We start from the raw sequence: 58,824 nt of genomic DNA, 5'->3' as shown, positions 1-58,824 counted from the left end.
ATTTCCAGACTAAGCCCAAATAGTTTCATTAGGAATTTACCTTGTTTTGCAAAGAATAAAAAAAGATATATTAAAAATATTTGCATTAATGCTTCAGGGCACCTCTAGCAAAGTGATCTCAAACTTGCACGACTGGTGCTTTGGGTGTGCGTGTATTAAACGGGACGGGCGCTCTCTCGGCTCCCGGAGCCGGCAGAGGCAGCTCGGCCCCGCCGGGGCCGCTGGAGCCGGCCGTGCTCCCGGTGTCCCGCGGAGCAGGAGCGACAGTGCCCCGGGGAGGGCTCGGGTTTGTCCAGAGCGGCTTTGCTGGGCTGCTGAAAGGGAAAATCGCGCTCGGCTCCGAGCGCTGGGCGCTGGCGGCAGGAAGCCTCGCCCGGCTCCTGCGGGGATGCGGGGGAGAGCGGCGCTCCGCGGGTCCGCGGCAGGAAAGGCGGAGGGAGAGCGGCCTCTTGGGCTGCCCTGAAGCTCCATCTGCTGGATGCGCTTCCCTGCAGCCCGGCGGGGAGCACAGCGCTCCGCTCCGAGCGGCGGCTGCTCCCTTAGGGGAGCCGGGGCTGGGCTCTGCTCCCGGTCGAACACCGCAGACCCCCGAAAAGGCTGCAGCTCAGTGGTTCCCCAAAGAAATTAAAGACACCAGCTTCGAAAATGAGGACGATCAAACTTCCTTAATGGTGCAGCAAATATGCTGATGTAAAGCATACACTTGAGACCTGTGAATAGCTGTGCTAAAGGTCAGTTCCGGATGTCAGTATGCAAAGCCAAGCAATCGAAGTTTAGGAAATGTTGAGATCATTTTTTAGTTAAGATTTTGCTGTGGCACGAATGAATAGAAGAAGTGATATTAGAACATGCACATTAGAATGTCTGCCTGACATTCCTCTGACAGCCACCCTCTTGCACACCAGACATCTTCTGTCTCTGCCCCTTCCAGGAACCAAAACATTTGTGACCTTCTAATTCCATGCAGATCTGCTGAAGCTAGTAAGAAACTTGTCTGGTTGTGTCTTGTCCTCTGCAGGGAGGAATTTTGATGCAAAAGAAAGGGGAATGAAAATTCTGATTTTGAAGCTAGACATAGATTGGAAGAATCAGTTGTTTTCTTACATCCTTTCAAATAAATGAGCTGAGATGTAGCCAGCAGGTAAGCATGCAGTCATCCTTCCTTGCTGTGATTATTTAGTTTTCAAGCTGTTCTTAATCAAAGTATTTTTCTTGCATCTCAGCAAACATAACCATAGAAATGTCTAAACATAAGATTATGCAATTAAAAATATGATGTTACTTTGGCCAGCTGAAGTTTATGTTCTGAAATAGTAGTGATACCAGAAGATTAATCACCATGAGACGTTCTTTGTGAGACATTATATTCTGAAGGAAAAATGGAACATTCAGATGTATCCTCAACCATAGAAAAATATCTCTCACTTTCTGAAGATTTCATGCTGCAATCTCTTGGTGTCCAAGTGTATAATTACTTGTGGTCAAGGACCAAAATTATCACAGAACAGTAAGTTGTACACCCTCATTCCTAATTCTTCAAAGAAGCTTTTAGATTAATTGAATATTAATTTGGTGTTAAGTATAAGTTTGGGCAAGGATCAGCCTTGAGCTTCCATACACACTACAGAAGGAAGGGCTCTGAGCTGAGGCAGTCCGATGCAAGTGAGTGGAGCCAAACCCAAAACTTTCTGAGGAAGCTGAGAAACACGGCTTCTCCTGTTTTCTTGTCTTGTTTTTCTTTCTCAGAGAGTGAAAGAAAAGAAAAAAGAAGATAAGGGTCGGTAGTACTTGGTTAGGACTGTGTGCTGGCAGCTAAGAGTTAGCTCGTTTATTTAGGCTGGAAGAAGGAATAGGTGAGTGTATCTGCTGGACTCTGAGCTCCAGTTAGCACAGGAGCCCTTTCAATAACGTAACAAGTGGGAAGGAAATCATGGTGGAGTTTGAGGATGGGAGGATGAGTTGTTTGAGAGTGGGAAGTTTCTTCTTACATTTTTTTTTTCTTCATCAGAGTTGTGCTCTAGGAGACCCTAGGTCAAAATTGGAAGGAAAACTCTACATTGAAGGAATAGTGTTTACATAGTTATTATGCCAGTATATGCTGATTTAGCAAGAATAGAAGAGAAAAAAATAAGATAGAACCCAATGAAGTTGGTGTGGTCAATAACTTCATCAGAGAGAGGGGAAGTGAAAGCAAAACATATAGGTCAGTGACTAGGTTGTCTGCTTTTTTTTTTTGGTACAGAATTGCTGCAGTTGTCTTCAACATTCCCTTTCCTATGGGCTTCATCCCTGCAGCTCTTGATCTGTGTGTCTGTAAAGAGGCACAAACAGGGTTTAATGCAGTGAAAGCCCTTCAGTATTCTCTTTCTCAATCAATTAATAATTAACATTGACCACCAATGAGTCTCATATTATTTATCTTATACTTTTCCCTATTTTCTCTTATCCTCATTCTTTCTTCCCTCTTCTGTGTTGATCTCAGCAAAACTTTGTTCCAGACCCTACGGGAGAAGGAGAAAATGGGTCAGAGCTACAGAGGCAGCAGCAGGGCACAGTCTTACTGGAACGAGTCTGAGGCCAGGAACAGAGAAGTGCTGGAAGCTTTGTGCTGTGTTTCTGTGGTATAACAGCAAGCTCTGATGGCACACTAATTCAGTTTTTTTACTTTTAGGAACCACTAAAGCAGTACTGATGCTTCCTTAACTGTGCTAGTTCATTATCATACAATGTAATTTTCTGATTCTGGTATACAGTTTGTAGGACCTATTTTCTGGGTTCTGTTTCTTGGCAGATCTACCTGATAATGCAGCTTCCAAAAATGTACATGAAAAGGTCAGGTTTCTGTGCTGAATAAATTATTATTTTTATGGTGGTGGGGTTTGACTCCTGTTGTTATAGGCTCTGTAAAATGCCCAAAATAAAAGACCAGTCCAAACCCTAAAGAATTCAAGTTAAAGAAAATAATCAGATAAGAACATGTAATAAGCTCACATCAAAATCCCAACCTTTTAGAAGAAATTTGGATGTAAATTGGAATTTGGAAGCTCTGGAGGATTTATAATTAAGACCACCAAATAAAACCCTTGTAGAACCCTGCCATGTCATTGCTGACATTAGCACTAGGCTGCTTTACTGGGATTGATAGGGGCTTTCTTCTTTCTTGTTTAATAATGTATTTCCTCTTGGAGGAAAACTGTGGTAGTAAAACTCAGCAAAGCCAACAATGTGTCTCATAAACAAATTCATTTCCTTCTTCAACATTGTTTCATTCAAGAGCAATACATTCAAAATTCCTTTTAGTGCTGGGTTTTTTTTTGCAGGAATAAAGCAGCCATTCTTTGAATCTTCCTTGAAGTTTGCTGAATTTGTTAAAATTTGCTATGTTATCTTTATTGAATTGCAGTAAGGGAAGGATGCTGATAACATAATTAATGTATGATTTTATTTAGAGTTTCTTAGGAAAAACCCACACATTTTTTTGTAATGGTGAGCATTTGCCTGTAATATGTATAAAAAATCAACTTTAACTTTTCCCTAGAGGGATGCAGTTGAGTTTGAGAGTTGTTTAATGATATCTAAAACAAACTATCGAGGGATACTTTTCCTGTATTGACAAGATCTCATTTCACCTGCGTCTGAGAAAGCCTCAGATAGCTGGTGGTCAGACACTGAGTGAAAGAGTTATGCAACTAAAGTTACCATGATTTTAGCATTAATACTGCTGGAAGAGCATTAATATTTCCTGAAAGGCTGTGATTTAAGTTAGTGATTTGTATTTCCTCTTTTTTTTTGAGTGGGGGGGGGGAAGGTGTGGGATCTTTAAAAATATTTTTATTCAGTCAAAGAGTAGGGGAAACAATATGTAACTGCAGCTATGTGGCAAGACTGGTGAGTAAGGCTTGAACTGTGGAAGACAATCTGTGGTGTAACCCAGGGCTGGATGTGTTCCATTAAAGTTCTCCATTAGATGTTCTCTCGTGATGGGTGGATTCAGGGATCAGCAGCCCTGGCTTTTGAACCATTTATCAATTAATGAGAACCCAAAGATGAGTGTGGTGATGAACTTTGACTGGTTGCAGTAGAAGCAAGAGGAGGTCACAGCAAAATATGGCGTGGTGACAGTGCTCCCTCACCCAGGCCTGAATAAGGAAAGGATTGAACAGAAGTTGCCATTGATGGAAAAGAGCCAACACACACAGAGCTGCCTTGCGAGGCAGCCCTGACCCTCCGCAGCAAAATCCAGCTCAGTGTGGGACTGTGCCACACAAGTGAGATGAGCTTCTCAAGCACAGGTGAGGCTCTCAGCACAGAAGGTGCTCAGGGTTTGTGGCTCTGGATGCAAAGCCCCTGCATTATCCCCACTGCAGGGCTGCCTAGGAACCCCCCAGCTTACTCCTGTGAGCCAGCGGGTCTGTGTTGTGCTGCTCTGCTGTGCTTCTGGTTCCCTAATTACCAGGATGGAAGTTGTTCTTCCACCAGGACTGTGAAGGATGCCTGGCTTCTCCTCAGTCTTTGTTCGCCCTAAGAAAGCAGTGGAGGAAGAGAGGTTTGTGCTTTCTTACCAGCCCTGTGCTTAGGTCCTCCAGAGAGCTTATTTTCACAATTAAAATGGATTTAATAGGGATTTTCTTCTCTTCTCTCACACCATCTTTGTGCCCTGGGCTGTGTTTTCTGAAGAAACAGACTGAAAATGTGTTTTATTGCTACTTGGACCTCTGAGCCATAGGTAGCTTTTGGAACATGGTATATTAGGCACAGGGGCACCTTTGCCCTTTAAACACAATGACCTTCTGTCTCTGAATACTTCCACACAGCATTTATCTAGAGATCAAGGTAAATTTTTACCTATCTGAGACACTTCCTCTGAAGCAACTGCTTCTGAAAAAATGAAGAAGAGCTCTTGATTTTTTTAAATCATTCCCCACTGTCTGAAAGTAGATGGCACCAGTAGGTTAAAGGCACCTGTGTAATGACAAACTTCTAAGACAAATGTAAATATTTTCTTTTGATGGTCTATTACACCAGTAAAGACTACAGCTATGAAGTTCTTTTAACTGAAGGCTCCACATCTGTATGTGTTTTATTCCTTAGATTTTGGGTGACCTGATTGCAAAGCACCCTTTTTAAGAGAGAAGAGATGCTAACCTTATAATCCTGCCTTTTTTTTATAGCTAAGGTTGCATCTGAAACAATTGCCAAGGTGGTTTCTTTACTGCTCTTCTTAATTAGGAAGTGTCACCAAAATAAATTGGGTTCAGTTTTGCAGTATCAGTATCATTTATTATGGAGAGCATGGTGAGCTGAAATGTACGTAGATGGCTAACAACATCATTAAGTTAATTTGTATTTTCTCATTTGGGAGATGATGGGATACACTTTTGGGTAGGTCTGATTCAGAATCAGACTAAAATATATTAGCATATATTTTTAATCTAAGAATAGTGTGGGAATTTGCAATATTCTAAAGAAAGGGGTGAAATACTTAATAATTATTGCACCTATAGAACAAATAACTTCCAGAGAAACATCCAGTGTTTAGGAATGATTCAGCCTTGATGAATTACCCTGCCATATACAGTGATATAGCTGAAGGACACTTCCAGCTGTCTTCATTTTGTGCGACCAGTGTGATATATTCCCAAGAGACTGAAGCCCTTCCTAAGGAGAGAATGCTTTGTCCTGGTTGCATCAACAGTCCCTTCTCGGGTACATTGTGACATCCTTTTTTGTGGGGTGTGTTTTGTCACCGTGCTTGATGGGAGATGTGTGCGTAATAAATCCAGTGGAAATAAACAGTGTTTTCCCCCTTGTGAATATGTGACCCATGATTTATTTATCCACCCAGACTTAGACTAATAGCATGTCAAATGCTGCCTGTTTGTCTTCCTGTTGACATATTTCTATCAGCAGTGTCTTCTGTGTTATGGATAGGAAAAATATTAGCAGATTTATAAAACAATGGCTTAATGAGACCACTTCTTTGATGTAAGCTAGATGGACTCCACTAGGGAAAATAATAAGAGATTAGGTGGAGGGGAGGGGTTTTTTGTCTGCTGTGAAACTGTTCACATTAGGGTGGAAGAAGAGTAAATGGAGACAGACAGACTCCACCAGAAGGTCAGACACTGACCTGTCTGCTGGGCCAGAGCTTGCTGCTGTGCCCCTGTAACTGTATAGAGAGTTGAGATCTCTTTCCCTTGCACCTTGGGGTGCCCTGAGTCACAGTGGAAAGGATCAGGCTTGGTATCACAAAAATGCCTGGAGACAGCAAGCAAGTCAGAGAGAGCTGTAGGTTAGAGGTACAAGTATTTTGATACATAAAAAGATGCTAAAAGAATCTAAATGCATCATAATGCCATAACTGTCAAATCTGTTTTATCTGTGCTTTTCATTGTCTGGTGCTGAATTCACTGTCTGAAAAAAATAATTAGTGGGAGTGTTAAAGCAAAAAATGTCAAATTGTACTACAGGGTTTGGAACACCAGGAATGCCCATAGGTAATTAACGAGTCAGAACTCTTGTGTTTCTGTGTTTGCTATACCAGTGCTCTCCTTTGCAACTTTTGGAAGGGTAGTTGCTTTCTTTTTGCTTTGTCTATTTATAAACTGTTAAATAGCCAGGAAAGGTGGAAACTGTCCTTATGTGCTTTATACAATTCTTCAATGGCTGTTCTTCTGCTTAAACTGCAAAGTCCATTTTAATAAAATGAGTAATGAGGGTGAGTATTGTCAAAGGTATCTCCTAGTAGTTGTTGCCCAAAGGGCTGCTTCTCTTTGGTCCCTCAAGTATCTTTTCTACTAAAAGAGAAGTTTGCGCTATATAAAGCATAGACTTTTGCCTTCAATTTGGTAATACCAAAAGTAGAAGGAATGGCTCCTGCGTGTGTTTATTTCAAAGGTTTTTTTAGGTTTAGTGCAGCTTTGAGTTAATAATAGTTCAAACCTGAACTTAAACCACCCAGGTGACAATGACACTGTTTCTATCCCCACTGTGTATATTGACAATATACTTTTCTGCTTACAAGAGACGAGCTGTTAAGGATGTGATTAAATAACATTATGGAATTTGGCATGCTTTCACTTGAAAGGCCAATGGACAAAATGTAAACATTAGAAATGATTCCTGCTTTGAATGGCTGCTGTAGCTCATGGCTGGTTATCTCCTGTTTCAAAGACTTCCGGCATTGAGGAAAACAGCTTTTCTAAAAGCTGCTGGCAGTTCTGCTATGACTCCTTCTAGTCTCCTACACTTTTTCCTGTTCATTTCTTTTTTAGGTTTTAAGAAAACACTTTGAATTTTCCTGCAATCTTTGATATCAGGAGATATGAGCAGAAAGACAGACTTGCGTATCTAATTGTGCACTTGGCCTTATCTTTGTCTGCAAGGCTGATGTTTACCTTTGAAAAGGAAATTATTCTTTTTGAACTATTATAGCCTCTAAGCTTTCATCATGTCTCTCTAATCTGTAGAAGCTTTGCTTCTAGTGCACTGTCAGATGCATAGTGAAGTTTTAGGCAGATTATGTCCTTAACAAAAGGGAAATAAAGGGGTTTGTTTTTAAATAAGAAAGCTAAGTTCTTTTTAACAATAATTTAAGCTGATCAAAATGTTATTGATAAACCGGTCTTTTCAATTCCATAAGGATAAAACTAAGATACTGCAGTAGGCAGGAATGAGCAGCTGTAGGAAGAGAGAAAGGAGGGAGCAGTTCATTAGATCAGAGATAGCTCTACAGTGGGCAAGGCTGTGCTGTTTTTAAAAAGCCAAGCTTTGCACTGGGCGTGTATGAACAGGAGATTTTGCATTGATTACAAACTACAGAAAGTTTTCTTGTCTACTGAGGAATGGTAGGTCTGGAGCTGAAGCTGAGAGCTTCTCTCTCTGGAGATTCTAAATGAAAATGATCAGTAGTCTAGAAAGTGCAACCTGTGAAGAAAAAAAAGAAAGAGATTTTGCTTTTTGACTTAAGAAAGGCAGGCTGGGAGAGGTAAGAGTGAAACAGGCATGATGATAAGATCTGAGTATAGGTGTGTGCAGTTATAAATAGTTACCCAGCAGAAAAATAGAAATTAATCAATTCTCCTTGAGCAAGGTGAACACAACACTTCAGCTGCAAAGGTATTCAGGCCAGACCAGCAGAAAAACTTTTCTAATAGCAGAAATTATTGAGCAATGGATTAGATGGCCAAGGCTGTGCACTGCTCCTTTGTGGAGGCCTTTAATGGCAAGTTTAACCTAGTGAATGCTCACTCCTTCAGATGACTGCTCTTACCCATGCCCAGTATAGAACAAAGCAATGCACATGCAGCTGCAGCTTTAGAGGTGAGCCTTGCTTGAACATATGATTAGCAATATGATTATGATATGGTTAGCATTATGGTTAGCATATGATTTTCAATCTTGAAAGAAAAATTTTCAACTGACTATTTCCTGGAATAGAACTTGTAATAAAAGTTAACAGATGAAAAAAGTTAATATTGATTTATTATCAGCATGGTAAAGCACGTAATAGCATGAAAACCAAGAATAATCTTGAAGTGAGAATAGAGGAGGGGCATATATTTACTTTCAATCTGTTGCAGCAAGAAGGGGCTTTAAAAGTAATGCTTAGCCAAGTTAATGAAGTATTTTCTATTATAACATTGTCACCTGTCTCTGAAGTCTCACCAATCATGCTGTAGTTGTTACAGAACATCCCAAACTAGGAGGATGGCATAATAAATAAAATTTAATCAGTTGGGGTATTATGTTCTTGATGCTGGTGATGCAATTCTCAGCATCCTTACGATAACTAGCCATGAAAAGTTTTCTTGTTTTCTGATTATTAGTATTGTTTTCTGCTTTTGATAAGTACAAACCATCTGGCTGATACCTACAGGATTAAGCATTCACTGAAGTGCTTACCAGAAGTTGGGTCCTTAAATGACCCTCCTGTATTTCCTTTGTCATGCCTCTAAACCTACTGTGCTTCTTGAACTTTATCTGAGTAAGTGCTGCATACTGTATTTATATCAGACACATTTTATTGTTTGCATTTTGGCTTTTTGAAATGTCAGAATTAATCTTATACTAATGAAATGTTCAAATTTCATCTCAGCTATGAACATAGCTGCTAATCCTATAAGATGTTTACTTTCTGCCTCTCTGGCTATGTATAGTAACAGAGAGTCTGCAAACTTAAGCACTGCTGACAAACGTCTCCCTACTGCTAGTCAGTCTAATAAATGTTATTTCATTGAGTAAAGATTTAAAATTAATTAATTCAATGTCATTAAAATCCCTTGCAACCTTTGACAAGTTTGCTCTTACTGCAGACCAGAAAAAGTAGCTACCTGAATACTGCATGTGCCCCTGAATCCCACCAGATTTTGTAATTTTTATGTTTTAATATTAAAATTTAACTTTAATAATTGTGGAATATAACTTTTTATGGTGGTAGCTATGTTTGAGGTGGAAATGTGGAGGGAGAAAGTGGAGAGAAAGATAGGCTGTTTCAGGAGATGCGAAACAGAAGAGAAAAAGGTAAGCCAAAGGGCACTGACCAGAGTCCAGTCTTCCAGCAAATCACAGACTGTAGCTACCAACCTCCCAAGCCTTTCCTTCGAATTTCTCCTGTGGCATTCTCAAAACGAGAGCTGTGTAATTCTCAGCATGAAATTTCAGGCTGCATTCCTTGCTGAAGGCTGTGGTCAAACAGTCCACAGCACTGTCCAGTGTGGGTGTGTTTGTATATGTAGGGACATTTTTTACATTTATTTTCTGAGCTTCAGGCCCTGATTTTTCACATCCACAGGCTCTGAGTAGCTCTGGACACATATGCAAGAGGAGCCTACTCAGGCAGAATGGTGTATTTATTTGCACTGGCATGGTGCCTGAGGAATTACCCAGGAACAGGGCCCTGGTGGGCTGACCACCACAGAAGCAAGGTCTTGACAAGTGGTTCTCAGACTTCTGATACCCAGGGAATTCTTTGTTTTAGATGGAATTGCAAGGGAGATGGCAGATGTGGCTAAGCAGCCCTTAGCCTGTGCAGCTCTTCCATGAATGGTCAATAGAGCTGTCACACAACACAACCCTTGGCTGGACTGCTGGGGCTCTTAGTCCTTCTGGGGTATTGAGAAGGGAAGAATGGGCAGAGCAGGCAGCTGCTGTGGAGAGGTTCCCTTGTAAACCATTCAGGAATCACAGAACTTTGCCTCCTCTGCATCCCCATGGAGCAAGCTGATGAGAAAGAGGATGTAACACTCACAGAAATATTGTGGAATGTGATTTGGCACCTCACTTGTTCTGATGCAGATGAGCACAAGAGTTCAGGAGCAGCAGTTACTGATGGTTTGGTGCCTCAGATTGGTGCTGCCCAGTTATTGACTGTGAGGAGAGGCATTTTCAGATGCTTTTCATCAAAGTGTTACTACTCCTCAAAGTTCTGATGGACAGCAACCAGCCAGGATTATATGATTTTGGCAGTTTAGTGCCAGATCTTATAGAAGTATAACCTGACATGAAACCTGGATGTGTCCTGTTTCCACTGATTTAGGCAGTAACACTGATGCAGCAAAGGAAGTACAAATAATTTTAATTTTCTCAGATTGAAAGATCTTAATCTCAGAAATCAACCTCTGGTGTAGCCAGTGGAGACCCTATAAATTCACCTTCCTTAAACTTATAGTATTTGTGTCTTTGTTGTTCCAGGGTGTACAAAGACGGTTCACTTTTCTAGGTGACCCAGCATTGCCCTTCATGTTTTCAGAAACAAGAGCCTAGATTAAAAAAATGTACATATTGTATATAGTTATCAAACCTCATGAATAACAGCATCCCATGAGCCTGTATTCTTGTGAATAAGTTGTGTTTCCCGCTTGTAATAGACTTTTCCTTGTCTGATTCTTGCCTGTGTTAAGATTGCTGGAGTTTCTGCACACTTAAAAGTGTCTTATTTTTGTATCCATGAAGGACTTATCATCAAATCCATGTCAAAGCAAGACAGAGAAGTCCTGATTCAATAATGATGTTTTCTACGGTGACATGGGGCCAAATATCCTTTCTGCTGTGCAGGACTCACAACAATCCTAAAGCAGCCTGTAGACTTACGAACTTACACCTCAGGAAGTCTGAGGCAGAAAGGTGCCATCCCTCAAAGCCTGATTGAGAGCCATTTTCTTTTTAGTATTTTTAACCTTCTCCTTCTGTTTAGTTCCTGCTCTACCACTTAATGTAATGCCTGTTTATTGCAGACTGCTTTTAGTTTGGTCCTTTTAAAAGCTCCCTGAGGCACGATGATGCCTAGAAATTAATGTATTCCCTTCCCGCACACCCAGCAGATGTGTGTATATTGAGTTAGTGTCTCTAGTGTTTAGCTAATTTCTCTTCAGAGCATGGTTGAATCACTGCTACATACCAAACCCATTTGCGGCCTTTCCTCTAACTACAGGGAGAGGTAGATTTATATACATAATATTTTTAGCTGTAAGTGCAAAGGGCTTGTGTGACTTGCAGATTTTTGTAAAATCTCCAAACCTGCTGTGCTATTGGACAGCACAGCTCCTGGTGCTGAACATGGCTGGATTCAGCAGGAGTGTGTGTAGGGCAGCCTTTGCATCCCAAGAACTTGAGGTGCTTTTCTTTGTCATCTTTGCCCACCCATCTTTTTCTTACTGGTTGGAATAGAAGTAATCTTTGAAGAGATTACTGCTGGTTGAAAAGCTGAGACTTTGGTTAACATGCTAGGTAAAAACATCCTTGCTAAGAATTAAAATGTATTCCAGTTAACTGTATTCCTGTTTCTCCTTCTCTAATTGGGATAAAATACTCTCCTACTGTTCACAATACTCAAAGCTATGATTGTTACATCTCAACTGTGGTTGAGGTCACTCGTTTTACATGTAAATGGTGACACCTTATTTTCCATCAAAAAATGGCGCTCTCTCTCCATGGATTTGCAGACCTTTATATCATAATCCCTCTTGTCAAGGAAGTCACCAGAAGTAAATCTTTGGAAGAGTAATGGTCCTGTCCTGCTCTTCCAGTCCCACCATAAAGCAAAATGCCACCATACAAAGAACTGAAAATGCCAACTTCAGGCTGTGCTGAGTTTACCAAGGTAAGAAATCTTAAGCATGATTTCCTGGAAACTCCCCCAGCCCCTTATAGTAGACAAAGTACCCTTCCCACTGTACTAAAAATAAAAAGACTCAGCTGTTCAAGTAAAGTCTTTTAAAAAATATAGATTTATTTTAAGCACATGAAACATCAGGAGAGGCACAATTATAAACAGAGAAAGTAAAACATGGCAACGAACTTGCGACCAGACTGCAAGCAATGACTTAGAGGCAGAGGTTACCATTATATATATGAAAACTTGCTGAAAGTTGGTTATTATTTGTACTAGGCAGTCTAGGCTTTGCTCATCTCAGTTTTAATTTAAAAATATCTTCTCATTTCATCCCTTCCAAGTTTTTATTGAGAATTATTTGCCTAAATAGCTGTATATTTTAAATACTGCATAAAGTGCATTCAGATAAAGGATGGAAAAAGGTAAAGGCCCAATTTCCAGTGCACTAGAGAGGACCAAGGCAAAACACATTCATATCATTGACTAGAAAGAGCTTGGTATTGAACCAAGCCCCAAGAACACTGAGTAATGGCACAGTAATGCAAATATGTTTTCTAGGAGACAGCTTTAGATAGATACTAAGTACTAGAACTACGGTTTGACAGCATATTTGCCTTTCAAGCTTTGCAGAACAAGGTCACATTCCTCTGTTGATAATTGCAAGAATAAAAAAATACACTGAAGTTTGAAATGCTCCTCCCAAAGTGTTCCTGAACAGTTGTTACTGTAAACAACATGGTATTTATTTTGAAGTAGTCTATTAATTCTTAGGTCTTACAGTCTGCATTTTCCTCTAGACTGTAAGCTGCTATCTTGGAATTCCAATTTGTTTTTTGTTGTTAGAAGCACAGCCATTTCCATCTGTCACCACCCTTTAGGCCTGAAGTGGTTTTTGTTAACATCAGTGAACCAGCATGTCTTTTTCAGAAGCTTAAGCTTTCTGGTTCCTAAGTAGTTAAGGGCAATTTAAGGACAGCCAAAAACCATAATCTTAAACCCTCAGCTTCCTGTAACTCATTTGTGTGTTGCAGAAACTTGAGAATAGCTAAGTGATATTGAAAAATTATAACACACTAGCTTAATTTTTTTCCTTAAGTCATGTTGGGGATGTAGAGGAATTCAGCAGCACCAAAAATACCACTTGTTTTGAGACAAGTGGACTCCTCAGTCTCCATTCCAAGAGGTCACTGCAGTTCTGGAGCCTCGTACCCCTCTTAGCACACCTATTACTTTTGTGGAAGCATGAACTTGGAAGACACTGAACAATATTCCCAGTACCTTGATACTGACATTAAGGATTGAACAGTGGTTTTCCCCTTACAATAAAACAGGAGTAACTCCTTCTGATATGAAAAAAAACAACCAAACAAAAAAAACCCCAAACTTTTCTTAAGTTGTAACTTCCATCTCTACATCAGTTGTGCTTATGAACAGCTGAGGAAAAAAATTTGTAGAATTCAAGAGCTGAATTATTTAACTCTTCTCAGTCATCCTTTTTGTCAGAAGTACTTGAGCTATCTTCTTCACTGCCTTCAGGACAGACTTTATTTCTTGCAAGTGGTGTTGTTTCTGAGACCAGGGCTGTGCTCCTAACTGGGCCGTGTTTGCCTTTGGGTGGCTCAGTGTCATGCTCCTCAAACATACCTAACTGGTGTCTCTGTAGATCTATGTATGTAGTAAACAATGAGGCATATTCTGGATGCTTGAGTGCAAAATTCTTGAACTCCTCTGAAAAACATTAAAAAAACACAGATGCTATAGTGCAGCAACAGAATCAAAGAAAATTTCAGTGCCTGCTTCTTTTACTGAAGCTGATCTCAAGTTAGTTCCCTCTAAGAAAACCCAGGAGTATCACACCAAGTATCTAAGTCTGTTCTTCAACAGTTCTCCCCAGAAACAAGGTATGAGAACCATCAAGGAATCTGAGGGAATTAAAAAAGGAAACCCCTTGTCAATATGACTATCAGAGTATTCTTTCTAACAAAAGGACGTAACTTACCATAGGAGAGCTTCCCGGTTTCATCTGCGTCTATTTCTTTAAAGAGCACAGAAACATCAAGGTCAGGCAGCCTCAGTGCTGACTGAATGATAGATGCAAACTCATCTTCTGTTATAGTGCCATCCTCATCCATGTCAAAGAGCTGGAAGAGACAGAACGTGTAGAAACACTTTGGCATCACTTTGCCTATGAACCCTCTGTGCACATTAGCCACTCATCGTGGCTTTTGAGCACTCAGCAGCTCTGTGAACAATGCCTGGGATTAAAAGAGCCTGGAATAAGACTAAGCTGACACTTTACAGAGTAATGTCCATGCTATAGCTGGGAATAGAACATTCTGCCAAAACAAACAAACAAACCTCGCAGCGTTGGTTCACTGATAAAAATAATACAAAACGGATAAAACATAAACAAAGATGTCTGTTTATTGTCACCATGAGCTATGCTAAGAGTCTACTGGATTCAGCCAGTCTATATTGGAACATCCTAGGTTTCAGTCTCCATTTTTGTTAGGTTGTAGCACATCTCCTGTCAGATTAAACTTGCTATCATAGTTTATGCTCTGACGTACCTAAATTTTAATGTATGTGATTGATCACCCACTAAGGAATTAATTGTAATTAACAAGGAATTTAGTTTCCTGGAATGCAGGCAGTTGATGTACACTGATCATCCCATCCTGCCCAGTGCAGTGACAGTAACCATCTGCTATGAATCACCCCATGAGAAATACAAGGGATGGATGGCTGTAATTCTTAAATACTTGCTACAGGCAAACTTTGCCATTGTGAAAGAAAAGACATTTAGTGGCACAGAAAACAAGTAGCAAAAGGAACCCACAGCTCCATTTTAGACTGAAGCACGCTTTTACCAGCTAAATGAGTTGTTTTGTGCTGAAACTGGAAATGAAAACAAATTACTGATTTTATAATCAGCATACCTTTTATCATACTGAACAATATAGTCTAAGAAACAACACAACGGAACAGCAACAATAGCTGCTATGCTTGCTTCTTCACCGGAATCTGTACTGATAAAACATCCACAAAAATTAACAAATCACCTTGAAAAACTCTAGAGCTTATCTGAATAGAAGCCAGTGAATATAATGGATTGCCAAAAAATCTCTGGTACTTCTTAAGTATGCATCAGTACCAGGAAGCAGCCAGCTTAAAATGAACATGAGTGGTATCTCAATATGTTGTTCAATACAGTTCATAAGTGCAGATTAATGGGTAAAACAACTGGATCTGTATCAGAGCTACTAAAAAAAGAGCCAAGGATTCACAACATGGGCATACCTGGTCATGTATTGTCTGCATGTACCTGAGATGTGAAAGCAGCTACTGCTCCTTTACTGTTTGTACTATCAGGGCACCACAGGACAAGCCAGCAGCTCTTAGATGCAGCCCAGTTTTCAATGTGCCAGTCCTGAACAGCCCTTGATTTTTTTTTTCTCCCTCTTTGTTAAGAACAATGACTCTAGTGAAGCTTGACCCACAAGAGGATATTACTCCATCTATTGTGACATTGAAGAATCACAGCAGAAAAAAAACCTCAGGCAAAAAAAAACTACAAGTGTTGCTGAATCATTTTTGGAGTTAGCCTGCCAAGTTACATATTCATTAGTGCCTTCAGATGGCTTTTGAAACCCTTCTCTATGATACCTGCAATTCTTCCCCTCCCTTTCGCACTCTAAATGTCAATTGGTTTAAGAGAATTACTCACATTTGCATAACAGATTGAAGCTATAAACTTATGATTTGAAAGCTAACAGACTTACAGTCACTCTTGATTTGTCAGGTTTGTAGATTTACACTAAATTGAACTTACCTTAAATGCCATCCGAATAGTCTCCTCTGTGTTGGCTGGGTTACAGAGAATAGACAAACCAATTACATACTCTCTGAAGTCGATGGTGCCATCTCCATTCTGTAACCCAAACATGCACGGCAGTAGTTATAGTTAATACAACAAATGACTTTAAAAGCTCTTCTGTGAATCAAACACAACACATGCACTAAGTTTACGATACTAGAGGTTTTTGTTCTTCCTGAGAAAAAACCTAAGAGCTTGCTAAATCTGTAATACTAAGGCTGGAGTAGCAATATAAACATTTTCAATAGCGACGAACTAGTTACAGATTTCTTTTATGAACAAAAAAACCTACCAAAAAAAAAAAAAGATTCTTTAGTACATGGCCTTCAGGAAGTCTCTAAGAATAACTGGAATCCACATGTTTGAGGTAACTGTAGCAGTGCATGCAGCACTGGCACTTGCTGAAGTTCAGAGACCAATGCAACACAATGCAGAATCAACAGGCCAAGAGTGAGGCTGCTGCTTTGAGTCTGACCTTCAGCAATAAAACATATGTCAGTGAAAGGACAACCAAATCTACCTGGTTTATCTTAAGCTTTCCTCTGAAGCCTATGCACTGTCCTACCTGCTATTTGGAAGCCAATGCACTGCCCTACCTTTTAAGCCAGAAAGGCAAGGAATTCATTGGAACAGCCTCTGTAATAATTCCAGTTTTGATCTGAACAAACATTTCAATGTGTTAACTACAAAGCTACATCAACAAAACATTTGAAGCTTGCTTTGATGGGATTTGTGATTAATTCTGTGTAAGCTGCATTATATTTGCAGACAGGGAGAATGGCAGATGCCTGATGAAATCTATGCTTATGTCAGTAGTGTTTCGTCACCACACTGGAAGTTTCTTGAGTGTTTTGGGAAACATCTGTCTGGGCAAAAGCCACCTGCATGTCTTAGATGGTGGGACACAGAGCAGGTAATGACAGCATAATAGAGTTGACAAGTAGACAAGAAGACATTGTTTTGAATATTCACAATAAGGGCATTCATAAGAAAATTTTTAAAAGCAAACTGAAGTGTAAAGCAGAGTTCCCTTTGTGGATAATGTGTTTTGCATTTCAACAAGAAAAACATTTTCTTAAAAAGTGGAGTCCCTATATATGAGAACAACATAAAACTTTTTCAGCCAAGTGAGTGAGGGGTGGTCTGCTGGGTAAATCTGCAGCAAAGAGCCAGACCAGGATTCAATTTCTGGCTCTCCTACCAACTTCTAATGTCCACAAGAGCACACCAACCTTAACCTTTCTGCTCTTGGTTTTCTGCTGCTGAACAGTGCAATATGCCAGGGGAGATACTAAGGCTGCCTTGTAGAGTGCTTTGAAAATTTTGGATGCTATGAAACAGGGATTTCAGTAATTGAATTTAGATTTTGAGATGGTTCTTGACTGACAAAATATGTGTAATAACATAATGAAATCAGTATTAATAACTTGTCATCATCAAGCTATACATTTCACAGGACTTAAATCTTCTAAGATATAATTTCATTTAGCCTTCAAAACCAATGCAGGACTCTTTTGCATAGACAGCTGCTATTTTCTTTATGTTGATGGTCTAACCAATCCTTTTGATTGATCTTTTGATGTTGGTTTTGTTATTGGTTTTTTTATATAATACAGTAAGTCTTAGACTTTGGAAAACAAGAAAGTTGCACTGTCGTAAGTATATTTAGATGTGCACAGGGACTGCAAGCCAGATGCAGTATAAAGCTTAAAGTACTACAGCATCAATACTTTTGAGGAGGATATCACACTTTACCTCCTGCTTACTCTTCTATTACTCAGAGCCCAAATGGCACGGCATGGCACAATGGATAACTGAGTGCTTTTCCACTGAAGAACTGGGAGGAGGCTGAATGCCATTAGGAAGGAACTAGCCTCTTTTCTCTGGGATAGTAGGAATATTTTTCTGTTTGCTATTAAACCAAGTGCCGGAGGAAAAAAGTCTGGGCACAAGTTGTAAGTTAGTTTCAAGTAAAAGGTTTCTGCAAGTATACCAGGGAGGATATCTCATCAATTTGAAAAATACTATTTGCCAAGTGTAAGTGCAAGATTTAGAAATCAAAGCTATGGAAATTTACAGACCAAACCAAACCACAGCATGCCATTAACATGCCGATGGCCTGCAGGTATTGAGTGGTATTTCTCAATTAGTCACTGCTGTGTCCCTGGGGAAGGGCAGGGGCATGAGGACTCTCACATCTGGAGACTGCCTCTAGTGCCAGGCTGCCGATTTAACTCCTCTTTTCACATTCCAGCCAGTTCGCACACACCCAAGACAATTTTCGTTTAAAGCAGCAGAGCCTTGCCAAGAAATCTGCCTTGTGCAAGAGCTGTTTTGATCAAAATGTAATCCTTAATTCAAAGAAATGCAGTTTTGACAGTTCATGTTATTATTTTTATTTTTTTTTTACTCAGAAATTGACATCTTAGCCAGAACTGCATATAACTACCTTGAGTGGGATGCTGCAGTCTGATGAAATTTCACTCATATAGCCAAAAGTTGACTTTGGCTCTCTGTCTGCTATGTGACTGCATAATTATTTCAAGTTTCTCTAAATATAAATGTAGCATTTTAAGTTGTTTGCTTTATAACTATGTTTAGGCTTGAAGGAAAGAGAGAAAAGACTAGTTCATGGAACTGTAGGAAGGAGATCATTGCAGAAGTAGCCTCATATAAGTCTTCTATTTTGTCCTGGCCACCAGATAGAACTGACAGTAAAACTGAGGTTTTGCTTCAGCAGCCAAGCATGAAAAGCAGAAGTAGAAAGGAAATGGAATGATTATGTAAGTTCACTGATCATTACAGTTATTGCAACTCTAATGTTGTTCCCCTTGTTGGAAATAACTGCACAAGACTCTACCAGTGACTGCCTGACTTCAGGCAAACAGCCTTTATTCCAGCTTAGTGACTGCTGACAAATCAGAACAGCAACATCAACACCAAACTTAGGAGCTTTTAAAAATAATAGTTATTCTAGTATACAAGCCACTTTACATGAAAAAGTAACTAAGATTTGGTCTTTCCACTATATTCCCTAACCTTAGAATCTAGAATTTTCTGAACTTATGCAACTGCCCAATAAACAACCTACACAAACCCCTCAGAAAAGCAGACTAGTGCATGCACAAGAGGAATCACTACACTTTAAGCTGAGCCATCTACCGCTAGCTACATCTGCCTTAGAAAGACTAAAGGCAAAGACTACAGCAGTGTAGCAGAGGAGTGAAGTCCTCCAGGTGAATCTTCCACGCAAAGCCACTTCTTTGCCACACCTTCATGAATACATGGTGAGCTGCAGCCAGTCTTCAATGGTCACTCTGACGCGCCCACTTCCATCCTGGTCCAGGGACTTGAAGGCCCTGAACATGCTGTCCAGCCGCACCAGGCAGCTGATGAAGCTGTTGAAATCCATGCTGCCGTCCTCGGCGGCGTACCTGCGCACGATCACCCGGCACAGCTGCTCGTTCAGCTGGAACCCCGCAGCCTTCAAGGCGCTGGGCAGCTGGGCTCTCCCAACAGCGCCTGACTGATCGGTATCGTACTGCTTGTACACACATTGCCACTTCTTGACGTTGTTCCACAGGTACTTGAACTCCTCAAAGCCCAGCTTGCCGCTTGTGTCGCTGTCCATGACGGCGACCATGCTACGGCAGGTGTCCAAGCTGAAGCCATCCGCCTTCAAGTCTTGGTGTCTGGAAAGGACTTTGTTCAGGATGTCCCTTAGCTCGGTGGCACACACTTCCATATCATCTCCAGCCAGCTGGGCAAACAGGCGACGAAATTGTCTGATCTCATCGCTCTCCTGAGCTTCCACATTTGTAAAATGATTGCGAGGAGGTGGAGGTGGCTCTGGATTATACTGAGCTGCCGCTTCACTTATAAGGTTGACGAGACCTCCAACAAGTCCTCCAATATTCCCTGCACCTCCACCTCCTGTCAGGAGCCCTCCAAGGCCACGTGCAAGGCTTCCTCCACGACTGCTACCACTTCCTCCACTTCCTCCGCTCAGCAAAGCTTTAGCAAGGAACATTGTGAAGATTTTCTGAAGTGAGTTACTCGGAGATCCAGTGCTCTGTAGCTTTCTGAAGCTGTTTTGTGTCTGACTTGGGCGTGGGCAAAGCACAGCTTATCTGCATGCTTAGACTTCATCGTGTCTGTGCATGTTTCTGGCTCCCAGTTATGTCTCACTAGTTTCTGTCAGGTGTTGATACACCCCTATTTCTTCTCTTCTTTGCATTGTTATGTTTATGTGATTTGAGGAACCATTTTAAAGAAAAAAATAATGAGGTTGAAACCCACAAACACAAAGCAGAAGTCTCAGAATGCTTGTGCTCATACCTGAAGCAATTTGAAACCAGCCCTGTTAGATGAGTGTGACTGTTCCTCAGTTGTGCTAATCTCCTTAAAGGTGAATGCAGCCTTGCACTTCTTTGTTTTCACAGTCTTTTATTCCCTCAAAATTTTAGTGAATTGAGCATTACTTTGCTAGTTCTAGTCATTGATGTTGCACCATATAAAGAAAGTGAAAGGAGTATGATTGCCCTTAATTACTCTGGTTGCCACTGCACATTTCTGATGCAGGTACTTCAGGACTCACACTACATGCCTCAGGAGCCAATGGTCCAAGGTGGGGAGGCAGGAATGAGAAAAGGACGAGTACCTAGCTCTGCCAGAGCTTCAAGGCATTCAGCAGTTCAGGAAATATGCTTGACTCCTTCCTACTTTAAAGCCTGTAAAAACTTTTAATGAGGAAAAATCCTGAAACAGTTTTAATGAGCATATACCATGGCCTCCCAAGGACAGGTGTACTGCTAATGCTAACTGATCAGGAAGAGTGATGGTGAGCTGGGAAAGCTCTTATGGTAAGAGAAAGCCTCCAGTCCGCAGGCACTTGCAGGACAACAGGCTGTGTGCACTGCAGCACGTGTGGAGGCCTAGAAGTAAGATTAATTCTATCTCTGCTCTAGTCATTGATACTTCTGGTATAGAGAGAAATGCAGCCATTTCTGTCATCCTCAGAGAGAAGAAGAAAATTGGAGAGATTAGCACTGACTAGGGATAAAGCCTAAACGACCACGTTAAGACACAGTCCCCTTTATGGCCAGAGAGAAGCAAGAGGAGTCCCTGTACAGTCTAACAGCAGGAACACTGCAGTGTTCCAGTGAACACTCCAGTTAGCTTCACTCTGCCTTAAATGATCTAATTAATTACAACAGCTAACTAAGCTATCAAAATGTACATAAGATCAAAATCTGCAGTTGGCCAAAGAAAATATTCAGCTATGAAGATTATTGTCTGATACTGGTGCAGGAACTTGGTCCAAGGGATGGCTGCCATCTCACAAGGCAGAAACTAATGAATATTTTCTCTGCTGAAACTTATGAACCAAACTGTAAGGGTCACCTACCTTGCTTACAGAAATTGTTAACCAAGAAGCATTTACTAAGCTGGACATAATGAATTATAATAAATACCCTTTTGGTATGTGATGTCTAACAAAATATTATCAACAAGTCAGTTAACCAATTACTCACCCTGTCAAAAAGTAGAAACAGCTCTTTGAGGACATCTGAAATAGGCAGCTTCAAGTACTCAGCAAACTCTTCAATTCCAATTCTTCCCCCTTTGGAAGCACTTGCAATAGCAGCAAAAGTATCCAACTGCTCTCTGACATGATTCCATTTTAGGCTATGCAAACATGAGAGAGAGGAGATATTTCTATACAGCAGTTCTCGGACAGACGGAATTCCAGTAGGAGTTATTACAGTGTTCAAAGATGAAAAACTGCCAAACAGGGCATGTGTGTACAGCATTTCTAATGCTGTACTTCAGATATTTTACTTTAAATCAGTAATTAAGAACTGCTCCCCTCTGGTTATTAATATTAAAAGCAGGCAGGTCTATGCTTGGGTATGTCAGACTTCCATAGAATACCTTCCCAAACCTAGAACTGTCTGTCCAATTACTAGGCTGCTCCAGGAGAGAGCTTTTCATTACCATAAATTCATGTGTAGCAGTATTTTGCTGCATCATGCTCTAGGGTAAGTACTTCCTTGACAGAAGGAGCAGGTCTCAGCTCTATTAGCAAGCTCTCTACCCAAACACCAGTATTGCTAGAGCCTGAGAACTGTGAGTTCTCTGCAAAATACACCACTGCACCTCAGTAAGAATAATTAGGATTGCCATGTAACTATTCCAGATGGAATTCTATAAATGGATATATAGCACATAATAATAAGTCAAGATTTATTGGACACATTCAGATTTCACCACAGCCATGCCAGGTTATTTGATGGAGTATGGTTACATGGCTCAGTCCTCAAATTCCACTGTATCCAGACAGAAAAAACTGACATCACTAGTGACACATGGCTGCACAGTAAAACTAAGAACAGTAAGCTGAAGTTGCAGGCTGGAAAGAAGGCTTTTTACTTCCTGCCACAAGCTGTCAGTGCCTCATCACTAAAGCAATTTAAATTTCCACCAAGATTACCATGGAGTGCTTCAAATAGGTACTGCTCTGCTTTTCTCACCCTTTGGTGAGAACAATCTTTTCTCTGGCAATGCTGGTGACAAAAATTACTCGGGATTAATCCTTACTGGGATTTTCCTCATATCTGACTTCCTTGTAATTTATGTAAGTTGTATGCTTAAATACACTATGTTACACATGGCCAAGTCTGTAGTCTGGTTATTTAACCTTTGGCAGATGGCCATCAACACCTGCAGCACTTCAGTAATTACGCTACCAAGCAATAAAATTTCCCTTACTTGAGTTTCCTGCTAATTTTGGTGAACTCCACCAGCCCAGCTTCCATGGGTAAAGTCAACTGCCCTGCTGAAATCATCAGTCTGCAATCTTCAAAAGTGTGATCAGTGATTGGCAGATTCAAAGCACTGAAATAAAATTAAGGAAAAACAAAATCAATTTCTGATATATGAAAATAACTTTTTGTAGGCAGTTCCCCTTCTCTGATATGCAAAACAAGCGGTAATTCATTCTTGCACTGCTGCAAGTAGGACAAAGCAATATACACCATTTCATGAAACTGTGAAACCACACCGTGAAACTACATTATGGCAGTACCATGAGCTTTTAAGATTTACAGTCTTGTAAATGCAGCCCAGTAATGCTGGAGAACAACCCACCACCCACTTCTCCTTGCCAAGCAAGGAGAGATCATTTTATTCCAGTTTTCTATGACTTGAACTTACTATGTTCCAATGTATATCTTTTTTTATGTTCCATGTAAAAACAATCAGGGTAATCTAGTATAGGATTTTGACACCTATTAGTGAAAATCTAGAGCAATTCCTATATATGTATAGTACCTGGGACTCAACTAAATTGTACTTTATGGTTAGGCTATATGTGGAATTGCTGTACACAAAAGAACAGTTCTCAGAGGTTTTATTGATGATCAGTTACTTACTTTGCCATGGTTTGTCGGACTCTGTTGGCAAAAAGAATTGGATCATTCTTTTCTTCCTCAGTAGGAACATGAACAGGCAGAAACTGAAAGGGATGAGTTATCCAATCAATTCAATAGTTACCACTTCATTAGGAACATGAGCAATTTCTTATTTTTGTTTGAGTGCCGGAGGAGAAAAACATCAGCCATGCAATGAAAGGACTGGGCACTAGAGGTCTCAGCCACCTCAGAAACTGCTCAGGCTCTTCTGCCCTCCCCACACAAATGAGATTTACTGCAAAACTCTCAAGTTTTGGTAGAAGTTTCTTTAATATGTAAAATCAACCCTCCAAAGAAGGAAAGTATAATAAATACATAGTTAGAAGATTAAATGCTGCACTGGTAAGAATGTGAGCCTGAAGTACTGCACACTTCTTTTCAAAGATACTTTTAAAGTGATATTATATATTAGACTAGTGTGTGAGAGAGTTTTAATGTTTTTAAATACACACTGCAGTCCCATCTCATACCTTGTGTCAGTCAGCATGTGACTGATAAGTTTCCTGTACATTTTTCCCCCTGACAAAAACATTAGGGAATCATAGTTCTGAGTTGTAAGTAGCACACTAACTGGATACAGTTTTGGAACTCCAAGCAGAAAGTAAAAAATCCCAACAACCCCCTCTCCGACCACAACTTGGAAACACCCCAGCTATCTAAATGGAAACATGTTTACTATTGAGGATTTAGTAGTATTATTCAAGAACCTGCAAGTACCTTTTCACCAAAATAGCCTCTGGATGAACTATTATCTATTGTGGCATGAACCAGCACCTGTTTGCAAAGTTGTGTTTGATAACGGGTGCTTTGCTCTTCCTACTTCAGTCTACAGTGTTTGCTCACAGATCTGTTTACTGTGCCTCTTCCCAGCTATGGTTATAATTTATCTGAGTTCTGCTGCTCTGCACCCTGCCCTTAATTCCTAGAACACAAAGATTCCAAAATAAAGTGTTGCTCATGGTTCATTGGAAGAAAATTGTTAATTATGTGCCAGTGTGTTGCTTTAGTTATACTGCAGGTGCTAGTGATGCATTATTACAGTGCTAACTGTACCACATAAACACAGTTTGTCCTGAACTGCCATTTAAAGTTTGTTTTTAAGGAATGCTTTCTCTTTATGATTAAAACTAGTGAGTTTATAGAATTGGTTATCTGTCAAATAACCATAAAAATTTTCTTTTTATAATTAAAAATTGTCTCCCTTGTAAGGAAAGGAGAGGTCCCGCTGTTCACAGGAATATTTGGGATTTCATTCCTTTGTAAGCAGTTGCCAGCTCTGTTCAAGGTCTGGAATAGGTCCCTGGTTATTACAACTCCCCTTCAGAAGTCACATAACTCTTAAACTGAGAAAGCGCAGGCACACAGCACACAGAAATCTCTGACGTCCCTGGGTGAGATGAAGTCATCACTCCAGGTTTATCTATGCAAACACGGTCATGGTTTTGAAAGTGGTCATTATTTCACTAGAGGCTGAGGTCCTACTCACAGAGCAACGTAAATTCCTGGCAGCTTAAACACCACCTTCATCCCCTTCAAAAAACCCCTTACAATTATTCATAAAACCTGTTTGCCAGAAACAACAGCTGAGGAGCAAGAATTTGGTTTCTTGACCTCCTGCAGTGGCTGTATGATCTCACACCTCAGCTGCTTATCTGCTGGAGAGTGGCAAGTACATCTTCCCAGTCAAATTCAGTCCTGTATGAAAATTCTTCACACCTCTTTCAGCAGCAAAATATTTCTCTGATCTGCTTGTGACCTTGTTTCTCTTCTTACAGAATTTGCCAACTGCTGTATTTTTTGCAGCCCTAAAACTCACTGCTAGGCTCAGTGTCATGTGCAATATCCCAGTGTGTTAGAGCTGGACTGGATATGGACACACAGCCCTGGAGCCCATCTCTGCTCCTGCATAGCAGCTAGAGGCACTCCAAACTGGTGGGAGTGGAGAGGCTACTTGCACACAGGACGGGACAGCAACAGAAATGTCCATTTCTAAAAAGAGTAGCTGGAGTCCCTCCTTCCACAGGAAAATGTGTCCCTTCTCTTTTTAGAAACTGAAGGGCTTTTGCACTGACACTAAGAAATTAGTTTCATTTTGAGGACAAATGCTGTTGTGTAAGCTGCAAATTTTTTCATGTTTCAGTTTCATCTCTTGGAACACGTTATTTATTTTTTAAAAACAAGTTTGAGTTTTGTTCTGAAGTAGGGAAAATAATGCTCTTCCTTCTCTTGCAAGGGCTGCATTAATTGTTCCTTGCTCCCATGCATGTAAATCACATAGCTGTGCCCCACTGAACAAAAATTATTAGGAGAAGTATCTCTTGATTACACCCACTACAAATATGTATCTAATGCATGCATTATATAGTAACAAGATGTTCCCTTAAAATTAATTTCATTGTTCCACTACAGAGACTAGATTGCCAATTGTTAGCAGTAACAACACTGCTTGTATTCACAAAGCTTTGGACTCTGCTAAATTCAGTGTTTTGCAAATAAACAGCAAAACATTTTTCATTTTCTCCCCTTCCTCAGGTTCCTAAACCAGCTTAGTCCACACTGACAGTCCTTTGTGGTGTGGTAAGGAATGTGTTTTGAAAGCTGCCTCTTTGACAGGGAGCAGTTAGAGTGTGAGTACTCACACCAAGGAGTGTGGATGTTGTTTCAGTTATCATTCATCTGTCCCTGTGCTGTGCAGTGGATTTAATGATCAAGAGAACTGGTTCCTTATATGAGGCTCAGCACGAGTACTTGAATGAGCTCCTAGCTGTAGAGATATATGTGAGTCCAGTCTGGGAAGATGGTGAGAAAGAGAAGGTTACTTTGAAGGGATCAGAGAAATGAGGAGGAGGGAAAAATAAGCTGTTACCTTTGAAAGAATGTATGTTAATTCTTAGTTTTAATATCTGTAGAATTCATGTGGTGGTAATTAACAGTGATTTTATAATGCTCTAAAAATAAAGTCATTTCAGGCAGCTGTCTTAGAAACTCATCAGTATGATACATACATATGGACTACCAATTAAATCTATTACTTACTATGATGCTTGCTCTTGCTTCTGAGCCATTTGTTTATTTTTCACTAAAATTAACTAATAATGTGATGAATGCATTTATATTAAAGCACAAATTCCCTGGTTGCTAAATCTCAATACAAAAATATTTCCAATTCTTACCTCAACTTCTAATCTTGTGAAGATCTGACACAATGTCATTATGCACAGCTCTTTACTGCAGGCAAAGAGGAAGAAAAATAAATTTAACTTATTTAAAACAGAAGAATTTGCATGTCAGTAGATTAAACACTTTAAAGCACAAAAAACCAAAGGCAGTATTAGGCAAGGTTTTATGTACCTTGCAGTGAAGTTTCCCAAAAAGTTACTTTTCACATTTTTTCTTACAGGGCTTCTGCATATGGTCGCTGCTTGCTCACAGGGCAGGCAACTTGTCTGCTCTCATGCACATTAACAATTCTGCACAGCACTTTGGCCAGTAAAATGTCTCCCTCTCTTTAAGGAGGTCCATGGATATTGGATTTTGAACTTTAAAAGCTTTGATTCTGAGAAGAAGCTTTACTTTATCTTTTATCCTCTCAGCTGCAAAATAGGACCAGTAACTTCCTTTTGCAGAACTGGATTTGTTAGTATTTGCTAGTCACTTTTCAAATTACAGTAACATTTACACAGATGTGTTAATGAAGTGCCAGTAGGGTCAGGACCATCAGTGCTTTTTAAAAAGTCACAAATTTTAGGATCAACAGATAAGCTCAGGGGAGGAAGAAACTTCTAAAGAGGATAAGCACAGTCACTTCTACTTCTGACTTGCTCTTTTCACTGTGATTTTTAAGCAGAAATGCACATTTGATCTTTACAGCAGGTATATTTTAATAGAAAACTTTCAAGCAGTCTTTCTCTGTTCTTGTTTGGAACAAAATAGAAAAGGGAAAAGGCAAGAGAACCTATGGGATCCTGTCTATCTTCTGCACAAGCCCACTCTTAATGCTTGATTTTCTAACACATAACATCAGGTTTTCCTTTCAGCAAGGCACAAGAGAGAAGTAGTAAGTGAAAGCAGGAACTATGTCAGGAGGTTTCTGAGGGGACCGGTACTGTCCCGTCCTGGCCACAATATCCAGGAAGTTTTACAAAGAGACAGTTTTGCATTTTCTGATCTACATGTTTGTGCAGGGAATATTCTTCTCCTGGATCCAGTTAGTTTTGTTAAGAATCTATGGATTTTTCTCCATCCATCCCTTCCTCTCCTCATGATTTTGCTAAGCAGTTCCTTTCACCTGCTCACAGGTTTTGATTTGAGCCTTCACCATCCAGCCACCAGCTCAGAGCATTTCTCCATTCTGACTGAATGGGCAGCCTCCTCCCTCCCATGGGAATAACTCTGATTTAATTTCTTTCTTTGTCTGCTCCTACTCCATCTATCATAACTGAAGATACAGCTCTATTTTATTCTTTCAGCATAAATCCTCCATGGAGGAAATCTGTAGTATGTACTGAATTTGCAATGTTCATTAGTCTCAGTAAGCTGATAAATGTACCAGCAATAGTAGAAACAGGAAAAAATCTAGGGAAACCAAAATGGACATTTTCATCAAGTCCATTGTCTAAGTGTGCAGGTGTTAGGATTATATATATTAAAAAGTGTATGTGTATATATATATATATATTTATAAAGATAGCTTAAAAGGTGCTTATGATCTGCTCCACCAGTTCAGATGTGTTTCAAAATTAGCTGCCTTACAGATGTTAGTTAGTTAATCAGGACTACTGTATTTAGATACACTACATATTCCACATGAAAAGGTGGTATATGGATTCTGAAAATGTCCATTTTAATGAATGTTTGTAAAAGTGAAAAGTATTTTCCAGACATATTTTCGGTGCAGTTGTGAAGGTTCTTTAATACTTTTCTTTCCTTTGATCTAATTTAATGTGTGAAACAGAAGAAAATTAAAAAAAAAAAAGAGTGGTGGAACTGGAAATACTTTCCTTTGCTAACCCTTTCTCTAGCCATTCAGATATGAAATCTACTGCATGACAGCATTATCCCCAGGTATTTCCCCCTCATAAAAACAGATCTAGAAGAACATGTGTCTTAGCTTAGTAGAATCTGTTTGGCAGACTGTTTAGCAACAGGGGAAAAATTTCTGTATGTAATTTTCAGCAGGATTAAGAAACTTACAATGAATAGCCCTGCCATGTCCAGGTCACAGTATCCTAAGGAAAAAATAAAACACAGAAATGTATGACAAAACCATATGAAAGCTAGTGAGCAGATAAATTACAATTTAAAACAGGCACAAGTTTAGTAAAAGTGGATGATGTTTTTATGGGCCTTCAGTGAAAATAAATAAAGGTGCTAAGGCAAATAGGATTCCCTGCCTTAAAAATTTGGAAATAAGAATGGCAGACTTCTATAAACAATTGGAAATAAAATTTATAGTTAGTTAGATATTGTAAATCATTCACTCTGATCTAAACAACAGAAGCAGGGAAAATAAAAATGGATAAGACATTGTCAGTGGGCCTTACCAGTCCCTTTAGAGAGGCATTCTCATAAATATGTCTCATTTAGTTGTTAAGGACATTTCTGTGTAATTTATCGCACTTTTTCTGTGATATTTTGTTTTTCTTTTTTTTTTTTTCCCTCACTCTGTGTTTATTACTTCTTATACATTATTTTTACAGTGTGTACCGGCAGATCCTTAAATCTTATCAGTGAACTGCGATACCAATCCCCTTGAGTGGTTCACTTTTGACATTCATTTGTAAAAGGATTACACAAAGGAGTTTTTGCAAGTAACAATAACAACCATATTTTTAATCCTCACAAAATATTAGGAAGTGAAAGTTTGGTCTTTTCTGGATTTGTTGGATGACCAGGTAATTTAAAAAAAAGTTGAAAATGTCCCAGCCTTACAGGCAGAGTAAAGTGGAGCTGGACGAGGAATGCTGCATGAGAAGAACATCTGCAAAGCTGCTCTCCTGAGGAGGGGTGCTGGACGTACTGCATGGCTCAGCTTTGCTTCTGTTCAGAAACTTTACAAGTCCTTTTGCAGTAAGGCTATCTTGAGGTTAACCAAAAAAAGATGACTAATAGGGAAGTTTGTCCATTTTAAACTTCAAAGTACAGGCTCTGTGGCACTACAGGAAGTTTCCAACTTCCGCCACAACACTTTCCTGTCTCCCCCTTTAGCTAAGAAGCCCAGCAGTAATTTTTCACAGTCAGAATAGCAACTACACCATGGTGACACTTGGGAAGCCTGGCTGCTTAGCTCAGCTTTAGCAATGCTAAAGCTCAGGACAATATATTCTCCAGTGACAATGCAAAGTATTTATTGTAGGTACCACTTAAGTCAGACTTTTGCCTTCTGTATTATGAGTTAGTAAGAGAAGAGTGTTCTGCTCACCAGCTTGTTGGGGTATCGGAGTAACACAGGTTGGACAGGGACTCGTGGAACAAAGGCACCTGCAGCCACAAATCAGAACTAATTGTTACAACTAAGCTCGATACAGCAATTGGGAGCTTTAAGTGATTTATTTCAGACAACAGTACCTGGAAGGAGACATTTTTAAAAACACAAGGAAAATGAGACGTGTTCTACTTCAGTTTTTTGTTGTTTGATTTGGGTTTTATGTATATTGTAGCTTGGGTTTTTGGTTTTTCATTTGTTTTTAACTCAGCAGCACACCCAGCAAGATGTCAGGACAGAAAAAGGTTTGGCTCCATCTCAAGGAGAAAGCTGCCTAAGATCCCTCGGCTGTTCAAACTCCGTTTCTGTGCATTATTTCCCCACTGATGGGCATTAATTTCAAAAGATGAGATGCTCACAAGGCTTCTGAGAATTTCCTGAATCACTCTGTGTTCTGATAATCACAAGTGATACGGATCTGGCCACGTAGTAATGTTTTTTAACACTTCTACCCAAGACACTGTAAAACAGTTAAAGTCATATTGCTCTCCTGTCTTAACTGAAGGGCAGCACAACAATCTAATGATCAGTGGTGCAATGAAGTATGTTTCTCTACTAAAAATTTGTTGTCCTTGCTTGCTAAGGGCTATGCAAAGACATTTTGTAACTTGGCTGCTAAGACTTGCATGGCAAAATTTACAGGAATCTAAGATTGTCCAACTGTTAGCTGAGATAAAAAACATCATCTAAGTTGATACATTCATTTCATAACAATCACAGTTGAGTTTCTGAGTAAATAAATTAGATGAAAACTGTACTCAGAAAAATCCCCCAACTAACTACTCATATACATCACAGATATTTTGCATCCTACACAACAGCACAAACCAGAGAAGTAAGCTGACTAGTACAAAAGAGTGGGTTTAGTGCCACTGAAACTTTAATAAAGTAAGGGATTACAATATTGCTGTTGAGGATGACGTATCTTCACAATTCAGTCCTTACTACAACTGTCAAATTAGTATCACATATCTTTCTCCAACAACAACGGGATAAAATCTCTCACCTTGTTTAAATGTGATCAGGCAGGATCGGTTTGTGCAGGTGCCTTCTGGGAAAATCAGTATCTAGGATTTAAAGAGAGAGAAAAATATATACACACGCATATATATTTCATAAAAGGATTATACCTTAGTATCTGTTAGGCACAGGCTGACCTTATGCAAGCTCTATTGTACTGTATGACAAGAATATCATTACTGTTTCCAAAGGAAACAAACATATTAATGAAGGATGCTCACAATATTATTAACCTGGTCCATCTTGACTTGGAAACCGATGCTCTCCAAGAAAGGAGTTCTGAGGAAAGGCCTTTATCAGTTCAAAAATATGGTACAAAAGGCTTTAAGCGTTTCACTTGTCATTTTAGTGCTGGTAATAATAAATTGCTCTTCTGACAGCAGTTCCTTCTTGAGTTGCTGGGTGTATAAATATAGGAGTTTGGGCTGAAAGGAAGTGCATGAGGTACTTGGGCATTTACAGGCAAAGATGCTATCAGTGAGATGCCAGCTGTGATAAAAACACAGCTTGAGCAGCAGAGCAAAAGGCAGAGAAGGCATGTGCTGTGAGGCAGAGCTCTGAAGGCACTACACACCACAGCAGCCTCTGAACCCCAGTGACTCAGACACACCAGAAGCCAGAAGGTTTCTGGATCGGTGTCTGAGATAGTACACGAAGTGCACTGTGAACTGCAGTGTGACACACTGAGTCTGGAACACAAGCTTTGTATTTCTTATAAAACTACAGGATCATACTCAGCGTTCTAAAAACAACCCAGCACAAAATGGCCTGGATCAAGGTGTGCTCCCACTTCAGTCTGAACGGACAGATCAAGGCTAGCTGTGAGAGAGGCCTCAGCAGGTCACACCCAAGGGACACACACTGTTCAAGGGTATGACAGAGGCAACTGCACACAGCAAGTTACAGCCAGTCCTCCACGACACATCCTGTAATCAGAAAGTGTGGCCAGGGCACAGGACTAGGAATCACCCAGTGACACCCTCAGTTGTACTGCTGACTCAGTCTTGGAGATTCCCAGATTACTTGACTCATAATCTATTTATGCCACAATACATATCTAGGTTTCATCCCAAGTGCAGCACTGGTGCAGGAGCCCATTTCCCTTTCCTCCCCATGCTGCTTTCAGCAGAGATCAGGTCTACCAGGGCACTCACCTAAAACAGTTTAGCAAATCATAAGCACCAGGGTAGTCTGTAAGCCCAGTATTAAAAAAATTTGGCACGTGCATGTTTAACTGACAAATTTCAAAAAATAATGGAGGCTCTAAAATTATTTAGAGCAATTGTACCCTGAATGTTAAAAAAAGCTTTTGAAAAGGTACTTAAGAAGTAAAAATGTATTAAATGTGTAAATAATGCCATTACAAAAAAAAAAGTAGGTCTTCCTACATTTTTCTACAATGTCTTCCACAAAAAAAAGGCAATAATGCCTTCCAAAAAAAAAAAAAAAGTTGGTCTTTTTACTTTTTTTTAAAAAAAAAGTTGGTCTTTAACAGCGACTTAAATGGTCGCTGTTTCTAGAGACTGTTCAGAAAGTACAGCAGTGAACAGCAGGTCAGCTGTCACAGATACCTCATACTGAAGTCTGTTATCTTCACTTGCCTCTTAATTTTCCTCAAAAGTCATTCAGTGGAACAAAAGCAAAGGAAAATTCTTCCACCTCATCTATACTCTATGTGAAAAACTGAAGTTTTGGGCTAAAGTACTGTTTGTGATGATCTTGGACAGTCTGGGTTACCCATCTCATCAACTGTGCATCCTCTACCTGGTGTGAGCACAGCTCTGTGGTCTAGCTTCAGAATACTGATCCACACATACCAATACTCACACACATACCAGGTGCAATTCACCTGCTACACTGAAGGCAGCATGTTAAGACTTGAAAAGGGAAAAGAGAAAGTCAAGAGCATCTGCATTTGCAACAGCAATTGGTACTGTTTGGATTTAAGTGATCCATTTGTCACAACAAAACTCCTCCTGGACACCAGATTTTTCCCTTCTTAATCCAGTCAAATAGCTGAGAGCTGACTCCATTTCTGTACATTTTAAGAATCCTATCCAGCTGGTCACTTGTGACATTGGGATGCACAATGAACAGGGAATAGGAATACATGATAGAAGAGAAGTTAGTGGTGTATTTATTACCTGTGGCCACTGGCCTCTCGACAATGCCCGCCTAGTTATCTCAGCAACCGTGTTCTTCCGTGAATCAGGGTCCTGACGAGAAACTGCTACAGGCTGAAGGGATCTTAAAATTGCTGTGAAACAGATTAAAAAAATAGCCTTATACTAGTGCTTAGAAAACACATGGTTTCAAGGCTTCCTTATAGCAAAAACATGTTATTCACATACTAGGAGACAGACTTCACACAAACAACTTCCAGACTAAATTGATAAGAATATCGTTATTCTCTGTCTGCAAAGTGGGAAATAAGACACAGAAGACATATCCAGCCTTCCAGCTGAGGAGCTTTACAGTAGATATAAACATGCAAAATTCACTCAAACACATTCTAGTAATATTGCTGTTATTTTTCACTAAGTATTTCCACACAATTCAAAAGAGTGACCTGACTGGGTCTGCTCACAGGCCACACTCAGTCCTAACTTAGGCAGACTGCAACCAAAATGTAGTTTTAGCCTTCCCTTTTCTGTTACAAAACATTCACAGCTTCAATGTAAATTACATAAAAAAAACCCTCATTTAATCAGAAATCTACATCAGAATGTGGGGACCTTTGTGATGAGAAACCTGGTGAAGAATTATCTTCTCTGTCTCAACCCTGTGCTTTTAAGCTAAAATCAATATATTCTCTGTCCATTTCTTTTCTACAAAAACACTTTGCTATGTTGCCTACTGTGTTTAGTTCTGGGTTACTGTATAGCCAGCAGAAAGTCTACAGCTGATTCTAGCAATAATGCAAATGGGGATTCTTTTTGTGCCAGAAGGAGGAGAAAATAATAGAAGCATGACTCATCTGATCTTTTCCATTCCCTGCATTTCCTTTTTGAGTAACTCCTCTTTTATTACTTCCTGTTTTTTTCTCCCACTAAAAAAAATCCATAACAGTGCCTACAAGTTTAATCTTATAAATATGGTATTTTCCAGACTACTGCAGGTTGGGTCTGTTTTGAAATAACCTTCACCCACATTTGTGGGCTACACTGTTAAAAGACAGCAGTGGAACAGAACTACTACTGGGAGAACAAAAGAAAAAGTTTCCAGCCTGAGCAGCTGCAAAACATGCTTTCAGTATAAAAGAAGTTCAAAATTATATTGTATTTCATACCTGAAAAGAAACAGCATAATTTCTTAGGCATTTTTACCAATTCAAAAAGATAATGTGTCATAGGAATTTCACTGGAAATAATTTGTCAGTATCCTTGGAAGATAGAGCTTAAAAGTCTGCCCTTAAATCACTTTAGGAGATAAAATTTTTGGCCCAATGTCCAGTTGTTAATTTGTAACTTTCAGGTTTTTTCATAAATACTTACTGCCAAATACTGGAGTTGACAAATTCTCTGCTCTAGACACTATTGATGGCATTCCAGTCAGGGCACAAATAATGGCATCAAAAAAGCTTGAATGAGGAGCTGCAACAAAGATTGGTGCTTCTGGCAGACTTGCTACCTTCCCTTTCACTTTAACCTGGAATCCCATCACAAAGTACGCCGTACGAGTCAGGCTGGAGAGGGTTGTCTGGATCATCCTCCTTGCAAAAAGAAACACAAAAATGTTGTCCAGCTTACAGTCAGTTTTTATTTTATACTTCAAAAGAAAAGCCCCTAACAGATTTCCTAGTTCTAACTGGCAATGGGGCCCCACACAGGGTGGCAATGCTACTCACCAGCAGAATGTAGGGCTAAAGGGAAGGAGGGAAGGGCACATCATCTTTTCCTGATGGAAGATAAGGCAGTGTACAGCCTCTTCCCAGGTACACTATTTTTCATGGCATAGCACCATAACACTATTATGAAGGGAGTAATTAGCAGATTTAGTGTCCTTTCTGTAAGAATTGATGTAACTGATACTGTTTTTTACAGTCAGTTTTAAATAAGATTAAATGACAATGTTTCCTTACTGAAACATATTCCCACAGGAGAGGACATATTCCTTTCATGGGACTTTCTCTAACCTTCTGGTCTTGCTAGAATTCACCTCCTGTGTCTCCTCCTCCTCCTGCAGCTGCACTGCATCGTGGCTGGAAGGGAACTTCAGCACTTTGAGGTCAGAAGTGAGTGACTGAAACCCAGAACCCACAGAAGCAGCTGTGAAATACCACTTCAAGGGCAATGTAGCTGAGAGGAGCTGTCAGAGCTAATTTTGTCATAGAATCATAGCATAGCAGAAATGACAAAGGCTACACAGGAGCTCAGCCTATGTCACATTACAAAATACTTGCTTAATGAATTTATTTTCTCAAATATTCCCGTAAGGATTATTACTGAAGTAAGTCCTGGCTTACATATAGTCTATAAATGTTTTTATACTTTTTTTTTAGCCTAAAGACAACTGAAAATCTACCTATTTAAAAAGGTCCACTATTCTTGTAAAATACACTTATTAAAAATTTGCTTCACATAAATAGGTAAAACTGAGGAATCCTCTTTAATCAAAAGGAGGAGTGAAAGAAAAAAAAAACTTTTGACCCTGGCTTTGTGTTATTAGGAAAAAAAAAAAGCTTAGTTTTCACAAATATTAGTCAGTTTTTCACCTTCTCCATCCTTCCAGTGGCAGAAATCCTCTTCCAGGCTGACAGAAAGTTGCAATTGCTGCAGACAGCCAAGCTAGCAGTAAAATGCATGCGATGCATATGACACGGAGGGGAAGCAAAATAATCCCCTGGAGAACAGTCTGGAAAAAAAGAGGTGAAAATCTTAAGAAAATGGTATCAACAGAAATGACTCTGCTATCTGTGCAGCTACTTTACAATGATTTTAAAGTACTACCATTATTGCTTTGTGATTTAGTAAGGAAAGCTTTATTGATTCCAGTGCTTTTATGGGAAGTAATTAACGGTATTTTCTTTGTCACTTCTGAGTTCCCATTTCAGGAAGAACTGGAGTATCTGAGTATTTATGTTTTTGGCTTGGATGTAGCTAGACACAGAGGGTAAACTAAGTTTGCTGGCTCCAGTTTATATTTGGTCCTGATCTGCAGCACACAACCAGCTCAGATGAGTTTGCCCAGCTGACACATATCTCCACTCCAGAGCTTCCTATCTCTAGCTGCCTATCTAGAAGTCAAGTGGGATCCTTAAGATGACTAATTGCAGTCTTGCCCTTTCAAATGACAAATCTTGTGTTGAGTCACAATATTGCTGCAAGTGGTCCTCACTACTGCTCCAGGGAGCTGTGCACACACAACACAACGTCATTTCCCCCAGCTGGGACTTCAACGAAACCAAGGTTTCAGATGCCCTGATTGCAAATAATCCTCAAACATCATCCCTAGCCCTCCCAAAGGAATCTTTAGCTTGCCTATTTTCATGCATAACTCCAAGAAACAGGTGTTTTGGCACCATGTTGTACCACAGGCAGCTCTGATATAGAGCAGGGCAGGAAGAAATTCTTAATTGTTTTACCCCAGCACATTAGTTAGAAACTGTATCCTGAAGGTTGGCTTTATGGTGCAACAAGCACTGTGCAGATTGAGCAAGGCTGGGGCTGGGAGGCAGGTGAGCTGTGTGAGCAGGTCAGAGACCAGCACTCCTGGGAAACAGTAAAGGATTCAACTCCCTCTGGCACTAATCCAGCTCTGCTGTCACTCACTGATGAGGATCAGTTTGTGTGCAAACCTATGCACAAAACAAAACACAACCTAAAAGAACTGTGATAGTGATTTTTAAAAATTTATTTGGGCTGTTCCTTCAAGTCCCCCAAAACTTATCTGAGAGTGTGTCACAGACTGACAGCTCCACCAGTTCAAGTGTATGGAAGAAGTTACTGAAGGAGAATTAGGAGAGTTTAACTTATTCTTGTGAGTTTGCTACATTTTATGCTTTACTGGTTTTTAAGAAAATCTACAATGGAACAACAGCGTTCCTCTCTGAAAATCAACCTTTCTAATCAGCTCTTTAACAATGGCCTCTTACTGTACAGAAAAAGCAAGGCTTTTTGTAAGTCAGCTTTACAAAATAGTTTGCAATCTCCTAGAGCTGTGATTATTAACATCACAGTGGATTTTAATTTACCTCCTTTCTTTAAAATGGAACGAGTGTAGTATATTTGAAAATAAGCACCTGTATACTTTATCCAATTTTTTGATACAGTCAGTTGCTTCTAATTTTCCTTCTACCAACACAATCCTTTCCCTCCCACCAAATCCCTTCCATCTTCATGTAATGTCCTCTTACTCTCCCCTTGTCAATATTCAGGAGAGGCTCTGCCATCTGGCTCAAAACCCTCTGACACTGATGAGGATTAAGATGAATTTGGGGCTCCGGGACTCGCTTCTGTGTTACCACAGGCACAGTGGCAACAGACCAAACATGACAGTGGATACACAGAGTAAATGAAGATGATCAGATAAGCAGGTACACTGTGTTGATGTTTATGTTCTGCAAACACTGCCATACAGTATGTATCCAGGAGAGATCTGAACATTTAGGTCTGATTATTTCTTTCTTTTATTTAATATTTCTGTGTAACTAGCTATGGAATTTTAACCATAGTTTTACGGACAACAGGACTGCTCTGGATCACAGAAATGAGCATGACAGGTTTGACCCTGGAGATCTATTCCTCCCACTCACTCTGGTGCCAGCTGTGGCAAATTTGAAATAGTCAGCTAGGAAGAGAAACCAACAAAGACTCCTTGCTTGTCTCCCAAAATTAGATTTGTGGTGTTTTTTTCTCCATATGCATCCTCTTTTACAATGATCTATAGTCCAGTTCAACATTTCAGCTGCATTCAGTTATCCAAAATGGGCAGCATAAGCATAAATCAGTGTGGTTTGACTTAAAAGAATGGTTTTTTTTAATGAAGAAGAGAATATATATGTACTGACCTAAAATGAAAGATAAAGGATGCAATAGCAAAAGCAAAACAATCACTTCTTCATAACTTTAATAAATTCATTAATCTATTTTAGGCAGATGCACAGGTGGTACTGATTTGCTGATGCAAGCTATTGGCTTTCTAGGTCACTGTGTAATGAGGCAGAGTTGGTTTCTGCTCCATCAGCTGCAGAGCAGGGTAAGAAAAGGACAGAAAAGAGGAAGGTCAAGGACTAGAAAAGGGAAAGCATAGGAGAAAAGCATACAGAGAAAAATAAAAGTGTAGTTACTACTCAGTAGGATCAGAGCCACTCCAGCTTCTGTGCGGTAATCACCAAGATAGAATTATTCTGAGTCATGCAAAGAACCTTTTCCCACATACTGAATCACCCATGTACTTTCTGTTTACTGTGTCTGCCATAACTGCACATCCTGTCACTGCAGCAGTCCTGGCAGGCCAGGTCCCGCTCCCATAGCTGACTGATCTTTGATCAATACATGGGATTATACCTCCACTGATGGTAAGACCCTTAAAAGTGGAAAAAGCAGGCCTATGAGAAAGCCACAGAATTCCATATGAAATTTTGTTCAACTGTAGCTGCTGTCAAGTTACCTCAGAAGCAGCAGCAGAGCAGGCTGGGACCAGAGTGAAGCCCAGCTCCCACTGAAATACTTTGACATCTGAAGCTGTGATCAGATGGACTGCTCCCCAGCAGTACACACAGGGCAAGACAGTGTTCCATGAGCATCCAGAGGATGTCACAGCTCTGCCAGGCAGTCCAGCTGCTTGCTTCCAAAAATACTGCTTTTAGCATGCTGGTTGTGGTAGTACATAGTTCACCACTGCAGAAGTCCACTGAGCATCTCTTCTGAATAAAGTGGAATCCAGTAATGACTTAACTAGAATCTCTGCTTTAGATTTGCAGTTCAGAAGTTAGGACAACAAGTGAGCAATCAGGAGCAAAAGAAGTAAAACCCAAGAAAAATCTCAACAATGAATTGCAGCCAACTTCAGTCAGAGGATGGAAACCATAAGTATTTGACAACTGTTTTAAAATTGTTTGGCACATGAAGATGTTTAGCACAGCCCAACTGATCCTTGCTTTGCACATTCTAAAGAATGACAAATAAAGGGTGGCTTGTAAACTAGTAACAAGGACTGGCAAGAAATTGTAAAATCTTCTCACTCACTTTTCAGGCTGGTTGTTTTTATATTTGAAGCCGAATGAAATGCAAACAGCTACCCTGTCTCATTTCAAGCTCCATTCATGAGGCACACAGTAGCCTTAACATGCAAGGTCACCAACATATGGAAATCCTGATGTGGACTCCCAAAGAGGGTTTTGAAATTGTATGTTTGTACTGGTGTATGTTAAAGGAGTAGTACAGAATGGGGAGACATAACAAGACTATCCTTAACATGCAAGAATGGAGAAACACTACACTTCATGTGAACAGGAAGGGAGACTTCCCTTTTCTGAAGTTTATAGTAACACTGTCTGGTAAGGCCTTGACTCCCAGCAGGTCTGACTGGCAGTGCTGAACAAGAGAGGAGCAGAAGTTCACAGGACAAAGCAATCAGTAGGAAGTATCCCAGTCCTTATCACCATAGGGGGCAAAGAACAGAAGGGAGCAAACCACAATACAAAAAAGGTTCTCTCTTGTGTGTTTTTCTGCTTTACAATTCTGTGACTATTGTGCTCCTCAGCTCACTAGCACCAGGTTCTAACCCAGATGCATGCTTTGCCTTCCAGGTGGTTTATGGAGTAACTTAAAAATGCAAGCTTTTGAATGTAGTCTGTGCACCCTCCAGAAAGGACAGGCAGCACAGAAAGCTGTCCATTTCTGGAATCTCATTAAGAAACTGGTTTCTTCAGGGTTCATGCCTAAAGCTACTGATCCAGATGCACTTGAAATGTGTTCCAGGATGCTAATAAAACACAGGGGATAAAAGGACTGTTTTCTCTAGGCGTGATGTGTTATCAGCAATGATTGCACAAATATTTCCGAAAGCTTGTTTTGAATCTTGTGTTTAAAGTTTTAAGTTTGAAGCCAGCAAGCCTCTGTGTATGCATTGAGCAAGCATGCAGCTTGAGGACTCTGAAAGGCTGAAGAACTTAATTCCAAAAACAGTGACTTTTTTTATGCTGATCACCCTTTGCGTCTTTGACCGTTTACATAACTTCCCCGTGTATCTGCTCTCTAGGCTAGATCAGGAAGCAAACTGTGCCGCACAGGGAAGGAAATGTTGTCACTAGCAGCCTGTTCCCGGCAAAGCCGGGAGCCGTAGATGCGAACCAGAGCCGGGGCTGCTCCGCTCCCCTGCGGGCACGGCGCTGGGCACGGGCGGTGCCGGGCAGGCTGGGCCCCGCAGCCCCGGCTGCCGGCGGCACTTTCAAACCTCGATCGCTCACACAGCGCTCTGCCCTGGCAAGGGGGCTCGAAAGCGACCGGTGCTCCCAGCCCTCCCCTCTGACAGCCCCGCGGAGGCCCGGGGCGCGGCACGGAGCGCTGGTTCAGAGCCGCGCCCGGGCTGAGCCGTGCCCGGGGGTGCCGTGCCCGCCCGCCGCCGCGCTCCCGTGCGCATCCCAGACCGGGGCAGCGCGGCCCGGCCCCGGCGGCCTCTCCCGCCCGCCCCCCAGCCTTACCCGCAGCTTGTCGCCGGCGCTGAGGCGGCCCGGGTGCACGAAGGGGTTGAGGACGGTGGGCGGGTTGAAGGAGTGCTGCCTGGGCAGCGGCAACACCCGCGGCGCCATCGCCGCCGCCATCCCCGGCGGCTGCGCATGAGCCGGCGGCGGGGCCCGGGGCCAGCGGCTCCGGCCGGCCCTGCCCACCGCGGGAGCCCCGCCTCGGGCAGGTGAGGGCGGCCGGCCCGCGTAGGCCCGCGGTTGAGGCGGGCGGTGGCAGTGCTGGGGTCCGTGTGCCCGCAGCCCCGGCTGTGCCCTGCCCCGCGCCGGGGTCCTTGTGCCCGCAGCCCTGCCCTGCCCTGCCCTGTCCTGCCCTGCCCTGCGCTGTGCGCGCTGCAGGCTCCGCAGCGGAGCCGCGTTGGCAGGGCGCGATCGCAGGGCGATGTTCGTAAGCACTGGGAGCAACGCGGGCCGTTAGCTGGGAGAGGAGAGGAGTCGGCGCGGTCGTGGCGCACGGCAGAGGTTGTTTCTGGGGCAGTGGTGCATTTTCACCGCTGCTAAGGCTGGTTCAGAGATTCTGGTTCTTGAGCACGTGAGGTCTGCAGATCCGCTGCAGCCTTTCTCTGCGTGCCGGATGCCTGTGCGATCCCCTCCCGCAGGTGTGCCCTGAGGGGTGCCCAGGAGCGGCTGTGCCGGGCCGGCGGTGCGGTACAACACCGTCCCCCGGCACCTTCTGCCGGCGTGCCTGGCTGCTGCTGCTGGTTTCACCCCAGAGGAAGTTCCACGGTGACCACATTTAGGAAGCAGGCTTTTTTGGTTCTCCCCGGAATCCGCTCCAGTGGTGGGGCTGAGCCGCCAGTCTGTGCAGTACACCCTGGGCTCAGGCCGCTGGCCTCTTGCGTGACATTGCTTCAAACACTTCGCTTTGCTATGGTGCTTTTCCAATTTCTCCTTCACATGAAAATATTGGTACTTCTGGCACAACAGTTGTCTGTATGTTGCCAGACTGTTCGTGTTACTATAATGAAGCTAATTATAAACATCTCGTGGTTCAGTTCCCACTTTGACGTCTCTGCTTCCACAAAGATACCATCAGCATTCACAAAACTTTATTATTATACAATAATTATTTGTGTTTTGCAACTGCAGGTGCTTAAGGAGTAGTCATAATGATATATTTGGGTTAACTAAAGCCTGCCTATAATGGAAGCTTGATGAGTGTAGGATTTCCCTTGGCTGGTTTCCAGGCTTTCCCTGTGGTTGCCAGTCCTTGAAACCAGCATTGTCTTCTGAAAAAGCTGAGAGCTGTGAATGAACTGGATCAGCACAATTGTCACAGAAAGTAAGGCTGGGGGGAACTCTGGAGGAGAAAGATCAATTCTCCCTCCATCACTCTTGGCAGATGATTTTATAAGATCTTTTTAAAAGCCTGTGACTTCCCTAGCGGATCCATTCCAGCACTTTTCTGGTAATGTCTTGAAATGATTTTTTTCTGTATCTGAGAAGAATCTCTCTCATTGCAGAAGATATCTACCCTCAGATGGATACAAGAACTGGTCCCTTTCCTCTCTGCAGCTAGTTTTTGTACACTTGTGTTGTGTTATGATTCTCTTATGCTTTCACCAGACTAATGTTTTCAGATTTTTCCCTCCCAGGTGATAGTTTCTACATATCTGAGCATTCTTAAAGCATTCCTCTGGCTTTTCTCCAATGAATCCACATCTTTCTTGAGGTACCCAAACAGGAAGTACTACTGCTAGGAGGCCTGACCAGTGCAACTGGGTGGGCAGGATTAATTTGTGTCTGACAAATTATATTATTGTATCACTATATAATAGTGTCTGCTTTTATTTTTTTAACTTTTTTTTTTTTTTGCCACTAGCCTGATCCTGTGACTCACACTGTGGCCTTACAGACATAATGCTTTTCGTGTCTAGATTAGTGCTTCTGGTAGCTTGTACATTTATGAAAAACAGTAATATTGATTATAAAATTTCTACTCTTCTAAGGCTGATTAGCTATAGCACCATTTGAAAGGCTTAACATCACAAGTACCAAAATACAAGCATAGTGCAAAAAACCCTTTAATGTTCAGAACACACGAGACAGTGTGATCATATTTGATTCTTTGGCTAAACTAGGGTCAGCATCTCTTTTGAATAATAATTCCTTTTTTGTCTATGAATCTATGTTAAATTGAATCTTGATCAATTGGACTGCTGACATAAAGCACTACCAAAGCTGCTATCTGGAATTTTTCACCAAAAGCTTTGTAGGGTGCCAAAGATGGACATCAATAGAAGAAGTTGCATTAGCTTGCTATCATTATTTTTCTTGGTCGAAACTGGAGCTTTAGCTCTGCAGATCACAGATCAGGACAGCTTATGTTTTTCCCAAGAAATTTACCTTGTACCTTGATTCTGTCTAGAAACTGTAGAAAAGTGGCTACACTTGGAGCAGGTGTAGCTTCTGTATACAGTCCAAATGAATCCTATTAGGATACATGAAAACCCAGTACACGTTTCCCTAGTTTAAGACAGGTGTTTTCCTCTCTTATAAACAGACACAGTTGTTTGGTCTTTTTTTTAAGTGTATGCAGCTTTATAGTGTTTAATATAAATTGTACATATACAGTCTAAAATGGACTAAGATATCTGCCTTATTGTAGCTGCTTTGGGACAGTTTGCTCTCTTCCTCTTTTTGGTAAAAATATACTCTAACTTATTTTCTTATCATGAAATGTGTGATAGGCAAAAGCATATACTGCAGAATATGAAATATTTGCAAACATTTTTTTTAACTCTTCTGTCAGTAATTCCTAATCTGAACCAGAGGCTAAAAGGAGCTTCCCTTTTTAACATTTGTCTGTTTAATTCTTTTGATCAGAGCTGTTGTTTTACGTTTATAAAAACGTGTGTACAAAGACATTTTTGATACAGAAGTTGAAAACCTGCTCGCGTTTGACCTGCTCCCTGCTGTTGTCTGACAAAAATCTGCCATCTCCTGGTCCGGCTGTGTAACACTGCTGCACACAGCAGCTGGGGAGCATCTGTTCACTGCTTGTGAGAAAAACAACTCCTCTCAAGGACTAGCTAAAAAACTTCCTCATGCAAAGTGCCGTTCTGATTTTCCAGTTTCTTTCTGTGGTACTAAATGTGAACTACTTGTGAGAATGTGTGTGAGGACAGCAGTAGACGGCCATGTGATTCTGTTCTCAATTCAACAACTTCTTTCTTGCTTGCTTTCTTGCTTGCTCGCTTTCTTGCTTGCTTTCCTTTCTTGCTTGCTGGCTTTCTTTCTCTCTTGCTTGCTTGCTTGCTGTCTAGGCCATGGCCCCCTAATGCTGGTTGAGTTTGTGCCCCCCTCCTGGAAGAATGCTAGCTAACTCCTTCTACGTGCCCATCTGTGCCCAGCTGACAGCATGTTCTCTGCAGCAATCAGGGCAGCCAAAAAGTGGGACACAAGTCACATGGAGTTTGTCTTTCTCCACCTGGGACAGTCTTCCAGTGTTATCCTGGTAAGCTGTGTGTACTCAAAGGTCTTTATGCCCTCCCTGTGCACCATACAGTCTCACGCCATGTAAACGGTGCTGTGGCAGGCTGGATAACGCAGGGTGTGAAAGTCCTTAGGGTTCTGTCAGTCCATTTCAGTCTCCTGGGAATCCAGCTCTGCACGTCCCTCAGTAGAATTCACTGGTTTAGTGAGACTTCAAGCAAGGAAAGCAGTTCTGGATTGTTCATTTCACAGTGCTCAGGTACTTGGGGACTGGCTGAAGTGCTGACTTGCTTGCATGCAGCCATCCAGGCAGGCACACATGGGAGCATGCATGTATATGGAAATCCAGACACACCTTTTCTTCTAAGGCAGGTGCTGAGAGTGATGTATCTTGGAGTTTTCATTTAATATTAAATAGAATTGAAACACCTCTCGAGCTAATCTTTCTCTTGGGTATTTCTAAATGTTTTCTCTTACAGACATTTGTTTCTTTGCCTCTGCCCCTTCTTCCCTAAATGTTAGACTTTCTGTGTTTCTGTTATATTCCTTATATTGATACACATAAGGTTCACAGTGTTTGCTTGGTAAGTTTTCATATGATTTGTTCAATTTGAGAGTTTTTCCTAGCTGTTTTTGTCACCGGGAGATTGCTATCCCCAGTGTGTTATCCATGCCAGCCCAGAAGTGCAGGTAAAGGAGTCCTAGCATGCTGCCCCAAAGAGGAAAACTTTATGCTAAAAGTTCCCTGAAGCTTCTGCTGAATTCACTTCTCTTTGCAATGCTTAATGGACATAAGGCAAATAAATCAGAGGCAAGAACCTAATCACTTCATTTAGCAAGTCATACCTGATTATGACCTCTGCAAAGGGAGACACTTCAGCAGATGCTCAGCTTGTGTGGCGTTAGTCTCAGTGGAGTAGGAGTGGAGTAGGCAGGACTTGGTTGGAGTTTTGGTCCTAGACAGGCAGATAGATTTCTGAGCCAGCTCTGATAACAATTCAGGGGAAAATAGCATTGACTCTTGCTGATGCTGAGTGAAGATGGAGGTGGTATTATCTCAGGGAGTCCATTTGGCATGTACCTTTGGAGATTCCTCCTTCCTCACCTGAGCTGGCTGCAGAACTAGACAACTTGACAAGAATTTCTCTTCTGTTCCTCTGGGTAAGGAAAGCTCTCAACTGATGATAGGGCATCTCTAGTTCCCAGTGCTCTCAAACTGGCACCTTCCCCGATTATTGAACTCACCTGAAAACAAAAGGAAAAAAGTAGATTTACAAGAAAAAGAGAGACTCCAGTGATTTGTGTGAGAATGAGATATAAAATTACTGGTTGGGTTTTTTTTTCCCTTTGAACTGAACCCAGGAGCCTCAGTAAAGTTTACCCTATTTAAAGCATTAATTAGGGAGCTGACTGTACATAAAGATAAAACAGAACTCCTAAAAAAGTCTCCAGGGACTCCAAAAAACCCAGGTTTGACTGCATGAGGCAAAAGAATTTTAATTAGCAGCAACTGAATTGAAGTGAACTGATATGAGCAAACAGAGAATTTATCCCACAATGTATTCAGAGAACATAATTGAATGTTCATTAGCTAAGAGTTATATACTGACTGTTAATGAGCAGAAATGAATATGTATTATTTCTTATTAAGCTGGAAATGTATGGAACTAATTGCATTTAAATATAGTAGCTATAAAGCTGTTTATTAACAGTCACTACTAAGAAGAGGAAAGACATAGGTGAATTTATATTCTTTACTGCACTATCATTTTAAATATTCATTATGCTAAGTGGTATTAATATACAGCTTTTCAGGGAAATGGTTATTATGTTGTGCTAGTAGGGCTCGATGATGCCTTCATTTGGATAGGATTTATGCTTTATTTACTTTAAATTAGGGAAGGCAGCACAAACAAACGGAAGCTCTCAGATTCCTCTGAGGCAGTGTTATTATTGTTTCTCAGGATGAGGGTCCTCTGTTACTTGTGATCAAATAACACTTGGCTTCTTGATATTTTACCTTGATAATAATCTCAGGAGAGAGTTTTGGTAATGTTTCTTTGTTGCAGATGTGCAAGAGAGAGCCATCTTGTTACTAGGTGTGGTGACAGAAGACCAGAAGGAATTGCTGTAAACACTCAGGGTGTGCTGTGCATGTACCCAGGAAGGGCCCATGGCTGCCCAGGGAAGCCTGTGCTTATGTGGGGACATCCCAGGCTGAGCCTGAGAGGGAACTGGTGGGCACTCTTGTCTGGTGAGGGCCATAGGGAAGTGTGTGGGGGTGAGCAGTTGCAGGGTTGTTTAGGTTGGAAGAGTTCCCTTTGGAGCATTTAGTTAGTGAGGGGTGCATGGAGAAGGGAAGGGTAGAAGGAAGGAATGATGTAGCTGCCTGTCCTTAGGGCAAGATGTGAAATGGAAACCCTGGTGTCCAACAGCTCCTTGGCCTTGGAGTTTTGTCAGAGGGGTGGTGACTTCACCTGATGAACATTTTATGGCTTTTGCCCTGATTTCAGTGGTCTCTTGGTAAAGGACAGGGACAGCAGACAGAGATGGAGAAGGAAAGGGGCAGTGACACCCTGAGTGGGTGCAGAGCAGCAGGGAAGAAAGGAGTACCACAAAGAGGAAGCTCTGTAAAAATAACTCAGTAGAAGTGGATGGCTTCCCAGTGTTGAGCTTGCCTGTTTTCTCTGGAGCTGCTGTGGAGTGTTGGACTAAGACATGCCTGCTCCTGTCTGCAAACTTCACTGGCATCTGCAAACAAATTTGGATTTACACCCATGATTATTCTTTGCCGTTAAAAGGCCACATCTTCTGCATGGCAAAAATAGGTGTTTTCATCCTCCTGCTGTGTTTGAAACTGAAGGATGTATTGGGGCTGCCATCAGGGATTAACACACCTTTGAGCTAGTGCGTGGGTTTGACATCAGTGCTTTAGGCAGTGATTTTGTGGAATTTAGATTACCATCTTCCTGCTTACATAGAAAAAGATCTTGCTTGTTCTGATTTGAATTAGAATGATTTTTAATTTTGAAATTTATCTTTTTATGATAAAATTATTATAAGTTATTAAAGTAACCAGCAGAAATACCTTTTTATTAGCCTGAATTTCCGTTTATTAATTGTATACATGTGGTTTTACTACAGGATTCATTAGCAGCAACAACTGCACGTTCACTTTCAGGAAGATTGTAACTTTTCCCCTGTTCACAAGAGGGCGATAAATCCCCAGGCATCTTTATGCAGCCTCTGGTATGTGTTCAGTACCTCACTGCAAAACGTCATAAAGAGCAGCTTGCTGTCAGAAAAAGGATATATAGGTATATTATCTGTATGAAATACTGTGATGCCTTTTGTTTTGGTTTATGGGGAGCCTAATCTATGCTTTGTTAATTTCACCCCACTGCAGATCCTACTATGAGTAGAAACTAGATGTGGAAAAGTTATTTATAATATCCATCCACCACACACTGCAAATGTTTTCTTCCTGGTACACATACAGGTATTAAATTCAGACAAATGTCAAGCACATAACAAAAAAGTGGTTTTGAGCAGAGCATTCAGGAGAATTTCCCATAACCTAAACATTTTTGTGTATGTTTATTTCTTCCTTGTATTGAAACTTTCTTTGGTAATCAGAACCTTCTGTTTCTTAATGTTAATCTTTTTCTTGGATTAAAGTATATTTTGTTTTGAACCTTCCCTTTAAATATAATCTAAATTCATAATTCATCTAAAACCAAGCCTTTTGTGGTGATAGTACCAGTATGGACAGCTGTCATAAGAACTATGATTTCTCTATTTTTGTTGACAGTTTTGTAATTTATTAACATGCTATTATTTCCAATATTTATATTTATTCACAATCACTATCTCTTTTTAATAGTTTCTGTTTCACATTGTATAATAAGAATGATTTCAGGAGTCTTACATGGAATAAGGAAAAGAAAAAAGGAGCAACTCATTCAGTGCACTAAATTTTATGTCTCTGTTGATGTTATCTGAGTTCATTCCAGCTCCTGTGTTTGAAGGAGCTGGATTTCTTCCAGCTCTTCCATGACCCAAACCATGCAGTTTTTAAGCTGTCAGTATTAGAACAAATTCTTAATAATTTACAGTTAGTATGGCCTCTGAAGAATTTTCACTTTGTATCTTAATATGAAAAATAAATAAATGCTGAGAGTCTCTAGCAATGCACTGATGTATTTGCTCAATGTGTTAGTACAGTGTCCAACTGAGTTTAAGGGCCTCAGCTGATGTGACTTCCTTAAATAATAAGAAAAGTCCATGACTCTTGAGGTCCCTTCTGCAGTCTCAGTGGAGTTCTGGGGCTGTCTCAGGTAGCTGAGACAAAACCACCTTTATATTGTCTTTCAACAGCTTCAGCTGTGTTTGGTTGCAGAGACTCAGTCTTGCCTGGCCCCTTGCCCAGTTGTTGATTACCTCAGGCCTGCAGTACGAGGGAGCTGTTAGAAACCAGGGCTACCAATAGCTTATTTATTTTGATATTATCTTGCCTGTAACCTTCACAATTCACCTCCAGCCCTCCTGCAGTGGAGGCTGTAGGGGCTCCATGAGTGCAAGGGCAGAGCTCTCCGTGAGCGCAGCACTGGGTGTGTGCTCTGGCAGCTGGGATGCCAGCAGGAGCAGGACTGGGCAACAGGCACAGCTGGGGAGGGCAGCTTTGGGGAGAAAAATGTGCCCTGCTGAAGGGAAATTAGAGTCTGCCCCGTGCCTTTCCTAATCACCAGATGAGGTCTGTGGCCTCTTCAGTGTTTTTTGTCAACTCTAAAACTGGAGTGCTTTTATGGGTGTCTTACAGTCAGTAGTTCCCAGGTTGGGAGTGCTTCTGTAAACACAAACTCCTTCACAGAGATTCTCTCAGTATGTCCAGGCGTTTTGGCTATTTTAGTTAAGAGCAAAATTATATAACAAACCCATGTGACTGTGTCTGTTGGTTTACTATCAGCTTTCCTCTGGACAGCAGCAGAGTTCTGTGTGCTTCATTAATGTCTCCTGACTCCCTTGGCAGATACAGCCCCAGCTCTGCTGTGTGTCTGGGGTATGAAAATCTTAATAGGCACATTCAATTGTAAATATGATCTGCCTGACTGTAATGTATAACTCATGTGTTTCCAGCCAAGGAAAACAAACTTTTCTTACCACAAAAATGCACTCTTCAGAACTCCATCCGTATGTCAGAAGGATACTTAAGTCATATTTTTGTCATATTATTTGGTGTTTTAAGTACACCACAATAGTAGGAGAGTAAGTATGCAAATGGGCCAATTCCTTTTATACCATTTCAAGAAATAAAGAGGAGCTGAGAGTGAACAAGCAAGAGTAAATGAAGCATTTCCAACTGACCCACTAGGTGTGACTCAGCTGAGGAATCTAATGAGAGCAAGAACTTGGTAACTAGAATTAAGTGGGGAGTGGAAGGCATACAGTAATTCTTTTTTATTTTGCAACTGGAGGAAGATTTCTCCTACCTATTCCTTCTGTAGTGTTAACAGGTATCTGCTTTGCTCAAACCAGCTTCTGCTTTTTTAAGTGCTACCACTGAAGCCATTCTAATGCTATTAATTTGACAGGTGAGGATGCAAGATTGTGGGGACAATAGCAAAATTCAGGTGTGTGAGATGAGTTAATGCCAATATAATCTTCACTGTGCCACACTGCATTTTCAAATACTGAAGGTGAGGATATTGGGTAATTTAAAGCAAGACCAAGTATTCCTGCTGTTTAGCAGCTGGGACCCTTAAAGACCACAGCAGTGTCTCTTCTGCACAGGTACTCATGGATAAGGTTGATCTGACATAGGGACCAGCCTAGACACTTGCTGTGAAGCCCAAATCAGAGATCTAGTGAAAGCTTTGGAATACAGGTTAGAAAAAATATTTTTCTAGAGGAAAAGGGCAGGAAGGATGGAAACAATGAGTCTTGCAAAAAAAAGAGTGAATGCTAGGAAACAGGCTTGCTATAACTTGGCAGTTTTCAGCCTGAAGAATAAACATTCTGCATTTCTGCTGACTGTAGTCAAAGTGTTTGGCCAGCAGAAAGGCAGGGGAAGCTCTGAGGAAGTGTGTGTGTCTAACAGGACATTTCAGATGCTGACTACAGGTGCTTTGCCCAGGCTTTTCATTCTTTATTTCAAAGAAGGTTTGAGTCTGGAAATGTGCTGTGGGATTAGAAACACTGCCTAAGCTCTACCCAGCTGGCTTGGAGAAGCTTTTGGACACTGATATGTAAGACAGGTTCAAAAAACTGAGATTGGGCCTTGAACAGTAAAATAACCTCTTTTTCTTCTGTGGAATCAGATCACAGATGTGGATGTTAACAAAGGATTATGAAGCTGTAGCTCAGTTCTCATAAAGAGAAATGGTGATTAGTTACAGAGGCTTGTGAGCTTCCTTGCCAGCAGCAGAGGGGCATGGACCCAAAGAGGCTGGGTGTTGGAATTTCACCCATGCTTCACTGGGCAAATGACAGTAACTCTGTGCTGGTTTTCCAGTCTGCAGTATGAAGTGGTTATCTTACTGGAGGGATTGAAAGGCATAATCAGTTGTAAAATGTATTGAAACAGAAAGTGCTATCTCAGTGCAGAGTGGTTTTATCTAGTGCTGCACACCCACAGGATTTACTTTTGAGGTGGAGACACATTTCTTAATGCTTGTGATGTGTACCGAGACAATTGGAAATAATAAAGCCTTGGGGTAGTGGGGTTGGAATCTTGTTCTTATTGAGGTCATTGGCAATTCCATCACTGATTTCAGCAGGAAGAGGATCAGGCTGCTTTATCAAGAGGCCTTAGGTAAACACAAGACTTTCCAAGACTAAGGATCTGGGGTTTTTGGAAGGCTAAACTGTGCAGTGCCAGTCCTTGCCTTGGTAGTCCAATGGTATAATGTAGACACTTTATGTCATCTAACTACCCAGGGATTTATTAACTTTAAATTTTAAGAAAACTGCTAGCTTCATTGCTGTCTGCAAACAAAACATGAAGAGTGAAGGTTCACATACCCTGGGCATTTTGGCAGAAAGTGAACATAAAATGTGTTAATTGAACAGAGGACAGTAATTCAAAAGGATGTGTGCCATTAAAATGGATCATACGATCCATGAAAGAACTTAGAAATAGACACAGTGTTTTCACCACTGTTGTGGAAACTGAAAAGTGACAGTAGATGGGGAGACAACAGCAGAAAAAGAAATAGGAAAATCTCCACAAATGCAAAATAAAAAAGGCCTTGTGGAAATTTACCCCAATGTAGATCAAGTTGAAAATGTATTGATATTTGGGAGATGCCTCTGACAGTTATGAACTTAAACAAGAAGGATGGGCATTTCTCTGAAGATTTTCAGAGTGTATAGATCTGCAAACAATTTATATATCAAAGCAGTCACCGAATGGGCTGGAGAGACACAGCAACAAATCATTTCCAGAAACTGCCATTATCAGAATTTATAAGTAGTGGTAATCTCAGTGTTGTTACAAAAGTGAATATTAATGTCTGTATTTTAAATAAAATCTGATTTTGATTTTGTTATGGGGCCTTAGAACTCTTTAGAAATGGTCTTGGAAAATTGTGCTGTAGCCATGTCAGCTGGAGTCTTTTGACATATAAATGACAGAAATCTGGAAAGTATTCTAAACTACCTGTACTGTCTTGTTAAATCACAGTGCAGTGTTTCATCTGACCATTGAAGACGTGTATAGTAAGCAGAGTTAACAGACAGATGCACAGGTGAGTTTCTTATTAAAAAACCAGACTATTCCTTATTTATTTCTAATGTTTTTCTAAAGAATTTGTGCTCCTAGCTGATTTTATGCATTTCTTGTTTTGGGAAGGAAGATCTTTTAATAAAGTTTAGCATCAACCTCTCCTACCTGTGCAATTTGCTGCTCTAGTAAAAGTGCTGTTCCCCTGCAAAAGCGTATAACGTGCTATATGAAATGTCAGAAATGATAAAGCAAACCCAAGAACCTCTGAAAGAAAATGTACTGCCATGAATATCTGAAATTTACTGAACCACTGCTTTTATTATACTTAAATTTTAATAAACACTTTTCGTAAGAGCTTGTGCTTCAGTAGACACAGAGATGTGTTTTCTATGTAAATAGCAGTGTTTGACTTTTTAAAAAAAACTGTATTCCACTGCAGTAATAAATCCTACAAGCAAACTAAGACACAGTTTAGGCCATGAGATATGGAATTAAATCTCTGAAACCTCTCTCTATGCTTGTTGGGTTGCCAGTTGTGGCCGTAGGGCAAGAATGCCTTAGAGAATGGATTTTCTCAATGTTTTCATGTACGTTCAAGTTTTGAAAATAAGAGAGAAGGGAGGAAGCCAAAACCCATGAAAGGGTGCTAATAAGCTAATTTCGCCTCTTTGTTGTTTTATGCCTTGCCCCAGATTCTATAGCTTCACTCTCAAACGAGATGGTATGGCACAGGATTTATTTCTGAGCGCTTATCACTCCTCAGTAGAAAGCATTTACGTTTTCCATAAGAATGCTTTCTATTCATAACTTCCTTGATAGCATTTTTATCCAGTTACTTTACCCTGAGGTATCACTTAGAATGCTGCCCAGAGGTTGGCAGGGTTAGTGTAACCATTAATGCATTAAAGTTGGCTGCTGGAGGTGTTAATGCTTTGCTGGCAGTTGTGTTTTAGAGCTGCTGACTCTCGTGTCAAAGGACTTCCTTTCCTAAGTGCCAGGCCAGCACTTCCTTACATCTGAAGTCTTCCTCAGGACCTCTACCAACTCTCCCATTTACCACTTTTAGTCTCCCAAGATATCAGGCTTAAAGTCTTGCAAGTTTAAATATGTATTTGTAACTGTTTTTACAAATGTCTGCAAATATAACTGATTTTCCTGAGTAGTCCTTTCAGAAAGCCTCCTTTGCATCTCTTTAGGGCCAAGTTAGCAACCAAGCAGGAAGCAAGTGAAGAGGGTAGATTGTAACAGGGCCACTCTGTGACTCCATCCTATGCAGAAATATCACTTGAATATTTTTGGAATGAAAGTCAGTCTCTCCAGTTTTATATTCTGCTTGTGCTTTTTACTGCTCTTTTCCACATATCATTGGAGATCATTTGTGTAGTTTTTCAGGCAAGACAACCATTGCCTGTCATGCAGAGCTTTCTCTTTCTCTCCTTTTTTTCCAAAGAAGATCACTGTCAGGGACTTGTACAATAGCAGCAATGCTACCTGTGTTACAGTAAGTGATAAGGTGGTTGTTTAGCTTTGCATGGACTAGCAGAAGTCTGGAGTTGCAGCATTCTAAAGTCTGTTCATTGTTTATTTGGTGAGGTTGGATTGGTTCTCAAGCTGGTTTAGATCTGTTTTTCTGTGGCTAAAACTGGCACTTATACTGCTTATCCATGAAAGCAAAGTTGGTTGATTTAACACAGACCTAGGGCACATCTCCCATGGAGATAATGTCATGGAAGAAAGTAGTTTAATGATGGAAGAATGGAAACATTGGAGAGTTCTTTAGGTTTTTTTGGTTTTTTTTTGAGATTTCTTCTTCCTGTTCTCTGTCCCAAAGTAAATGTTCTGCCTTTGCATGAGTAAGCTGAATTGGATGTTCAGACCTCTGAATATTCCTTGAATAACTTAAAACAAACAGGCTGTCATAACATGGTTGAGCACAAAATTTGTGGCTGAGTTTAAAAGTACCTGCGAGGAGAATAAACGTGTTTAAGGAACTTTGAGATAAAAGGCCAGGGATTTTAGCAAGCACAGATGTGCATGGAGCTTATTCTGCTTCATTAAAACAATGTAAAGGATGCCCTGTGACATGGTGGTCTAATCAGATGCCACTGGGCAGAGGCTTGGTACAGCAAGTGCTGAAGTGTTGCTGGAATAAAGAAAAAGCTAATTGCTACATAGGGCTGCACAGTTGCACGCTGGGCTGATTGATTTCTCCATTTGGGAATGTCTTATGTGATAGAGTAGAACATACTGCTGCAGCTGCACAAGTTCCTGTTGTGTTTTCTGGACAGAAGTCCAATAAATAATTGTGTAATTTCTACCAATAATGCTGTATGTAGAATACTCTGGTCTTGTCTTTCTGAAAGGGAGGCTGTGTTCTGTTGTTCCTACATCTCCTACAAAGGCAGTTAGGACCCCAGCGAGATTCTTTGGTGCTGCTGACCTTTGGGCTGGCACTAAGAGTGAACAATTACCAGCCCATAATTACACCAAAATTAGGAAGCTCCATAATTGTGAGTACAGCCTGCCTTGCCTGTTATTGGCTCTACAAGTCTTGCAAGGGGGAGGGATTAGCAGATGCCTGTGGTTGGTCTGCCTTGGACAGGTTAGATTTAGTTTTTGCTGTGGGCAATGATGAAACTAGTGAAATGAGCATATGTTACTATGGAATAATTGATGGTCTGTCTGTTTTAAAGTTCTGCATTCCACTTTCTGTTGATCACATCTAACACTGCAAGTTGATGAAAACAAGAGCTTTTTCCTTCTTCCTCTATTGAGCCATTTCCCTGGCTCCGATTCTTACTGGAACGTAACAAGTCCAGACCACATACATGTCCTGAAAAGATGAACACAGTAGTATCATGGAAAAACTTGAAAAAAATAGTTGTGTTATTTAATTTATTCTAATTTAACTTCTGAAAATGTGAATTTCACGTTCTTAAATACCTTTTCTTCTAGGAGGACCAAGTAGCTCTAGCTTCTGCTTAGCCCACCAGGGCTGGCCTAAGTTAGTGAATATTATAAAACAAAGCCTCCATCAATGAACTAACCTGAAGCATGTTTTCAAAAACACATCTGCAGTCAATAATTTTGAAGAGTAAGAAGTGTTATGGACAGATTTATTGAAAGCATATTATATACTGGATATGAAATTCTTGTGCACATGTATAAACTGCACAATTCCTGGGCTCTGGAGGTCTGATGCAGGCCTTTGGAGAGACACTCAGCTAGCAGGGTTTGTATGCTTGCACATAGTTTGTAAACAGCATGATTTGGAACCCAGTCATGTCCTGTGGTTTGCTCATATCCTTCATGTTGGATGAAAAATAAGCTGTCATTCATGGCATTGTGGAAATTGAACTACTTAAGAGGACAGTCATTTAATGTGGTAAATTTTCTGTTGTTTATAATCCTTAAATCAAGGGTAAAAGTGACTGATCAATGTAGTAATCAGTGGTTGAATTTGAGGGGACATTTAAGGAGATCAGGTTAAATTATCACAATACTCCTTCAAACGTAAAAGCTACAAAAGCACTACTGAGCATATGCCCAATCAGAATTTTATGTATCACATTTATGTTGAAATGAGTATCTACTGTCTACTGTTCTAAAGTGCTCTGAGTGGGGAGGAGGGGCCTTCACTTTAACCCTTCTTTCCCCAAACAACATGAATGCTGAGCTGTTTTAAAGTGCCTTGCAAATAGGAAGAAAAGAACATTCCTCCTTATCCACAATGCAGTGCTGTTGTGTTTAACTCCAGGTAAATGTGTTGTCATCTTGCATTTTGGTAAACTTAAAGTGTTTTTATGAATAGCCACCAGTGATACAGATAAAACCTGCCCATGTTAATGGTACACACTCATCCCATCAGGGAAATGGAGAGGTCTTGCCAACATAGATTAGATTGTGATGGATATTAGACAATAAGTGAGAATAGATTAATCTATATAAATGTGAAGTATTTAGTAGTATTCTTGAGCTCCAGGTAATGAAATGACATCAAGGCACAGTTAAATTTCTGTGTATTGACAGACATCTGCTGCAGTAAAGAGCCTGCCAGGAGCATGGTCTATGTTTTGCATTGATTTTATATCCTGATAACTCTCCATAATTGTGTGAAACATGCCCAGGTGTTGGAATGGAATTCAGTAGTTCTGTCTCTAGTAATAATTTATCTGTTACCTTTCTTATGATCATTCCTCTTCTTGTGATCTCTCCCCTTCCCCCTGTAAATAATAGCAGAAGGAAGACCTCTAATGACAAGTTAGTTCATCTCAGAGTTTTGAGCTGCTTGTATATTTATTTTAGACTGTCAATACTTTGTTAGTATTTCCATGATGTCTGAAATTTTGGTATTGGTCTAAGAGCAGTAGCAGCTGTAACAGCTCTCTGGTCAAGAGGAATAATTTTGGACTCAAAGTGTAGCTTTGTGCTGCTGCCCCTTCAACACTGAGTGCTGAGTGATGTTCAGGTGGGATGGCAAAGGGGGGTGAGGCCAGTGCTGGCTTCCCAAGGGTGAAACAGAGCCATAATCTCTGAAGATGAACCATGTTGCTACTTAGCTACTCATTTACCACTTCCCCTGCTCTTTTGCTGTGGCCATTCTCACATTTTGGATTATCCTGTGAAGTTACTGCCTGGTAGCTCTGTGTTTGCACTGTTAACGTGAGATTAGGTGGCACTGCCCATCCTCCTTGGTTTCTCTCCCAAAGCTGTATGTTTGGGGGTGTGAGTGTGCAGCAGTCATCTCTCCTCATTAGCAAGGTTTCCCACTCTATCTCCTGTGTTCTCAAGCACACCAAGATATTTCAGGCTCTACTTTCACTGTGATGCCACAGTTGTGCCATACCTTTTATCCATAGAGGCAAGGTCTGCATAATTTCCCATTCTCTGAGAGGGGAAGTTGACATACTTGTCACATGCCAAGATCTAAAAAGAATTACTTTTTAAAGAAAATTTTAGTGTTAAATAAACAGTTTCAGGTGTTGAATTATTCCAGAGAATTGCACCAAGGTGACCTGTTAAAATTACATTCCGGTGGTATCAGTTTAAAGAACAAAGACTTTAACAAGTCTGGAAAAATAGATAATAGGTTGGAATACCCATAGTGCGTGGTGGAGATAGTGCTGAAATGTGGCCAGCGGTCTACTGGCAGCACACTGTGCTGCTATAAAGACAATATTTGCTCTTCATACTGGCAGGAGTTGCTGTAGGGGACTTACCTCCTACAGTGAGGAAATTCCTTGAACCTGGCTCCGTCATTTCCCAGCCTGTCCTGGCTGAAGGCTGTGCGGCTTTGGATGACTTTCCTCATTTGGCTTGAAGGGATGGTGGCTAAAATGAAGAGCCTGAGGGACATGAGGAAGGAGAGACAAACTCAGGGAAAATGCTTCCCCTAAATGAGTATGGAGTGTACATATGGCAGAGTGTATATGAGAGTTATGGAACGTGATTCAACAGTCCTCCCTCTCTTTACAGAATTGATTCTGTAAAAGAATTTTCACACTTATTCCTAACAAAATGTGCTTTCCTTTTGATGTTTAGGCACTCTTTATCTTTTTAAGTAGCTTGGTACTACCCCAAAATAACTGGCCCAAAGAGAGCAAAATCCTACAAGCCTCCTGCTCGGCAGCGTCCCACAGCACAGCGAGGACTCCGAGGGACGCAGCTGTTTTGTGTGCTGCCTTTGGTGCAGGGGGCTGTTGTGGGGCCGTGCTGGGCGACTGGGTGTCAGGGCTCGGGGAGCCTTGTCCCGGTGCCGTGCTGGGCGACTGGGTGTCAGGGCTCGGGGAGCCTTGTCCCGGTGCCGTGCTGGGGGATGAGCGGTGTCTGGGCTCCGCGGGCCGGTCCCGGTGCCGTGCTGGGGGATGAGCGGTGTCTGGGCTCCGCGGGCCGGTCCCGGTGCCGTGCTGGGGGATGAGCGGTGTCTGGGCTCCGCGGGCCGGTCCCGGTGCCGTGCTGGGGGATGAGCGGTGTCTGGGCTCCGCGGGCCGGTCCCGGTGCCGTGCTGGGGGATGAGCGGTGTCTGGGCTCCGCGGGCCGGTCCCGGTGCCGTGCTGGGGGATGAGCGGTGTCTGGGCTCCGCGGGCCGGGTGCGGCGCGGCCGCGCTCCCGCAGGGGCCGCTCCGAGCCCGGGAGCGCGGAACGAGCCCACAGCGAGAACTTCAAGACCACTCTGCTTCCCACTTGTTTGTCTGTGACAGCCCGTCCTCTGACTCTGGAAGGAAAATCAAACTGGAAGCAATGCTGTGTCAACTGCAATAACTCTTCCTCGGCTTGCTTTAAAGCTGTCAATTATTGTAAAGCCACTTCTTGGCTCTGTGGAGGATTTTATCCCCTTGAACTCCAGGAGTGGTTCTAGTTTACATCCACATTTGATAAATGTCCTTTTGAATTAGCCTGCTTTAGGATTGTATGTAGGGCTAGTGAGAATGCAGCTTATTCCAAACTTAGGAGAAAGTCAGGCTCACGAATTTTGGTTGTATTTTTTCCACCTTAATTTTTGCAGAGCCTCCTTTTGCCTTTTCACAGTGTACTGTGTGGTGCCTGCAGCAGCCTAGCTCATGTCACAGTTATTCAGATCATACTCCATTGCTTAAATTCCTAAGAACTTTAGCATTGGCAAACAATCTTACATGGAAATACAATACTGTGCAGTGCTACATCGAAAGTCATGTAAATGTGAGAATGGATGAAAGTCCAACAAATAAGGGCTTTGGAAGCCCCTTTGACAACATTAGAAACAACAGAAAAAGGATTTTCAGTGTAGGTCCTCCTACTTCATTCTTTTGAGCTGCTGATGAATAGAATTGTGAGTGGCCTTGAAAAGTACATTTACGTAATGGAAAAGCATGAAAATGCTAGAATTTAATGAGCCTTGCCATGTCTTCAGCTAGTGAGAAATGATTCCCTCCCTTTTGAGGCCTGGGTTCAACAGTCAATGCATTGACCACAGCGAGGAAGCAGAGCCCTTGTCTTCCTTCTGCATGCAGGACTTGCCTCTCTGGTAAAGCCCTGTG

The 58,824-nt window shown here is 41.1% G+C and overlaps 2 protein-coding genes across 2 annotated transcripts; both read right to left on the bottom strand.

Annotated features, from left to right (window-relative positions):
• Window positions 1-12,208: 12,208 nt before the first annotated feature.
• On the bottom strand, window positions 12,209-40,941 carry LPCAT2 (lysophosphatidylcholine acyltransferase 2). The gene is made up of 14 exons (XM_038148261.1): window positions 40,612-40,941; window positions 35,680-35,819; window positions 34,460-34,677; window positions 33,110-33,222; window positions 30,952-31,012; window positions 29,883-29,941; window positions 28,655-28,689; window positions 26,635-26,689; window positions 23,423-23,505; window positions 22,761-22,886; window positions 21,524-21,677; window positions 15,945-16,043; window positions 14,112-14,253; window positions 12,209-13,840 (listed from the first exon to the last, which is right to left on the bottom strand). Exons 1-14 carry the CDS (start codon window positions 40,729-40,731, stop codon window positions 13,596-13,598), a joined length of 1,650 nt encoding a protein of 549 aa, XP_038004189.1. The 5' UTR covers window positions 40,732-40,941; the 3' UTR covers window positions 12,209-13,595.
• On the bottom strand, window positions 16,261-21,266 carry CAPNS2 (calpain small subunit 2). The gene has a single exon (XM_038148262.1). The coding sequence runs from the start codon at window positions 20,017-20,019 to the stop codon at window positions 19,264-19,266; it is 756 nt and encodes a 251-aa protein (XP_038004190.1). The 5' UTR covers window positions 20,020-21,266; the 3' UTR covers window positions 16,261-19,263.
• Window positions 40,942-58,824: the final 17,883 nt, after the last annotated feature.

The sequence above is a fragment of the Motacilla alba genome, chromosome 11, assembly GCF_015832195.1.
Source record: "Motacilla alba alba isolate MOTALB_02 chromosome 11, Motacilla_alba_V1.0_pri, whole genome shotgun sequence".
Lineage (NCBI taxonomy): Eukaryota > Metazoa > Chordata > Aves > Passeriformes > Motacillidae > Motacilla > Motacilla alba.
The sequence above is the reverse complement of the archived record's forward strand: the minus strand, read 5'-3'. Positions and strand labels throughout refer to the sequence as shown.

Excerpts from the sequence above, each read along its gene's own strand:
- CAPNS2 (XM_038148262.1), bottom strand. The coding sequence starts at position 20,019 with ATGTTCCTTGCTAAAGCTTTGCTGAGCGGAGGAAGTGGAGGAAGTGGT.
- LPCAT2 (XM_038148261.1), bottom strand. The coding sequence starts at position 40,731 with ATGGCGGCGGCGATGGCGCCGCGGGTGTTGCCGCTGCCCAGGCAGCAC. Across the intron at positions 21,678-22,760 it reads AAAATTAGCAGGAAACTCAA|CCTAAAATGGAATCATGTCA; the intron begins GTAAGGGAAATT and ends ATGTTTGCATAG. Across the intron at positions 14,254-15,944 it reads CTATTCGGATGGCATTTAAG|CTCTTTGACATGGATGAGGA; the intron begins GTAAGTTCAATT and ends TGTCTCTTCCAG.